Raw genomic sequence first — 72,089 nt, forward strand, 5'->3', positions numbered from 1 at the left:
TATTATGGTTAGATGGGGGACAATTTGGACTATAACATATCCTAAGGACATCCCCGTATCTCCAGTAGAAACAGAGTTAGGAGCCTGCAAAGTATAGTCTAATGCATTTTCTATGGAGGGGTTTGTTTTTTCACGTATTGCTTAATTACTTGACCCTGTTCTTTCGATTAAAAATAATAACATATCTTTAGTGTAGCGGTTATCGCATCCGCCTCACTCCCGGAAGGCCACAGGTTCGAAACCGCGAAGTTTTTTTTTATAATTATCCGAACATTTGTGTCAAGGTCACATTATTTACATCCCCGTATCTCTGGTAGAACCAGAGTTACGAGCCTCCAGAATTTAGTCTAATGTATTTCCTATGGAGGGGGTTTGTTTGTTTACTATTAGCTTAATTACTCGACTACTGTTTGTCGTAGCCCTAATTTTTGGTATGGCTAGATGAAGGACAAATTGGTCTATAATATACTCAAAGGACATCCCCGTATCTCCAGTAGAAACAGAGTTACGAGCCTGCAAAGTTTATTTTCAAAAATCAAAAGTAACCTTCTAACAATAAGTGAGACAAAAAATAAGTTGACGACGATATTGCGGTAGCCTCAAGTTTAAAGTATCCTTGTATGGGGAGCAAAGAGTACTATAACATATCCAAAGGAGATCCCAGTATCTCTTGTAGAACAAGAGTTATGAGCCTCCAAAGTTTAGTGCAAAAATCATAAGTAACATAATAAAAATAAGAGAGACGATACAAAGGTTGACGAACATTTTGCTTAATATCTCGGACCCTGTTTGCCCTAGCTCAATGTTTTTAGTATGGTTAGATGGGGGACAATTTGGACTATAACATATCCTAAGGACATCCCCGTATCTCTAGTAGACACAGAGTTATGGGCCTGCAAAATATAGTCTAATGCATTTGCTATGGACGGGTTGTTTGTTTACGTTTAGCTTAATTACTCGGCCCCTGTTTGTCGTAGCTCAATGTTTTTAGTATGGTTAGATGGGGGACAAATTGGACTATAACATACTCAAAGGACATCCCCGTATCTCCAATAGAACCAGAGTTACGAGCCTGCAAACTATAGTCTAATGCATTTCCTATGGAGGGGGTTTGTTTCGTTACGTTTTGCTTAAGTACTCGGCCCCTGTTTGTCGTAGCCCAAAGTATTTAGTATGGTTAGATGGGGGACAATTTGGACTATAACATATCCTAAGGACATCCCCGTATCTCTAGTAGACACAGAGTTATGGGCCTGCAAAGTATAGTCTAATGCATTTGCTATGGACGGGTTGTTTGTTTACGTTTAGCTTAATTACTCGGCCCCTGTTTGTCGTAGCTCAATGTTTTTAGTATGGTTAGATGGGGGACAAATTGGACTATAACATACTCAAAGGACATCCCCGTATCTCCAATAGAAACAGAGTTACGAGCCTGCAAACTATAGTCTAATGCATTTCCTATGGAGGGGGTTTGTTTCGTTACGTTTTGCTTAAGTACTCGGCCCCTGTTTGTCGTAGCCCAAAGTTTTTATTATGGTTAGATGGGGGACAATTTGGACTATAACATATCCTAAGGACATCCCCGTATCTCCAGTAGAAACAGAGTTAGGAGCCTGCAAAGTATAGTCTAATGCATTTTCTATGGAGGGGTTTGTTTTTTCACGTATTGCTTAATTACTTGACCCTGTTCTTTCGATTAAAAATAATAACATATCTTTAGTGTAGCGGTTATCGCATCCGCCTCACTCCCGGAAGGCCACAGGTTCGAAACCGCGAAGTTTTTTTTTATAATTATCCGAACATTTGTGTCAAGGTCACATTATTTACATCCCCGTATCTCTGGTAGAACCAGAGTTACGAGCCTCCAGAATTTAGTCTAATGTATTTCCTATGGAGGGGGTTTGTTTGTTTACGATTAGCTTAATTACTCGACTACTGTTTGTCGTAGCCCTAATTCTTGGTATGGCTAGATGAAGGACAAATTGGTCTATAACATACTCAAAGGACATCCCCGTATCTCCAGTAGAAACAGAGTTACGAGCCTGCAAAGTTTATTTTCAAAAATCAAAAGTAACCTTCTAACAATAAGTGAGACAAAAAATAAGTTGACGACGATATTGCGGTAGCCTCAAGTTTAAAGTATCCTTGTATGGGGAGCAAAGAGTACTATAACATATCCAAAGGAGATCCCAGTATCTCTTGTAGAACAAGAGTTATGAGCCTCCAAAGTTTAGTGCAAAAATCATAAGTAACATAATAAAAATAAGAGAGACGATACAAAAGTTGACGAACATTTTGCTTAATATCTCGGACCCTGTTTGTCCTAGCTCAATGTTTTTAGTATGGTTAGATGGGGGACAATTTGGACTATAACATATCCTAAGGACATCCCCGTATCTCTAGTAGACACAGAGTTATGGGCCTGCAAAATATAGTCTAATGCATTTGCTATGGACGGGTTGTTTGTTTACGTTTAGCTTAATTACTCGGCCCCTGTTTGTCGTAGCTCAATGTTTTTAGTATGGTTAGATGGGGGACAAATTGGACTATAACATACTCAAAGGACATCCCCGTATCTCCAATAGAAACAGAGTTACGAGCCTGCACACTATAGTCTAATGCATTTCCTATGGAGGGGGTTTGTTTCGTTACGTTTTGCTTAAGTACTCGGCCCCTGTTTGTCGTAGCCCAAAGTTTTTAGTATGGTTAGATGGGGGACAATTTGGACTATAACATATCCTAAGGACATCCCCGTATCTCCATTAGAAACAGAGTTAGGAGCCTGCAAAGTATAGTCTAATGCATTTTCTATGGAGGGGTTTGTTTTTTCACGTATTGCTTAATTACTTGACCCAGTTCTTTCGATTAAAAATAATAACATATCTTTAGTGTGGCGGTTATCGCATCCGCCTCACTCCCGGAAGGCCACAGGTTCGAAACCGCGAAGTTTTTTTTTATAATTATCCGAACATTTGTGTCAAGGTCACATTATTTACATCCCCGTATCTCTGGTAGAACCAGAGTTACGAGCCTCCAGAATTTAGTCTAATGTATTTCCTATGGAGGGGGTTTGTTTGTTTACGATTAGCTTAATTACTCGACTACTGTTTGTCGTAGCCCTAATTCTTGGTATGGCTAGATGAAGGACAAATTGGTCTATAACATACTCAAAGGACATCCCCGTATCTCCAGTAGAAACAGAGTTACGAGCCTGCAAAGTTTATTTTCAAAAATCAAAAGTAACCTTCTAACAATAAGTGAGACAAAAAATAAGTTGACGACGATATTGCGGTAGCCTCAAGTTTAAAGTATCCTTGTATGGGGAGCAAAGAGTACTATAACATATCCAAAGGAGATCCCAGTATCTCTTGTAGAACAAGAGTTATGAGCCTCCAAAGTTTAGTGCAAAAATCATAAGTAACATAATAAAAATAAGAGAGACGATACAAAAGTTGACGAACATTTTGCTTAATATCTCGGACCCTGTTTGTCCTAGCTCAATGTTTTTAGTATGGTTAGATGGGGGACAATTTGGACTATAACATATCCTAAGGACATCCCCGTATCTCTAGTAGACACAGAGTTATGGGCCTGCAAAATATAGTCTAATGCATTTGCTATGGACGGGTTGTTTGTTTACGTTTAGCTTAATTACTCGGCCCCTGTTTGTCGTAGCTCAATGTTTTTAGTATGGTTAGATGGGGGACAAATTGGACTATAACATACTCAAAGGACATCCCCGTATCTCCAATAGAAACAGAGTTACGAGCCTGCACACTATAGTCTAATGCATTTCCTATGGAGGGGGTTTGTTTCGTTACGTTTTGCTTAAGTACTCGGCCCCTGTTTGTCGTAGCCCAAAGTTTTTAGTATGGTTAGATGGGGGACAATTTGGACTATAACATATCCTAAGGACATCCCCGTATCTCCATTAGAAACAGAGTTAGGAGCCTGCAAAGTATAGTCTAATGCATTTTCTATGGAGGGGTTTGTTTTTTCACGTATTGCTTAATTACTTGACCCAGTTCTTTCGATTAAAAATAATAACATATCTTTAGTGTGGCGGTTATCGCATCCGCCTCACTCCCGGAAGGCCACAGGTTCGAAACCGCGAAGTTTTTTTTTATAATTATCCGAACATTTGTGTCAAGGTCACATTATTTACATCACCGTATCTCTGGTAGAACCAGAGTTACGAGCCTCCAGAATTTAGTCTAATGTATTTCCTATGGAGGGGGTTTGTTTGTTTACGATTAGCTTAATTACTCGACTACTGTTTGTCGTAGCCCTAATTCTTGGTATGGCTAGATGAAGGACAAATTGGTCTATAACATACTCAAAGGACATCCCCGTATCTCCAGTAGAAACAGAGTTACGAGCCTGCAAAGTTTATTTTCAAAAATCAAAAGTAACCTTCTAACAATAAGTGAGACAAAAAATAAGTTGACGACGATATTGCGGTAGCCTCAAGTTTAAAGTATCCTTGTATGGGGAGCAAAGAGTACTATAACATATCCAAAGGAGATCCCAGTATCTCTTGTAGAACAAGAGTTATGAGCCTCCAAAGTTTAGTGCAAAAATCATAAGTAACATAATAAAAATAAGAGAGACGATACAAAAGTTGACGAACATTTTGCTTAATATCTCGGACCCTGTTTGTCCTAGCTCAATGTTTTTAGTATGGTTAGATGGGGGACAATTTGGACTATAACATATCCTAAGGACATCCCCGTATCTCTAGTAGACACAGAGTTATGGGCCTGCAAAATATAGTCTAATGCATTTGCTATGGACGGGTTGTTTGTTTACGTTTAGCTTAATTACTCGGCCCCTGTTTGTCGTAGCTCAATGTTTTTAGTATGGTTAGATGGGGGACAAATTGGACTATAACATACTCAAAGGACATCCCCGTATCTCCAATAGAAACAGAGTTACGAGCCTGCAAACTATAGTCTAATGCATTTCCTATGGAGGGGGTTTGTTTCGTTACGTTTTGCTTAAGTACTCGGCCCCTGTTTGTCGTAGCCCAAAGTTTTTAGTATGGTTAGATGGGGGACAATTTGGACTATAACATATCCTAAGGACATCCCCGTATCTCCAGTAGAAACAGAGTTAGGAGCCTGCAAAGTATAGTCTAATGCATTTTCTATGGAGGGGTTTGTTTTTTCACGTATTGCTTAATTACTTGACCCTGTTCTTTCGATTAAAAATAATAACATATCTTTAGTGTAGCGGTTATCGCATACGCCTCACTCCCGGAAGGCCACAGGTTCGAAACCGCGAAGTTTTTTTTTATAATTATCCGAACATTTGTGTCAAGGTCACATTATTTACATCCCCGTATCTCTGGTAGAACCAGAGTTACGAGCCTCCAGAATTTAGTCTAATGTATTTCCTATGGAGGGGGTTTGTTTGTTTACGATTAGCTTAATTACTCGACTACTGTTTGTCGTAGCCCTAATTCTTGGTATGGCTAGATGAAGGACAAATTGGTCTATAACATACTCAAAGGACATCCCCGTATCTCCAGTAGAAACAGAGTTACGAGCCTGCAAAGTTTATTTTCAAAAATCAAAAGTAACCTTCTAGCAATAAGTGAGACAAAAAATAAGTTGACGACGATATTGCGGTAGCCTCAAGTTTAAAGTATCCTTGTATGGGGAGCAAAGAGTACTATAACATATCCAAAGGAGATCCCAGTATCTCTTGTAGAACAAGAGTTATGAGCCTCCAAAGTTTAGTGCAAAAATCATAAGTAACATAATAAAAATAAGAGAGACGATACAAAAGTTGACGAACATTTTGCTTAATATCTCGGACCCTGTTTGCCCTAGCTCAATGTTTTTAGTATGGTTAGATGGGGGACAATTTGGACTATAACATATCCTAAGGACATCCCCGTATCTCTAGTAGACACAGAGTTATGGGCCTGCAAAATATAGTCTAATGCATTTGCTATGGACGGGTTGTTTGTTTACGTTTAGCTTAATTACTCGGCCCCTGTTTGTCGTAGCTCAATGTTTTTAGTATGGTTAGATGGGGGACAAATTGGACTATAACATACTCAAAGGACATCCCCGTATCTCCAATAGAAACAGAGTTACGAGCCTGCAAACTATAGTCTAATGCATTTCCTATGGAGGGGGTTTGTTTCGTTACGTTTTGCTTAAGTACTCGGCCCCTGTTTGTCGTAGCCCAAAGTTTTTAGTATGGTTAGATGGGGGACAATTTGGACTATAACATATCCTAAGGACATCCCCGTATCTCTAGTAGACACAGAGTTATGGGCCTGCAAAGTATAGTCTAATGCATTTGCTATGGACGGGTTGTTTGTTTACGTTTAGCTTAATTACTCGGCCCCTGTTTGTCGTAGCTCAATGTTTTTAGTATGGTTAGATGGGGGACAAATTGGACTATAACATACTCAAAGGACATCCCCGTATCTCCAATAGAAACAGAGTTACGAGCCTGCAAACTATAGTCTAATGCATTTCCTATGGAGGGGGTTTGTTTCGTTACGTTTTGCTTAAGTACTCGGCCCCTGTTTGTCGTAGCCCAAAGTTTTTAGTATGGTTAGATGGGGGACAACTCTGACTATAACATATCCTAAGGACATCCCCGTATCTCCAGTAGAAACAGAGTTAGGAGCCTGCAAAGTATAGTCTAATGCATTTTCTATGGAGGGGTTTGTTTTTTCACGTATTGCTTAATTACTTGACCCTGTTCTTTCGATTAAAAATAATAACATATCTTTAGTGTAGCGGTTATCGCATCCGCCTCACTCCCGGAAGGCCACAGGTTCGAAACCGCGAAGTTTTTTTTTATAATTATCCGAACATTTGTGTCAAGGTCACATTATTTACATCCCCGTATCTCTGGTAGAACCAGAGTTACGAGCCTCCAGAATTTAGTCTAATGTATTTCCTATGGAGGGGGTTTGTTTGTTTACGATTAGCTTAATTACTCGACTACTGTTTGTCGTAGCCCTAATTCTTGGTATGGCTAGATGAAGGACAAATTGGTCTATAACATACTCAAAGGACATCCCCGTATCTCCAGTAGAAACAGAGTTACGAGCCTGCAAAGTTTATTTTCAAAAATCAAAAGTAACCTTCTAGCAATAAGTGAGACAAAAAATAAGTTGACGACGATATTGCGGTAGCCTCAAGTTTAAAGTATCCTTGTATGGGGAGCAAAGAGTACTATAACATATCCAAAGGAGATCCCAGTATCTCTTGTAGAACAAGAGTTATGAGCCTCCAAAGTTTAGTGCAAAAATCATAAGTAACATAATAAAAATAAGAGAGACGATACAAAAGTTGACGAACATTTTGCTTAATATCTCGGACCCTGTTTGCCCTAGCTCAATGTTTTTAGTATGGTTAGATGGGGGACAATTTGGACTATAACATATCCTAAGGACATCCCCGTATCTCTAGTAGACACAGAGTTATGGGCCTGCAAAATATAGTCTAATGCATTTGCTATGGACGGGTTGTTTGTTTACGTTTAGCTTAATTACTCGGCCCCTGTTTGTCGTAGCTCAATGTTTTTAGTATGGTTAGATGGGGGACAAATTGGACTATAACATACTCAAAGGACATCCCCGTATCTCCAATAGAAACAGAGTTACGAGCCTGCAAACTATAGTCTAATGCATTTCCTATGGAGGGGGTTTGTTTCGTTACGTTTTGCTTAAGTACTCGGCCCCTGTTTGTCGTAGCCCAAAGTTTTTAGTATGGTTAGATGGGGGACAATTTGGACTATAACATATCCTAAGGACATCCCCGTATCTCTAGTAGACACAGAGTTATGGGCCTGCAAAGTATAGTCTAATGCATTTGCTATGGACGGGTTGTTTGTTTACGTTTAGCTTAACTACTCGGCCCCTGTTTGTCGTAGCTCAATGTCTTTAGTATGGTTAGATGGGGGACAAATTGGACTATAACATACTCAAAGGACATCCCCGTATCTCCAATAGAAACAGAGTTACGAGCCTGCAAACTATAGTCTAATGCATTTCCTATGGAGGGGGTTTGTTTCGTTACGTTTTGCTTAAGTACTCGGCCCCTGTTTGTCGTAGCCCAAAGTTTTTATTATGGTTAGATGGGGGACAATTTGGACTATAACATATCCTTAGGACATCCCCGTATCTCCAGTAGAAACAGAGTTACGAGCCTGCAAAGTTTATTTTCAAAAATCAAAAGTAACCTTCTAACAATAAGTGAGACAAAAAATAAGTTGACGACGATATTGCGGTAGCCTCAAGTTTAAAGTATCCTTGTATGGGGAGCAAAGAGTACTATAACATATCCAAAGGAGATCCCAGTATCTCTTGTAGAACAAGAGTTATGAGCCTCCAAAGTTTAGTGCAAAAATCATAAGTAACATAATAAAAATAAGAGAGACGATACAAAAGTTGACGAACATTTTGCTTAATATCTCGGACCCTGTTTGTCCTACCTCAATGTTTTTAGTATGGTTAGATGGGGGTCAATTTGGACTATAACATATCCTAAGGACATCCCCGTATCTCTAGTAGACACAGAGTTATGGGCCTGCAAAATATAGTCTAATGCATTTGCTATGGACGGGTTGTTTGTTTACGTTTAGCTTAATTACTAGGCCCCTGTTTGTCGTAGCTCAATGTTTTTAGTATGGTTAGATGGGGGACAAATTGGACTATAACATACTCAAAGGACATCCCCGTATCTCCAATAGAAACAGAGTTACGAGCCTGCACACTATAGTCTAATGCATTTCCTATGGAGGGGGTTTGTTTCGTTACGTTTTGCTTAAGTACTCGGCCCCTGTTTGTCGTAGCCCAAAGTTTTTAGTATGGTTAGATGGGGGACAATTTGGACTATAACATATCCTAAGGACATCCCCGTATCTCCAGTAGAAACAGAGTTAGGAGCCTGCAAAGTATAGTCTAATGCATTTTCTATGGAGGGGTTTGTTTTTTCACGTATTGCTTAATTACTTGACCCTGTTCTTTCGATTAAAAATAATAACATATCTTTAGTGTGGCGGTTATCGCATCCGCCTCACTCCCGGAAGGCCACAGGTTCGAAACCGCGAAGTTTTTTTTTATAATTATCCGAACATTTGTGTCAAGGTCACATTATTTACATCCCCGTATCTCTGGTAGAACCAGAGTTACGAGCCTCCAGAATTTAGTCTAATGTATTTCCTATGGAGGGGGTTTGTTTGTTTACGATTAGCTTAATTACTCGACTACTGTTTGTCGTAGCCCTAATTCTTGGTATGGCTAGATGAAGGACAAATTGGTCTATAACATACTCAAAGGACATCCCCGTATCTCCAGTAGAAACAGAGTTACGAGCCTGCAAAGTTTATTTTCAAAAATCAAAAGTAACCTTCTAACAATAAGTGAGACAAAAAATAAGTTGACGACGATATTGCGGTAGCCTCAAGTTTAAAGTATCCTTGTATGGGGAGCAAAGAGTACTATAACATATCCAAAGGAGATCCCAGTATCTCTTGTAGAACAAGAGTTATGAGCCTCCAAAGTTTAGTGCAAAAATCATAAGTAACATAATAAAAATAAGAGAGACGATACAAAAGTTGACGAACATTTTGCTTAATATCTCGGACCCTGTTTGTCCTAGCTCAATGTTTTTAGTATGGTTAGATGCGGGACAATTTGGACTATAACATATCCTAAGGACATCCCCGTATCTCTAGTAGACACAGAGTTATGGGCCTGCAAAATATAGTCTAATGCATTTGCTATGGACGGGTTGTTTGTTTACGTTTAGCTTAATTACTCGGCCCCTGTTTGTCGTAGCTCAATGTTTTTAGTATGGTTAGATGGGGGACAAATTGGACTATAACATACTCAAAGGATATCCCCGTATCTCCAATAGAAACAGAGTTACGAGCCTGCAAACTATAGTCTAATGCATTTCCTATGGAGGGGGTTTGTTTCGTTACGTTTTGCTTAAGTACTCGGCCCCTGTTTGTCGTAGCCCAAAGTTTTTAGTATGGTTAGATGGGGGACAATTTGGACTATAACATATCCTAAGGACATCCCCGTATCTCCAGTAGAAACAGAGTTAGGAGCCTGCAAAGTATAGTCTAATGCATTTTCTATGGAGGGGTTTGTTTTTTCACGTATTGCTTAATTACTTGACCCTGTTCTTTCGATTAAAAATAATAACATATCTTTAGTGTGGCGGTTATCGCATCCGCCTCACTCCCGGAAGGCCACAGGTTCGAAACCGCGAAGTTTTTTTTTATAATTATCTGAACATTTGTGTCAAGGTCACATTATTTACATCCCCGTATCTCTGGTAGAACCAGAGTTACGAGCCTCCAGAATTTAGTCTAATGTATTTCCTATGGAGGGGGTTTGTTTGTTTACGATTAGCTTAATTACTCGACTACTGTTTGTCGTAGCCCTAATTCTTGGTATGGCTAGATGAAGGACAAATTGGTCTATAACATACTCAAAGGACATCCCCGTATCTCCAGTAGAAACAGAGTTACGAGCCTGCAAAGTTTATTTTCAAAAATCAAAAGTAACCTTCTAACAATAAGTGAGACAAAAAATAAGTTGACGACGATATTGCGGTAGCCTCAAGTTTAAAGTATCCTTGTATGGGGAGCAAAGAGTACTATAACATATCCAAAGGAGATCCCAGTATCTCTTGTAGAACAAGAGTTATGAGCCTCCAAAGTTTAGTGCAAAAATCATAAGTAACATAATAAAAATAAGAGAGACGATACAAAAGTTGACGAACATTTTGCTTAATATCTCGGACCCTGTTTGCCCTAGCTCAATGTTTTTAGTATGGTTAGATGGGGGACAATTTGGACTATAACATATCCTAAGGACATCCCCGTATCTCTAGTAGACACAGAGTTATGGGCCTGCAAAATATAGTCTAATGCATTTGCTATGGACGGGTTGTTTGTTTACGTTTAGCTTAATTACTCGGCCCCTGTTTGTCGTAGCTCAATGTTTTTAGTATGGTTAGATGGGGGACAAATTGGACTATAACATACTCAAAGGACATCCCCGTATCTCCAATAGAAACAGAGTTACGAGCCTGCAAACTATAGTCTAATGCATTTCCTATGGAGGGGGTTTGTTTCGTTACGTTTTGCTTAAGTACTCGGCCCCTGTTTGTCGTAGCCCAAAGTATTTAGTATGGTTAGATGGGGGACAATTTGGACTATAACATATCCTAAGGACATCCCCGTATCTCTAGTAGACACAGAGTTATGGGCCTGCAAAGTATAGTCTAATGCATTTGCTATGGACGGGTTGTTTGTTTACGTTTAGCTTAATTACTCGGCCCCTGTTTGTCGTAGCTCAATGTTTTTAGTATGGTTAGATGGGGGACAAATTGGACTATAACATACTCAAAGGACATCCCCGTATCTCCAATAGAAACAGAGTTACGAGCCTGCAAACTATAGTCTAATGCATTTCCTATGGAGGGGGTTTGTTTCGTTACGTTTTGCTTAAGTACTCGGCCCCTGTTTGTCGTAGCCCAAAGTTTTTATTATGGTTAGATGGGGGACAATTTGGACTATAACATATCCTAAGGACATCCCCGTATCTCCAGTAGAAACAGAGTTAGGAGCCTGCAAAGTATAGTCTAATGCATTTTCTATGGAGGGGTTTGTTTTTTCACGTATTGCTGAATTACTTGACCCTGTTCTTTCGATTAAAAATAATAACATATCTTTAGTGTGGCGGTTATCGCATCCGCCTCACTCCCGGAAGGCCACAGGTTCGAAACCGCGAAGTTTTTTTTTATAATTATCCGAACATTTGTGTCAAGGTCACATTATTTACATCCCCGTATCTCTGGTAGAACCAGAGTTACGAGCCTCCAGAATTTAGTCTAATGTATTTCCTATGGAGGGGGTTTGTTTGTTTACGATTAGCTTAATTACTCGACTACTGTTTGTCGTAGCCCTAATTCTTGGTATGGCTAGATGAAGGACAAATTGGTCTATAACATACTCAAAGGACATCCCCGTATCTCCAGTAGAAACAGAGTTACGAGCCTGCAAAGTTTATTTTCAAAAATCAAAAGTAACCTTCTAACAATAAGTGAGACAAAAAATAAGTTGACGACGATATTGCGGTAGCCTCAAGTTTAAAGTATCCTTGTATGGGGAGCAAAGAGTACTATAACATATCCAAAGGAGATCCCAGTATCTCTTGTAGAACAAGAGTTATGAGCCTCCAAAGTTTAGTGCAAAAATCATAAGTAACATAATAAAAATAAGAGAGACGATACAAAAGTTGACGAACATTTTGCTTAATATCTCGGACCCTGTTTGCCCTAGCTCAATGTTTTTAGTATGGTTAGATGGGGGACAATTTGGACTATAACATATCCTAAGGACATCCCCGTATCTCTAGTAGACACAGAGTTATGGGCCTGCAAAATATAGTCTAATGCATTTGCTATGGACGGGTTGTTTGTTTACGTTTAGCTTAATTACTCGGCCCCTGTTTGTCGTAGCTCAATGTTTTTAGTATGGTTAGATGGGGGACAAATTGGACTATAACATACTCAAAGGACATCCCCGTATCTCCAATAGAAACAGAGTTACGAGCCTGCACACTATAGTCTAATGCATTTCCTATGGAGGGGGTTTGTTTCGTTACGTTTTGCTTAAGTACTCGGCCCCTGTTTGTCGTAGCCCAAAGTTTTTAGTATGGTTAGATGGGGGACAATTTGGACTATAACATATCCTAAGGACATCCCCGTATCTCCAGTAGAAACAGAGTTAGGAGCCTGCAAAGTATAGTCTAATGCATTTTCTATGGAGGGGTTTGTTTTTTCACGTATTGCTTAATTACTTGACCCTGTTCTTTCGATTAAAAATAATAACATATCTTTAGTGTGGCGGTTATCGCATCCGCCTCACTCCCGGAAGGCCACAGGTTCGAAACCGCGAAGTTTTTTTTATAATTATCCGAACATTTGTGTCAAGGTCACATTATTTACATCCCCGTATCTCTGGTAGAACCAGAGTTACGAGCCTCCAGAATTTAGTCTAATGTATTTCCTATGGAGGGGGTTTGTTTGTTTACGATTAGCTTAATTACTCGACTACTGTTTGTCGTAGCCCTAATTCTTGGTATGGCTAGATGAAGGACAAATTGGTCTATAACATACTCAAAGGACATCCCCGTATCTCCAGTAGAAACAGAGTTACGAGCCTGCAAAGTTTATTTTCAAAAATCAAAAGTAACCTTCTAACAATAAGTGAGACAAAAAATAAGTTGACGACGATATTGCGGTAGCCTCAAGTTTAAAGTATCCTTGTATGGGGAGCAAAGAGTACTATAACATATCCAAAGGAGATCCCAGTATCTCTTGTAGAACAAGAGTTATGAGCCTCCAAAGTTTAGTGCAAAAATCATAAGTAACATAATAAAAATAAGAGAGACGATACAAAAGTTGACGAACATTTTGCTTAATATCTCGGACCCTGTTTGTCCTAGCTCAATGTTTTTAGTATGGTTAGATGGGGGACAATTTGGACTATAACATATCCTAAGGACATCCCCGTATCTCTAGTAGACACAGAGTTATGGGCCTGCAAAATATAGTCTAATGCATTTGCTATGGACGGGTTGTTTGTTTACGTTTAGCTTAATTACTCGGCCCCTGTTTGTCGTAGCTCAATGTTTTTAGTATGGTTAGATGGGGGACAAATTGGACTATAACATACTCAAAGGACATCCCCGTATCTCCAATAGAAACAGAGTTACGAGCCTGCACACTATAGTCTAATGCATTTCCTATGGAGGGGGTTTGTTTCGTTACGTTTTGCTTAAGTACTCGGCCCCTGTTTGTCGTAGCCCAAAGTTTTTAGTATGGTTAGATGGGGGACAATTTGGACTATAACATATCCTAAGGACATCCCCGTATCTCCAGTAGAAACAGAGTTAGGAGCCTGCAAAGTATAGTCTAATGCATTTTCTATGGAGGGGTTTGTTTTTTCACGTATTGCTTAATTACTTGACCCTGTTCTTTCGATTAAAAATAATAACATATCTTTAGTGTGGCGGTTATCGCATCCGCCTCACTCCCGGAAGGCCACAGGTTCGAAACCGCGAAGTTTTTTTTTATAATTATCCGAACATTTGTGTCAAGGTCACATTATTTACATCCCCGTATCTCTGGTAGAACCAGAGTTACGAGCCTCCAGAATTTAGTCTAATGTATTTCCTATGGAGGGGGTTTGTTTGTTTACGATTAGCTTAATTACTCGACTACTGTTTGTCGTAGCCCTAATTCTTGGTATGGCTAGATGAAGGACAAATTGGTCTATAACATACTCAAAGGACATCCCCGTATCTCCAGTAGAAACAGAGTTACGAGCCTGCAAAGTTTATTTTCAAAAATCAAAAGTAACCTTCTAACAATAAGTGAGACAAAAAATAAGTTGACGACGATATTGCGGTAGCCTCAAGTTTAAAGTATCCTTGTATGGGGAGCAAAGAGTACTATAACATATCCAAAGGAGATCCCAGTATCTCTTGTAGAACAAGAGTTATGAGCCTCCAAAGTTTAGTGCAAAAATCATAAGTAACATAATAAAAATAAGAGAGACGATACAAAAGTTGACGAACATTTTGCTTAATATCTCGGACCCTGTTTGTCCTACCTCAATGTTTTTAGTATGGTTAGATGGGGGACAATTTGGACTATAACATATCCTAAGGACATCCCCGTATCTCTAGTAGACACAGAGTTATGGGCCTGCAAAATATAGTCTAATGCATTTGCTATGGACGGGTTGTTTGTTTACGTTTAGCTTAATTACTCGGCCCCTGTTTGTCGTAGCTCAATGTTTTTAGTATGGTTAGATGGGGGACAAATTGGACTATAACATACTCAAAGGACATCCCCGTATCTCCAATAGAAACAGAGTTACGAGCCTGCACACTATAGTCTAATGCATTTCCTATGGAGGGGGTTTGTTTCGTTACGTTTTGCTTAAGTACTCGGCCCCTGTTTGTCGTAGCCCAAAGTTTTTAGTATGGTTAGATGGGGGACAATTTGGACTATAACATATCCTAAGGACATCCCCGTATCTCCAGTAGAAACAGAGTTAGGAGCCTGCAAAGTATAGTCTAATGCATTTTCTATGGAGGGGTTTGTTTTTTCACGTATTGCTTAATTACTTGACCCTGTTCTTTCGATTAAAAATAATAACATATCTTTAGTGTGGCGGTTATCGCATCCGCCTCACTCCCGGAAGGCCACAGGTTCGAAACCGCGAAGTTTTTTTTTATAATTATCCGAACATTTGTGTCAAGGTCACATTATTTACATCCCCGTATCTCTGGTAGAACCAGAGTTACGAGCCTCCAGAATTTAGTCTAATGTATTTCCTATGGAGGGGGTTTGTTTGTTTACGATTAGCTTAATTACTCGACTACTGTTTGTCGTAGCCCTAATTCTTGGTATGGCTAGATGAAGGACAAATTGGTCTATAACATACTCAAAGGACATCCCCGTATCTCCAGTAGAAACAGAGTTACGAGCCTGCAAAGTTTATTTTCAAAAATCAAAAGTAACCTTCTAACAATAAGTGAGACAAAAAATAAGTTGACGACGATATTGCGGTAGCCTCAAGTTTAAAGTATCCTTGTATGGGGAGCAAAGAGTACTATAACATATCCAAAGGAGATCCCAGTATCTCTTGTAGAACAAGAGTTATGAGCCTCCAAAGTTTAGTGCAAAAATCATAAGTAACATAATAAAAATAAGAGAGACGATACAAAAGTTGACGAACATTTTGCTTAATATCTCGGACCCTGTTTGTCCTAGCTCAATGTTTTTAGTATGGTTAGATGGGGGACAATTTGGACTATAACATATCCTAAGGACATCCCCGTATCTCTAGTAGACACAGAGTTATGGGCCTGCAAAATATAGTCTAATGCATTTGCTATGGACGGGTTGTTTGTTTACGTTTAGCTTAATTACTCGGCCCCTGTTTGTCGTAGCTCAATGTTTTTAGTATGGTTAGATGGGGGACAAATTGGACTATAACATACTCAAAGGACATCCCCGTATCTCCAATAGAAACAGAGTTACGAGCCTGCAAACTATAGTCTAATGCATTTCCTATGGAGGGGGTTTGTTTCGTTACGTTTTGCTTAAGTACTCGGCCCCTGTTTGTCGTAGCCCAAAGTTTTTAGTATGGTTAGATGGGGGACAATTTGGACTATAACATATCCTAAGGACATCCCCGTATCTCCAGTAGAAACAGAGTTAGGAGCCTGCAAAGTATAGTCTAATGCATTTTCTATGGAGGGGTTTGTTTTTTCACGTATTGCTTAATTACTTGACCCTGTTCTTTCGATTAAAAATAATAACATATCTTTAGTGTGGCGGTTATCGCATCCGCCTCACTCCCAGAAGGCCACAGGTTCGAAACCGCGAAGTTTTTTTTTATAATTATCCGAACATTTGTGTCAAGGTCACATTATTTACATCCCCGTATCTCTGGTAGAACCAGAGTTACGAGCCTCCAGAATTTAGTCTAATGTATTTCCTATGGAGGGGGTTTGTTTGTTTACGATTAGCTTAATTACTCGACTACTGTTTGTCGTAGCCCTAATTCTTGGTATGGCTAGATGAAGGACAAATTGGTCTATAACATACTCAAAGGACATCCCCGTATCTCCAGTAGAAACAGAGTTACGAGCCTGCAAAGTTTATTTTCAAAAATCAAAAGTAACCTTCTAACAATAAGTGAGACAAAAAATAAGTTGACGACGATATTGCGGTAGCCTCAAGTTTAAAGTATCCTTGTATGGGGAGCAAAGAGTACTATAACATATCCAAAGGAGATCCCAGTATCTCTTGTAGAACAAGAGTTATGAGCCTCCAAAGTTTAGTGCAAAAATCATAAGTAACATAATAAAAATAAGAGAGACGATACAAAAGTTGACGAACATTTTGCTTAATATCTCGGACCCTGTTTGTCCTAGCTCAATGTTTTTAGTATGGTTAGATGGGGGACAATTTGGACTATAACATATCCTAAGGACATCCCCGTATCTCTAGTAGACACAGAGTTATGGGCCTGCAAAATATAGTCTAATGCATTTGCTATGGACGGGTTGTTTGTTTACGTTTAGCTTAATTACTCGGCCCCTGTTTGTCGTAGCTCAATGTTTTTAGTATGGTTAGATGGGGGACAAATTGGACTATAACATACTCAAAGGACATCCCCGTATCTCCAATAGAAACAGAGTTACGAGCCTGCAAACTATAGTCTAATGCATTTCCTATGGAGGGGGTTTGTTTCGTTACGTTTTGCTTAAGTACTCGGCCCCTGTTTGTCGTAGCCCAAAGTTTTTAGTATGGTTAGATGGGGGACAATTTGGACTATAACATATCCTAAGGACATCCCCGTATCTCTAGTAGACACAGAGTTATGGGCCTGCAAAGTATAGTCTAATGCATTTCCTATGGAGGGGTTTGTTTGTTTACGATTAGCTTAATTACTCGACTACTGTTTGTCGTAGCTCAATGTTTTTAGTATGGTTAGATGGGGGACAAATTGGACTATAACATACTCAAAGGACATCCCCGTATCTCCAATAATAACAGAGTTACGAGCCTGCAAACTATAGTCTAATGCATTTCCTATGGAGGGGGTTTGTTTCGTTACGTTTTGCTTAAGTACTCGGCCCCTGTTTGTCGTAGCCCAAAGTTTTTATTATGGTTAGATGGGGGACAATTTGGACTATAACATATCCTAAGGACATCCCCGTATCTCCAGTAGAAACAGAGTTAGGAGCCTGCAAAGTATAGTCTAATGCATTTTCTATGGAGGGGTTTGTTTTTTCACGTATTGCTTAATTACTTGACCCTGTTCTTTCGATTAAAAATAATAACATATCTTTAGTGTAGCGGTTATCGCATCCGCCTCACTCCCGGAAGGCCACAGGTTCGAAACCGCGAAGTTTTTTTTTATAATTATCCGAACATTTGTGTCAAGGTCACATTATTTACATCCCCGTATCTCTGGTAGAACCAGAGTTACGAGCCTCCAGAATTTAGTCTAATGTATTTCCTATGGAGGGGGTTTGTTTGTTTACGATTAGCTTAATTACTCGACTACTGTTTGTCGTAGCCCTAATTCTTGGTATGGCTAGATGAAGGACAAATTGGTCTATAACATACTCAAAGGACATCCCCGTATCTCCAGTAGAAACAGAGTTACGAGCCTGCAAAGTTTATTTTCAAAAATCAAAAGTAACCTTCTAACAATAAGTGAGACAAAAAATAAGTTGACGACGATATTGCGGTAGCCTCAAGTTTAAAGTATCCTTGTATGGGGAGCAAAGAGTACTATAACATATCCAAAGGAGATCCCAGTATCTCTTGTAGAACAAGAGTTATGAGCCTCCAAAGTTTAGTGCAAAAATCATAAGTAACATAATAAAAATAAGAGAGACGATACAAAAGTTGACGAACATTTTGCTTAATATCTCGGACCCTGTTTGTCCTAGCTCAATGTTTTTAGTATGGTTAGATGGGGGACAATTTGGACTATAACATATCCTAAGGACATCCCCGTATCTCTAGTAGACACAGAGTTATGGGCCTGCAAAGTATAGTCTAATGCATTTGCTATGGACGGGTTGTTTGTTTACGTTTAGCTTAATTACTCGGCCCCTGTTTGTCGTAGCTCAATGTTTTTAGTATGGTTAGATGGGGGACAAATTGGACTATAACATACTCAAAGGACATCCCCGTATCTCCAATAGAAACAGAGTTACGAGCCTGCAAACTATAGTCTAATGCATTTCCTATGGAGGGGGTTTGTTTCGTTACGTTTTGCTTAAGTACTCGGCCCCTGTTTGTCGTAGCCCAAAGTTTTTATTATGGTTAGATGGGGGACAATTTGGACTATAACATATCCTAAGGACATCCCCGTATCTCCAGTAGAAACAGAGTTAGGAGCCTGCAAAGTATAGTCTAATGCATTTTCTATGGAGGGGTTTGTTTTTTCACGTATTGCTTAATTACTTGACCCTGTTCTTTCGATTAAAAATAATAACATATCTTTAGTGTAGCGGTTATCGCATCCGCCTCACTCCCGGAAGGCCACAGGTTCGAAACCGCGAAGTTTTTTTTTATAATTATCCGAACATTTGTGTCAAGGTCACATTATTTACATCCCCGTATCTCTGGTAGAACCAGAGTTACGAGCCTCCAGAATTTAGTCTAATGTATTTCCTATGGAGGGGGTTTGTTTGTTTACGATTAGCTTAATTACTCGACTACTGTTTGTCGTAGCCCTAATTCTTGGTATGGCTAGATGAAGGACAAATTGGTCTATAACATACTCAAAGGACATCCCCGTATCTCCAGTAGAAACAGAGTTACGAGCCTGCAAAGTTTATTTTCAAAAATCAAAAGTAACCTTCTAACAATAAGTGAGACAAAAAATAAGTTGACGACGATATTGCGGTAGCCTCAAGTTTAAAGTATCCTTGTATGGGGAGCAAAGAGTACTATAACATATCCAAAGGAGATCCCAGTATCTCTTGTAGAACAAGAGTTATGAGCCTCCAAAGTTTAGTGCAAAAATCATAAGTAACATAATAAAAATAAGAGAGACGATACAAAAGTTGACGAACATTTTGCTTAATATCTCGGACCCTGTTTGTCCTAGCTCAATGTTTTTAGTATGGTTAGATGGGGGACAATTTGGACTATAACATATCCTAAGGACATCCCCGTATCTCTAGTAGACACAGAGTTATGGGCCTGCAAAATATAGTCTAATGTATTTGCTATGGACGGGTTGTTTGTTTACGTTTAGCTTAATTACTCGGCCCCTGTTTGTCGTAGCTCAATGTTTTTAGTATGGTTAGATGGGGGACAAATTGGACTATAACATACTCAAAGGACATCCCCGTATCTCCAATAGAAACAGAGTTACGAGCCTGCAAACTATAGTCTAATGCATTTCCTATGGAGGGGGTTTGTTTCGTTACGTTTTGCTTAAGTACTCGGCCCCTGTTTGTCGTAGCCCAAAGTTTTTAGTATGGTTAGATGGGGGACAATTTGGACTATAACATATCCTAAGGACATCCCCGTATCTCTAGTAGACACAGAGTTATGGGCCTGCAAAGTATAGTCTAATGCATTTCCTATGGAGGGGTTTGTTTGTTTACGATTAGCTTAATTACTCGACTACTGTTTGTCGTAGCTCAATGTTTTTAGTATGGTTAGATGGGGGACAAATTGGACTATAACATACTCAAAGGACATCCCCGTATCTCCAATAGAAACAGAGTTACGAGCCTGCAAACTATAGTCTAATGCATTTCCTATGGAGGGGGTTTGTTTCGTTACGTTTTGCTTAAGTACTCGGCCCCTGTTTGTCGTAGCCCAAAGTTTTTAGTATGGTTAGATGGGGGACAATTTGGACTATAACATATCCTAAGGACATCCCCGTATCTCTAGTAGACACAGAGTTATGGGCCTGCAAAGTATAGTCTAATGCATTTCCTATGGAGGGGTTTGTTTGTTTACGATTAGCTTAATTACTCGACTACTGTTTGTCGTAGCTCAATGTTTTTAGTATGGTTAGATGGGGGACAAATTGGACTATAACATACTCAAAGGACATCCCCGTATCTCCAATAGAAACAGAGTTACGAGCCTGCAAACTATAGTCTAATGCATTTCCTATGGAGGGGGTTTGTTTCGTTACGTTTTGCTTAAGTACTCGGCCCCTGTTTGTCGTAGCCCAAAGTTTTTAGTATGGTTAGATGGGGGACAATTTGGACTATAACATATCCTAAGGACATCCCCGTATCTCTAGTAGACACAGAGTTATGGGCCTGCAAAGTATAGTCTAATGCATTTCCTATGGAGGGGTTTGTTTGTTTACGATTAGCTTAATTACTCGACTGCTGTTTGTCGTAGCTCAATGTTTTTAGTATGGTTAGATGGGGGACAAATTGGACTATAACATACTCAAAGGACATCCCCGTATCTCCAGTAGAAACAGAGTTACGAGCCTGCAAAGTATAGTCTAATGCATTTTCTGTGGAGGGGTTTGTTTGTTCACTTATTGCTTAATTACTTGACCCTGTTCTTTCGATTAAAAATAATAACATATCTTTAGTGTAGCGGTTATCGCATCCGCCTCACTCCCGGATGGCCACAGGTTCGAAACCGCGAAGTTTTTTTTTTTGCTTGGAACATGCAAAGACCTTTATAATTATCCGAACATTTGTGTGAAGGTCACATTATTTACATATAGAACCAGAGTTACGAGCCTGCAAAGTTTATTTTCAAAAATCAAAAGTAACCTTCTAACAATAAGTGAGACAAAAAATAAGTTGACGACGATATTGAGGTAGCCTCAAGTTTAAAGTATCCTTGTATGGGGAGCAAAGAGTACTATAACATATCCAAAGGAGATCCCAGTATCTCTTGTAGAACAAGAGTTATGAGCCTCCAAAGTTTAGTGCAAAAATCATAAGTAACATAATAAAAATAAGTGAGACGATACCAAAGTTGACGAACATTTTCTTAATATCTCGGCCAATGTTTGTCGTAGTTCAATGTTTTTAGTATGGTTAGATGACGGACAATTTGGACTATAACATATCCTAAGGACATCCCCGTATCTCTAGTAGACACAGAGTTATGGGCCTGCAAAATATAGTCTACTGCATTTCCTATGGACGGGTTGTTTGTTTACGTTTAGCTTAATTACTCGGCCCCTGTTGGTCGTAGCTCAATATTTTTAGTATGGTTAGATGGGGGACAAATTGGACTATAACATACTCAAAGGACATCCCCGTATCTCCAGTAGAAACAGAGTTAGGAGCCTGCAAAATTTATTTTCAATGGTTAGCGCGTTCGGCTGTTAACTAATAGGTTAGTGGTTCGAGCCCACCCGGGAGCGGCTATGGAACGCCAATCGTGTCACATGCAACACAAATCAACGCGTTAAAATTTAAAATCAACGCGACAAAAATTTTTTGTCGCGTTAAAATTTTTAACCAACCAAATCCACGGATATTTTTGATAAAAATATTTTAACGAATCATATTACGGAAATCAGGAGGGAGTGGCAAAGGCGTGACTTTAAATTTTAACGCGTCAAAATAATTTTAACGCGTTGAAAATATTTTAACGCGATGAAATCGTCTCGTCGCGTTGATTTTCATTTTAACGCGACAAAATCGTGTCGTTCATTTTCGATGGTTTTCTATTGGCTCAACCTTTGTCCAATAACCAGAAACATTTGCCCAAAGGGAGTTGTTTAATGATCTTCACTAACGTAATTGGTCCATTACCAGTTTCACGACATCAAATCTAGTATATCATTGGTCTAAATTATCGTCGCGTCAAAATATTTTCAACGCGTCAAAATCATCTTGCATGTGACACGATTGGCGAGTTTGTCGCGTTAAAAATGAAATTCAACGCGACAAAAATCCGAAATCATCGCGTCAAAATATTTTTAACGCGTCAAAATCATGTAGCATGTGACACGATTGGCGAGTTTGTCGCGTTAAAAATGAAATTCAACGCGACAAAAAACCCGAAATCAACGCGACAAAAATCCGAAATCATCGCGTCAAAATATATTCAACGCGTCAAAATCATGTAGCATGTGACACGATTGGCGAGTTTGTCGCGTTAAAAATGAAATTCAACGCGACAAAAATCCGAAATCATCGCGTCAAAATATTTTCAACGCGTCAAAATCATCTTGCATGTGACACGATTGGCGAGTTTGTCGCGTTAAAAATGAAATTCAACGCGACAAAAAACCCGAAATCAACGCGACAAAAAACCCGAAATCAACGCGTCAAAATATTTTCAACGCGTCAAAATCATCTTGCATGTGACACGATTGGCGAGTTTGTCGCGTTAAAAATGAAATTCAACGCGACAAAAATCAGAAATCATCGCGTCAAAATATTTTCAACTCGTCAAAATCATGTAGCATGTGACACGATTGGCGAGTTTGTCGCGTTAAAAATGAAATTCAACGCGACAAAAAACCCGAAATCAACGCGTCAAAATATTTTCAACGCGTCAAAATCATCTTGCATGTGACACGATTGGCGAGTTTGTCGCGTTAAAAATGAAATTCAACGCGACAAAAAACCCGAAATCAACGCGACAAAAATCCGAAATCATCGCGTCAAAATATTTTCAACGCGTCAAAATCATCTTGCATGTGACACGATTGGCGAGTTTGTCGCGTTAAAAATGAAAATCAACGCGACAAAATCATGTAGCATGTGAGACGATTGGCGAGTTAACGCGTTGAAATTCATGTCGTTCGGAGCTGAACACCGGTAATTCACCGATCCCTATTTTATAAGCAACCACGGGCTACGGTTCATAATTCAGAGCGTTTCCGAACACACTTCTTTTTAAATCCAAGAAAAAAAAATCCCAGCAACCAACCGAAGATTGCACAGTGCATAATCATAGGTTCAGTTGTAACTTTATGGTTTTCTATCACTGAAGAAGAGCCCTTAAAAGTATGTAGGCATTGAAAACTACGCCTGGTCTTGCTTTTAGCCAACCAGGCATCGCAAATCGTTTGGAATAGCGATATTAACATGGCGGATTTCAGGAGGCGTATTGCCAAATAAATTCTATTATGAGACCTCAGAAAAGTTAATTACTTTATTTAATCACTGAAAATGAGGTAAATTTGGTTGTAAGAATCGCCGAATTAAAAATTATTATTTTAACAATTATAATTGAACGTTAACATTCGTGTGAGTTGAGCTCTATAATCTAAGCCTTGGCGTCAACTGCACTATAGAAGCCCGTTCAATCGGCCAATAAATGAGACCTTTGGATTATCGGCGGGAAGTTCGAATGATGGCAAAAGTAACATTTAAGTTCTATGGGAGGAGGTAGCTTTTTGGCCATATCCTCTGTCCTATTGATCCAATTGACCTGAAATTTTAATAAGACGTGTGGTTCGATGTGTTTTATTAATTTAAAAAGGATTCAAGATTTCAGAGTAGTAGGCAGATTTTTTTTTTAATAAATTATTAAACATATTGCTTAAGCATGACACTAAAAATCTTATAATTAAACAAAATTATAGTCCCTAAAGCCTAAAACACGCCTATTTTGGAAAGGTTCAGAAGAGCCCTTGTGTTTCAACGCGACAAAAAACAGAAATCAACGCGACAAAAAACCGATATCATCGCGTCAAAATATTTTCAACGCGTCAAAATCATCTTGCATGTGACACGATTGGCGAGTTTGTCGCGTTAAAAATGAAATTCAACGCGACAAAAATCCGAAATCATCGCGTCAAAATATTTTCAACGCGTCAAAATCAAGACCAGGCGTAGTTTTCAATGCCTACATACTTTTAAGGGCTCTTCTTCAGTGATAGAAAACCATAAAGTTACAACTGAACCTATGATTATGCACTGTGCAATCTTCCGTTGGTTGCTGGGATTTTTTTTTCTTGGATTTAAAAAGAAGTGTGTTCGGAAACGCTCTGAATTATGAACCGTAGCCCGTGGTTGCTTATAAAATAGGGATCGGTGAATTACCGGTGTTCAGCTCCGAACGACATGAATTTCAACGCGTTAACTCGCCAATCGTCTCACATGCTACATGATTTTGTCGCGTTGATTTTCATTTTTAACGCGACAAACTCGCCAATCGTGTCACATGCAAGATGATTTTGACGCGTTGAAAATATTTTGACGCGATGATTTCGGATTTTTGTCGCGTTGATTTCGGGTTTTTTGTCGCGTTGAATTTCATTTTTAACGCGACAAACTCGCCAATCGTGTCACATGCAAGATGATTTTGACGCGTTGAAAATATTTTGACGCGTTGATTTCGGGTTTTTTGTCGCGTTGAATTTCATTTTTAACGCGACAAACTCGCCAATCGTGTCACATGCTACATGATTTTGACGCGTTGAAAATATTTTGACGCGATGATTTCTGATTTTTGTCGCGTTGAATTTCATTTTTAACGCGACAAACTCAACAATCGTGTCACATGCAAGATGATTTTGACGCGTTGAAAATATTTTGACGCGTTGATTTCGGGTTTTTTGTCGCGTTGATTTCGGGTTTTTTGTCGCGTTGAATTTCATTTTTAACGCGACAAACTCGCCAATCGTGTCACATGCAAGATGATTTTGACGCGTTGAAAATATTTTGACGCGATGATTTCGGATTTTTGTCGCGTTGAATTTCATTTTTAACGCGACAAACTCGCCAATCGTGTCACATGCTACATGATTTTGACGCGTTGAAAATATTTTGACGCGATGATTTCGGATTTTTGTCGCGTTGATTTCGGGTTTTTTGTCGCGTTGAATTTCATTTTTAACGCGACAAACTCGCCAATCGTGTCACATGCTACATGATTTTGACGCGTTAAAAATATTTTGACGCGATGATTTCGGATTTTTGTCGCGTTGAATTTCATTTTTAACGCGACAAACTCGCCAATCGTGTCACATGCAAGATGATTTTGACGCGTTGAAAATATTTTGACGCGACGATAATTTAGACCAATGATATACTAGATTTGATGTCGTGAAACTGGTAATGGACCAATTACGTTAGTGAAGATCATTAAACAACTCCCTTTGGGCAAATGTTTCTGGTTATTGGACAAAGGTTGAGCCAATAGAAAACCATCGAAAATGAACGACACGATTTTGTCGCGTTAAAATGAAAATCAACGCGACGAGACGATTTCATCGCGTTAAAATATTTTCAACGCGTTAAAATTATTTTGTCGCGTTAAAATTTAAAGTCACGCCTTTGCCACTCCCTCCTGATTTCCGTAATATGATTCGTTAAAATATTTTTATCAAAAATATCCGTGGATTTGGTTGGTTAAAAATTTTAACGCTACAAAAAATTTTTGTCGCGTTGATTTTAAATTTTAACGCGTTGATTTGTGTTGCATGTGACACGATTGGTGGGATCTCAAATGTAACGTAGAAAGCCAAAGTTTTTCCACAATACCTGACGATCATTTAATTTTTGGGCTTCCGTGGCGCAATGGTTAGGGCGTTCGGCTGTTAACCAATAGGTTGGTGGTTCGAGCCCATCAGGCAGCGGTGTTGTGAGGCCTCAGATGTGAAGTAAAAAGTCAAAGTTTTACCTCAATAGGGACTTGGCAGTACTACGTCATGCAACGTCAGGCTACCTTCCACTAGTGCTAAAAAACATACCAGGAGGAGGGGCTTATGTAGCTTTCATTCTGTTAAAAAAACATACCATAATGGCGCTGGGGGAGGAGTTAAGCCCGAATTGCCAAGTCCCTATACCTGACGAAAATTTAATTTTTGGGCTACAGTGGCGCAATGGTCAGCGCGTTCAGCTGTTAACCGAAAGGTTGGTGGTTCGAGCCCTCCCGGGAACGGTGTTGTGACGTCTCAGGTGTAACGTAAAATGTCAGAGTTTTTCCAAAACACCTGACGAACATTTAACTTTTGGGCTTCCGCGGCGCAATGGTTAGCGCGTTCAGCTGTTAATCGAAAGGTTGGTGGTTCGAGCCCACCCGGGAGCGGTGTTTTGGGATCTCAAATGTAACGTAAATAGCCAAAGTTTTTCCACAATACCTGACGACCATTTAATTTTTGGGCCTCAGTGGCGCAATGGTTAGCGCGTTTAGCTGTTAACCGAAAGGTTGGTGGTTCGAGCCCAAACGAGAGAGGATTTGTGGGGTCTCAGAAGTAGCGTGAAAAGTAACTTTTCAACAATACCTGACAACCATTTAATTATTGGGCGTCCGTGGCGCAATGGTTAGCGCGTTCGGCTGTTAACCAATAGGTTGGTGGTTCGAGCCCATCCGGGAGCGGTGTTGTGAGGTCTTGGATGTGACGTAAAAAGTCAAGGTTTTTACACAATATCTGACGAGCATCTAATTTTTGGGCTTCCGTGGCGCAATGGTTAGCGCGTTCAGCTGTTAATCGAAAGGTTGGTGGTTCGAGCCCACCCGGGAGAGGTGTTGTGGGGTCTCAAATGTAACGTAGAAAGCCAAAGTTTTTCCACAATACCTGACAACCGTTTAATTTCTGAGCTTCCGTGGCTCAGTGGTTAGCGCGTTCAGCTGTTAACCAATAGGTTGGTGGTTCGAGCCCACCCGGGAGCGGTGTTTTTGGATCTCAAATGTAACGTAAATAGCCAAAGTTTTTCCGCAATACCTGACGACCATTTTTTTTTGGGCGTCCGTGGCGCAATGGTTAGCGCGTTCGGCTGTTAACCGAAAGGTTGGTGGTTCGAGCCCATCCGGGAGCGGTGTTGTGAGGCCTCAGATGTGAAGTAAAAAGTCAAAGTTTAACCTCAATACCTGACGAAAATTTAATTTTTCTGCTTCAGTGACGCAATGGTTAGCGCGTTCGGCTATTAACCAATAGGTTGGTGGTTCGAGCCCATTCGGGAGAAGTGTTGTGACGTCTCTGATGTAACGTAAAATGTCGGAGTTTTTCCACAATACTTGACGAACATTTAATTTTTGGGCTTCAGTGGCGCAATGGTCAGCGCGTTCAGCTGTTAACCGAAAGGTTGGTGGTTCGAGCCCAAACGAGAGAGGTTTTGTGGGGTCTCAGATGTAGCGTGAAAAGTCGTAACTTTTCAACAATACCTGACAACCATTTAATTTTTGGGCGTCCGTGGCGCAATGGCTAGCGCGTTCGGCTGTTAACCGAAAGGTTGGTGGTTCGAGCCCATCCGGGAGCGGTGTTGTGACGTCTCAGATGTTACGTAAAATGTCAGAGTTTTTCCACAATACCTGACAACCATTTAATTTCGGAGCTTCCGTGGCGCAGTAATTAGCGCGTCCAGCTCTTAATCGAAAGTTTGGTGGTTCGAGCCCACCCGGAAGAGGTGATGTGGGGTCTCAGATGTAGCGTAAAAAGTCAAAACTTTTCCACAATACGTGACAACCATTTAATTTCTGATCTTCCGTGGCTCAAAGGTTAGCGCGTTCGGCTGATAACCAATAGGTTGGTGGTTCGAGCCCACCCGGGAGCGGTGTTTTTGGATCTCAAATGTAACGTAAATAGCCAAAGTTTTTCCACAATACCTGACGACCATTTAATTTTTGGGCCTCAGTGGCGAATGGTTAGCGCGTTCGGCTGTTAACCGAAAGGTTGGTGGTTCGAGCCCATCCGGGAGCGGTGTTGTGAGGTCTCAGATGTGAAGTAAAAAGTCAAGGTTTTACCTCAATACCTGACGAAAATTTAATTTTTGGGCTACAGTGGCGCAATGGTCAGCGCGTTCAGCTGTTAACCGAAAGGTTGGTGGTTCGAGCCCTCCCGGGAGCGGTGTTGTGACGTCTCAGATGTAACGTAAAATGTCAGAGTTTTTCCAAAACACCTGACGAACATTTAACTTTTGGGCTTCCGTGGCGCAATGGTTAGCGCGTTCAGCTCTTAATCGAAAGGTTGGTGGTTCGAGCCCGCCCGGAAGAGGTATTGTGTGGTCTCAGATGTAGCGTAAAAAGTCAAAACTTTTCCACAATACGTGACAACCATTTAATTTCTCAGCTTCCGTGGCTCAATGGTTAGCGCGTTCGGCTGTTAATCGAAAGGTTGGTGGTTCGAGCCCATCCGGGAGCGGTGTTGTGAGGTCTCAGATGTAGCGTGAAAAGTCAAACTTTTTCCATAATACGTGATAACCATTTATTTTCAGAGCTTCCGTGGCTCAATGGTTAGCGCGTTCGGCTGTTAACCAATAGGTTGGTGGTTCGAGCCCACCCGGGAGCGGTGTTTTGGGATCTCAAATGTAACGTAAATAGCCAAAGTTTTTCCACAATACCTGACGACCATTTAATTTTTGGGCCTCAGTGGCGCAATGGTTAGCGCGTTCAGCTGTTAACCGAAAGGTTGGTGGTTCGAGCCCACCCGGGATGGGTGTTGTGGGGTCTCAAATGTAACGTAGAAAGCCAAAGTCTTTCCACAATTCCTGACAACCGTATAATTTCTGAGCTTCCGTGGCTCAATGGTTAGGCGTTCAGCTGTTAACCAATAGGTTGGTGGTTCGAGCCCACCCGGGAGCGGTGTTGTGTGATCTCAAATGTAAAGTAGAAAGCCAAAGTTTTTCCACAATACCTGACGACCATTTAATTTTTGGGCTTCCGTGGCGCAATGGTTAGCGCGTTCGGCTGTTAACCAATAGGTTGGTGGTTCGAGCCCATCCGGCAGCGGTGTTGTGAGGCCTCAGATGTGAAGTAAAAAGTCAAAGTTTTACCTCAATACCTGACGAAAATTTAATTTTTGGGCTTCAGTGGCGCAATGGTTAGCGCGTTCGGCTATTAACCAATAGGTTGGTGGTTCGAGCCCATCCGGGAGAAGTGTTGTGACGTCTCAGATGTAACGTAAAATGTCAGAGTTTTTCCACAATACCTGACGAACATTTAATTTTTGGGCTTCAGTGGCGCAATGGTCAGCGCGTTCAGCTGTTAACCGAAAGGTTGGTGGTTCGAGCCCAAACGAGAGAGGTTTTGTGGGGTCTCAGATGTAGCGTGAAAAGTCGTAACTTTTCAACAATACCTGACAACCATTTAATTTTTGGGCGTCCGTGGCGCAATGGCTAGCGCGTTCGGCTGTTAACCGAAAGGTTGGTGGTTCGAGCCCATCCGGGAGCGGTGTTGTGACGTCTCAGATGTTACGTAAAATGTCAGAGTTTTTCCACAATACCTGACAACCATTTAATTTCGGAGCTTCCGTGGCGCAGTAATTAGCGCGTCCAGCTCTTAATCGAAAGGTTGGTGGTTCGAGCCCACCCGGATGAGGTGTTGTGGGGTTTCAGATGTAGCGTTAAAAGTCAAAACTTTTCCACAATACGTGACAACCATTTAATTTCTGATCTTCCGTGGCTCAAAGGTTAGCGCGTTCGGCTGATAACCAATAGGTTGGTGGTTCGAGCCCACCCGGGAGCGGTGTTTTTGGATCTCAAATGTAACGTAAATAGCCAAAGTTTTTCCACAATACCTGACGACCATTTAATTTTTGGGCCTCAGTGGCGCAATGGTTAGCGCGTTCAGCTGTTAACCGAAAGTTTGGTGGTTCGAGCCCACCCGGGAGAGGTGTTGTGGGGTCTCAAATGTAACGTAGATAGCCAAAGTCTTTCCACAATACCTGACAACCGTTTAATTTCTGAGCTTCCGTGGCTCAATGGTTAGCGCGTTCAGCTGTTAAGCAATAGGTTGGTGGTTCGAGCCCAAACGAGAGAGGATTTGTGGGGTCTCAGAAGTAGCGTGAAAAGTCGTAACTTTTCAACAATACCTGACAACCATTTAATTATTGGGCGTCCGTGGCGCAATGGTTAGCGCGTTCGGCTGTTAACCAATAGGTTGGTGGTTCGAGCCCATCCGGCAGCGGTGTTGTGAGGCCTCAGATGTGAAGTAAAAAGTCAAAGTTTTACCTCAATACCTGACGAAAATTTAATTTTTGGGCTTCAGTGGCGCAATGGTTAGCGCGTTCGGCTGTTAACCAATAGGTTGGTGGTTCGAGCCCACCCGGGAGCGGTGTTTTGGGATCTCAAATGTAACGTAAATAGCCAAAGTTTTTCCACAATACCTGACGACCATTTAATTTTTGGGCCTCAGTGGCGCAATGGTTAGCGCGTTCAGCTGTTAACCGAAAGGTTGGTGGTTCGAGCCCACCCGGGAGGGGTGTTGTGGGTTCTCAAATGTAACGTAGAAAGCCAAAGTCTTTCCACAATACCTGACAACCGTTTAATTTCTGAGCTTCCGTGGCTCAATGGTTAGCGCGTTCAGCTGTTAAGCAATAGGTTGGTGGTTCGAGCCCATCCGGGAAAAGTGTTGTGACGTCTCAGATGTAACGTAAAATGTCAGAGTTTTTCCACAATACCTGACGAACATTTAATTTTTGGGCCTCAGTGGCGCAATGGTTAGCGCGTTCAGCTGTTAACCGAAAGGTTGGTGGTTCGAGCCCACCCGGGAGAGGTGTTGTGGGGTCTCAAATGTAACGTAGAAAGCCAAAGTCTTTCCACAATACCTGACAACCGTTTAATTTCTGAGCTTCCGTGGCTCAAAGGTTAGCGCGTTCAGCTGTTAAGCAATAGGTTGGTGGTTCGAGCCCAAACGAGAGAGCATTTGTGGGGTCTCAGAAGTAGCGTGAAAATACGTAACTTTTCAACAATACCTGACAACCATTTAATTATTGGGCGTCCGTGGCGCAATGGTTAGCGCGTTCGGCTGTTAACCAATAGGTTGGTGGTTCGAGCCCATCCGGGAGCGGTGTTGTGAGGTCTTAGATGTGACGTAAAAAGTCAAGGTTTTTACACAATATCTGACGAGCATCTAATTTTTGGGCTTCCGTGGCGCAATGGTTAGCGCGTTCAGCTGTTAATCGAAAGGTTGGTGGTTCGAGCCCACCCGGGAGAGGTGTTGTGGGGTCTCAAATGTAACGTAGAAAGCCAAAGTTTTTCCACAATACCTGACAACCGTTTAATTTCTGAGCTTCCGTGGCTCAATGGTTAGCGCGTTCAGCTGTTAACCAATAGGTTGGTGGTTCGAGCCCACCCGGGAGCGGTGTAGTGTGATCTCAATTGTAACGTAGAAAGCCAAAGTTTTTCCACAATACCTGGCGACCATTTAATTTTTGGGCTTCCGTGGCGCAATGGTTAGCGCGTTCGGCTGTTAACCGAAAGGTTGGTGGTTCGAGCCCATCCGGCAGCGGTGTTGTGAGGCCTCAGATGTGAAGTAAAAAGTCAAAGTTTTACCTCAATACCTGACGAAAATTTAATTTTTGGGCTTCAGTGGCGCAATGGTTAGCGCGTTCGGCTGTTAACCAATAGGTTGGTGGTTCGAGCCCACCCGGGAGCGGTGTTTTGGGATCTCAAATGTAACGTAAATAGCCAAAGTTTTTCCACAATACCTGACGACCATTTAATTTTTGGGCCTCAGTGGCGCAATGGTTAGCGCGTTCAGCTGTTAACCGAAAGGTTGGTGGTTCGAGCCCACCCGGGAGGGGTGTTGTGGGGTCTCAAATGTAACGTAGAAAGCCAAAGTCTTTCCACAATACCTGACAACCGTTTAATTTCTGAGCTTCCGTGGCTCAATGGTTAGCGCGTTCAGCTGTTAAGCAATAGGTTGGTGGTTCGAGCCCAAACGAGAGAGGATTTGTGGGGTCTCAGAAGTAGCGTGAAAAGTCGTAACTTTTCAACAATACCTGACAACCATTTAATTATTGGGCGTCCGTGGCGCAATGGTTAGCGCGTTCGGCTGTTAACCAATAGGTTGGTGGTTCGAGCCCATCCGGGAGCGGTGTTGTGAGGTCTTAGATGTGACGTAAAAAGTCAAGGTTTTTACACAATATCTGACGAGCATCTAATTTTTGGGCTTCCGTGGCGCAATGGTTAGCGCGTTCAGCTGTTAATCGAAAGGTTGGTGGTTCGAGCCCACCCGGGAGAGGTGTTGTGGGGTCTCAAATGTAACGTAGAAAGCCAAAGTTTTTCCACAATACCTGACAACCGTTTAATTTCTGAGCTTCCGTGGCTCAATGGTTAGCGCGTTCAGCTGTTAACCAATAGGTTGGTGGTTCGAGCCCATCCGGCAGCGGTGTTGTGAGGCCTCAGATGTGAAGTAAAAAGTCAAAGTTTTACCTCAATACCTGACGAAAATTTAATTTTTGGGCTTCAGTGGCGCAATGGTTAGCGCGTTCGGCTATTAACCGAAAGGTTGGTGGTTCGAGCCCACCCGGGAGAGGTGTTGTGGGGTCTCAAATGTAACGTAGAAAGCCAAAGTCTTTCCACAATACCTGACAACCGTTTAATTTCTGAGCTTCCGTGGCTCAAAGGTTAGCGCGTTCAGCTGTTAAGCAATAGGTTGGTGGTTCGAGCCCAAACGAGAGAGCATTTGTGGGGTCTCAGAAGTAGCGTGAAAATACGTAACTTTTCAACAATACCTGACAACCATTTAATTATTGGGCGTCCGTGGCGCAATGGTTAGCGCGTTCGGCTGTTAACCAATAGGTTGGTGGTTCGAGCCCATCCGGGAGCGGTGTTGTGAGGTCTTAGATGTGACGTAAAAAGTCAAGGTTTTTACACAATATCTGACGAGCATCTAATTTTTGGGCTTCCGTGGCGCAATGGTTAGCGCGTTCAGCTGTTAATCGAAAGGTTGGTGGTTCGAGCCCACCCGGGAGAGGTGTTGTGGGGTCTCAAATGTAACGTAGAAAGCCAAAGTTTTTCCACAATACCTGACAACCGTTTAATTTCTGAGCTTCCGTGGCTCAATGGTTAGCGCGTTCAGCTGTTAACCAATAGGTTGGTGGTTCGAGCCCACCCGGGAGCGGTGTAGTGTGATCTCAATTGTAACGTAGAAAGCCAAAGTTTTTCCACAATACCTGGCGACCATTTAATTTTTGGGCTTCCGTGGCGCAATGGTTAGCGCGTTCGGCTGTTAACCGAAAGGTTGGTGGTTCGAGCCCATCCGGCAGCGGTGTTGTGAGGCCTCAGATGTGAAGTAAAAAGTCAAAGTTTTACCTCAATACCTGACGAAAATTTAATTTTTGGGCTTCAGTGGCGCAATGGTTAGCGCGTTCGGCTGTTAACCAATAGGTTGGTGGTTCGAGCCCACCCGGGAGCGGTGTTTTGGGATCTCAAATGTAACGTAAATAGCCAAAGTTTTTCCACAATACCTGACGACCATTTAATTTTTGGGCCTCAGTGGCGCAATGGTTAGCGCGTTCAGCTGTTAACCGAAAGGTTGGTGGTTCGAGCCCACCCGGGAGGGGTGTTGTGGGGTCTCAAATGTAACGTAGAAAGCCAAAGTCTTTCCACAATACCTGACAACCGTTTAATTTCTGAGCTTCCGTGGCTCAATGGTTAGCGCGTTCAGCTGTTAAGCAATAGGTTGGTGGTTCGAGCCCAAACGAGAGAGGATTTGTGGGGTCTCAGAAGTAGCGTGAAAAGTCGTAACTTTTCAACAATACCTGACAACCATCTAATTTTTGGGCTTCCGTGGCGCAATGGTTAGCGCGTTCGGCTGTTAACCGAAAGGTTGGTGGTTCGAGCCCATCCGGCAGCGGTGTTGTGAGGCCTCAGATGTGAAGTAAAAAGTCAAAGTTTTACCTCAATACCTGACGAAAATTTAATTTTTGGGCTTCAGTGGCGCAATGGTTAGCGCGTTCGGCTGTTAACCAATAGGTTGGTGGTTCGAGCCCACCCGGGAGCGGTGTTTTGGGATCTCAAATGTAACGTAAATAGCCAAAGTTTTTCCACAATACCTGACGACCATTTAATTTTTGGGCCTCAGTGGCGCAATGGTTAGCGCGTTCAGCTGTTAACCGAAAGGTTGGTGGTTCGAGCCCACCCGGGAGGGGTGTTGTGGGGTCTCAAATGTAACGTAGAAAGCCAAAGTCTTTCCACAATACCTGACAACCGTTTAATTTCTGAGCTTCCGTGGCTCAATGGTTAGCGCGTTCAGCTGTTAAGCAATAGGTTGGTGGTTCGAGCCCAAACGAGAGAGGATTTGTGGGGTCTCAGAAGTAGCGTGAAAAGTCGTAACTTTTCAACAATACCTGACAACCATTTAATTATTGGGCGTCCGTGGCGCAATGGTTAGCGCGTTCGGCTGTTAACCAATAGGTTGGTGGTTCGAGCCCATCCGGGAGCGGTGTTGTGAGGTCTTAGATGTGACGTAAAAAGTCAAGGTTTTTACACAATATCTGACGAGCATCTAATTTTTGGGCTTCCGTGGCGCAATGGTTAGCGCGTTCAGCTGTTAATCGAAAGGTTGGTGGTTCGAGCCCACCCGGGAGAGGTGTTGTGGGGTCTCAAATGTAACGTAGAAAGCCAAAGTTTTTCCACAATACCTGACAACCGTTTAATTTCTGAGCTTCCGTGGCTCAATGGTTAGCGCGTTCAGCTGTTAACCAATAGGTTGGTGGTTCGAGCCCATCCGGCAGCGGTGTTGTGAGGCCTCAGATGTGAAGTAAAAAGTCAAAGTTTTACCTCAATACCTGACGAAAATTTAATTTTTGGGCTTCAGTGGCGCAATGGTTAGCGCGTTCGGCTATTAACCAATAGGTTGGTGGTTCGAGCCCATCCGGGAGAAGTGTTGTGACGTCTCAGATGTAACGTAAAATGTCAGAGTTTTTCCACAATACCTGACGAACATTTAATTTTTGGGCTTCAGTGGCGCAATGGTCAGCGCGTTCAGCTGTTAACCGAAAGGTTGGTGGTTCGAGCCCAAACGAGAGAGGTTTTGTGGGGTCTCAGATGTAGCGTGAAAAGTCGTAACTTTTCAACAATACCTGACAACCATTTAATTTATGAGCTTCCGTGGCTCAATGGTTAGCGCGTTCAGCTGTTAACCAATAGGTTGGTGGTTCGAGCCCACCCGGTAGCGGTGTTGTGTGATCTCAAATGTAACGTAGAAAGCCAAAGTTTTTCCACAATACCTGACGACCATTTAATTTTTGGGCTTCCGTGGCGCAATGGTTAGCGCGTTCGGCTGTTAACCGAAAGGTTGGTGGTTCGAGCCCATCCGGCAGCGGTGTTGTGAGGCCTCAGATGTGAAGTAAAAAGTCAAAGTTTTACCTCAATACCTGACGAAAATTTAATTTTTGGGCTTCAGTGGCGCAATGGTTAGCGCGTTCGGCTATTAACCAATAGGTTGGTGGTTCGAGCCCATCCGGGAGAAGTGTTGTGACGTCTCAGATGTAACGTAAAATGTCAGAGTTTTTCCACAATACCTGACGAACATTTAATTTTTGGGCTTCAGTGGCGCAATGGTCAGCGCGTTCAGCTGTTAACCGAAAGGTTGGTGGTTCGAGCCCAAACGAGAGAGGTTTTGTGGGGTCTCAGATGTAGCGTGAAAAGTCGTAACTTTTCAACAATACCTGACAACCATTTAATTTATGAGCTTCCGTGGCTCAATGGTTAGCGCGTTCGGCTGTTAACCAATAGGTTGGTGGTTCTAGCCCATCCGGGAGCGGTGTTGTGATGTCACAGATGTAACGTAAAATGTCAGAGTTTTTCCACAATACCTGACGAACATTTAATTTTTGGGCTTCCTTGGCGCAATGGTTAGCGCATTCAGCTGTTAATCGAAAGGTTGGTGGCTCGAGCCCACCCGGAAGAGGTGATGTGGGGTCTTAGATGTAGCGTAAAAAGTCAAAACTTTTCCACAATACTTGACAACCATTTAATTTCTAAGCTTCAGTGGCGCAATGGTCAGCGCGTTCAGCTGTTAACCGAAAGGTTGGTGGTTCGAGCCCTCCCGGGAGCGGTGTTGTGACGTCTCAGATGTAACGTAAAATGTCAGAGTTTTTCCACAATACCTGACGAGCATCTAATTTTTGGGCTTCCGTGGCGCAATGGTTAGCGCGTTCAGCTGTTAATCGAAAGGTTGGTGGTTCAAGCCCACCCGGGAGAGGTGTTGTGAGGTCTCAGATGTAGCGTGAAAAGTCAAACTTTTTCCATAATACGTGATAACCATTTATTTTCTGATCTTTCGTGGCTCAATGGTTAGCGCGTTCGGCTGTTAACCAATAGCTTGGTGGTTCGAGCCCACCCGGGAGCGGTGTTTTTGGATCTCAAATGTAACGTAAATAGCCAAAGTTTTTCCGCAATACCTGACGACCATTTTTTTTTGGGCGTCCGTGGCGCCATGGTTAGCGCGTTCGGCTGTTAACCGAAAGGTTGGTGGTTCGAGCCCATCCGGGAGCGGTGTTGTGAGGTCTCAGATGTGAAGTAAAAAGCCAAAGTTTTTCCACAATACCTGACAACCGTTTAATTTCTGAGCTTCCGTGGCTCAATGGTAAGCGCGTTCAGCTGTTAACCAATAGGTTGGTGGTTCGAGCCCACCCGGGAGCGGTGTTGTGTGATCTCAAGTGTAACGTAGAAAGCCAAAGTTTTTCCACAATACCTGACGACCATTTAATTTTTGGGCTTCCGTGGCGCAATGGCTCGAACCACCAACCTTTCGGTTAACAGCTAAACGCGCTAACCATTGCGCCACTGAGGCCCAAAAATTAAATGGTCGTCAGGTATTGTGGAAAAACTTTGGCTATTTACGTTACATTTGAGATCCAAAAACATCGCTCCCGGGTGGGCTCGAACCACCAACCTATTGGTTAACAGCCGAACGCGCTAACCATTGAGCCACGGAAGCTCAGAAAATAAATGGTTATCACGTATTATGGAAAAGTTTTGACTTTTTACGCTACATCTGAGACCACACAATACCTCTTCCGGGCGGGCTCGAACCACCAACCTTTCGATTAACAGCTGAACGCGCTAACCATTGCGCCGCGGAAGCCCAAAAGTTAAATGTTCGTCAGGTGTTTTGGAAAAACTCTGACATTTTACGTTACATCTGAGACGTCACAACACCGTTCCCGGGAGGGCTCGAACTACCAACCTTTCGGTTAACAGCCGAACGCGCTAGCCATTGCGCCACGGACGCCCAATAATTAAATGGTTGTCAGGTATTGTTGAAAAGTTACGACTTTTCACGCTACTTCTGAGACCCCACAAATCCTCTCTCGTTTGGGCTCGAACCACCAACCTATTGCTTAACAGCTGAACGCGCTAACCATTGAGCCACGGAAGCTCAGAAATTAAACGGTTGTCAGGTATTGTGGAAAGACTTTGGCTTTCTACGTTACATTTGAGACCCCACAACACCCCTCCCGGGTGGGCTCGAACCACCAACCTTTCGGTTAACAGCTGAACGCGCTAACCATTGCGCCACTGAGGCCCAAAAATTAAATGGTCGTCAGGTATTGTGGAAAAACTTTGGCTATTTACGTTACATTTGAGATCCCAAAACACCGCTCCCGGGTGGGCTCGAACCACCAACCTATTGGTTAACAGCCGAACGCGCTAACCATTGCGCCACTGAAGCCCAAAAATTAAATTTTCGTCAGGTATTGAGGTAAAACTTTGACTTTTTACTTCACATCTGAGGCCTCACAACACCGCTGCCGGATGGGCTCGAACCACCAACCTTTCGGTTAACAGCCGAACGCGCTAACCATTGCGCCACGGAAGCCCAAAAATTAAATGGTCGTCAGGTATTGTGGAAAAACTTTGGCTTTCTACGTTACAATTGAGATCACACAACATCGCTCCCGGGTGGGCTCGAACCACCAACCTATTGGTTAACAGCTGAACGCGCTAACCATTGAGCCACGGAAGCTCAGAAATTAAACGGTTGTCAGGTATTGTGGAAAAACTTTGGCTTTCTACGTTACATTTGAGACCCCACAACACCTCTCCCGGGTGGGCTCGAACCACCAACCTTTCGATTAACAGCTGAACGCGCTAACCATTGCGCCACGGAAGCCCAAAAATTAGATGCTCGTCAGATATTGTGTAAAAACCTTGACTTTTTACGTCACATCTAAGACCTCACAACACCGCTCCCGGATGGGCTCGAACCACCAACCTATTGGTTAACAGCCGAACGAACAACCATTGCGCCACGGACGCCCAATAATTAAATGGTTGTCAGGTATTGTTGAAAAGTTACGACTTTTCACGCTACTTCTGAGACCCCACAAATCCTCTCTCGTTTGGGCTCGAACCACCAACCTATTGCTTAACAGCTGAACGCGCTAACCATTGAGCCACGGAAGCTCAGAAATTAAACGGTTGTCAGGTATTGTGGAAAGACTTTGGCTTTCTACGTTACATTTGAGACCCCACAACACCTCTCCCGGGTGGGCTCGAACCACCAACCTTTCGGTTAACAGCTGAACGCGCTAACCATTGCGCCACTGAGGCCCAAAAATTAAATGGTCGTCAGGTATTGTGGAAAAACTTTGGCTATTTACGTTACATTTGAGATCCCAAAACACCGCTCCCGGGTGGGCTCGAACCACCAACCTATTGGGTAACAGCCGAACGCGCTAACCATTGAGCCACGGAAGCTCTGAAAATAAATGGTTATCACGTATTATGGAAAAAGTTTGACTTTTCACGCTACATCTGAGACCACACAACACCGCTCACGGATGGGCTCGAACCACCAACCTTTCGATTAACTGCCGAACGCGCTAACCATTGAGCCAAGGAAGCTGAGAAATTAAATGGTTGTCACGTATTGTGGAAAAGTTTTGACTTTTTACGCTACATCTGAGACCACACAATACCTCTTCCGGGCGGGCTCGAACCACCAACCTTTCGATTAACAGCTGAACGCGCTAACCATTGCGCCACGGAAGCCCAAAAGTTAAATGTTCGTCAGGTGTTTTGGAAAAACTCTGACATTTTACGTTACATCTGAGACGTCACAACACTTCTCCCGGATGGGCTCGAACCACCAACCTATTGGTTAATAGCCGAACGCGCTAACCATTGCGCCACTGAAGCCCAAAAATTAAATTTTCGTCAGGTATTGAGGTAAAACTTTGACTTTTTACTTCACATCTGAGGCCTCACAACACCGCTGCCGGATGGGCTCGAACCACCAACCTATTGGTTAACAGCCGAACGCGCTAACCATTGCGCCACGGAAGCCCAAAATTTAAATGGTCGTCAGGTATTGTGGAAAAACTTTGGCTTTCTACGTTACATTTGAGATCACACAACACCGCTCCCGGGTGGGCTCGAACCACCAACCTATTGGTTAACAGCTGAACGCGCTAACCATTGAGCCACGGAAGCTCTGAAATTAAACGGTTGTCAGGAATTGTGGAAAAACTTTGGCTTTCTACGTTACATTTGAGACCCCACAACACCTCTCCCGGGTGGGCTCGAACCACCAACCTTTCGATTAACAGCTGAACGCGCTAACCATTGCGCCACGGAAGCCCAAAAATTAGATGCTCGTCAGATATTGTGTAAAAACCTTGACTTTTTACGTCACATCTAAGACCTCACAACACCGCTCCCGGATGGGCTCGAACCACCAACCTATTGGTTAACAGCCGAACGCGCTAACCATTGCGTAACGGACGCCCAATAATTAAATGGTTGTCAGGTATTGTTGAAAAGTTACGACTTTTCACGCTACTTCTGAGACCCCACAAATCCTCTCTCGTTTGGGCTCGAACCACCAACCTATTGCTTAACAGCTGAACGCGCTAACCATTGAGCCACGGAAGCTCAGAAATTAAACGGTTGTCAGGTATTGTGGAAAGACTTTGGCTTTCTACGTTACATTTGAGACCCCACAACACCCATCCCGGGTGGGCTCGAACCACCAACCTTTCGGTTAACAGCTGAACGCGCTAACCATTGCGCCACTGAGGCCCAAAAATTAAATGGTCGTCAGGTATTGTGGAAAAACTTTGGCTATTTACGTTACATTTGAGATCCCAAAACACCGCTCCCGGGTGGGCTCGAACCACCAACCTATTGGTTAACAGCCGAACGCGCTAACCATTGCGCCACTGAAGCCCAAAAATTAAATTTTCGTCAGGTATTGAGGTAAAACTTTGACTTTTTACTTCACATCTGAGGCCTCACAACACCGCTGCCGGATGGGCTCGAACCACCAACCTTTCGGTTAACAGCCGAACGCGCCAACCATTGCGCCACGGAAGCCCAAAAATTAAATGGTCGTCAGGTATTGTGGAAAAACTTTGGCTTTCTACGTTACATTTGAGATCACACAACACCGCTCCCGGGTGGGCTCGAACCACCAACCTATTGGTTAACAGCTGAACGCGCTAACCATTGAGCCACGGAAGCTCAGAAATTAAACGGTTGTCAGGTATTGTGGAAAAACTTTGGCTTTCTACGTTACATTTGAGACCCCACAACACCTCTCCCTGGTGGGCTCGAACCACCAACCTTTCGATTAACAGCTGAACGCGCTAACCATTGCGCCACTGAAGCCCAAAAATTAGATGCTCGTCAGATATTGTGTAAAAACCTTGACTTTTTACGTCACATCTAAGACCTCACAACACCGCTCCCGGATGGGCTCGAACCACCAACCTATTGGTTAACAGCCGAACGCGCTAACCATTGCGCCACGGACGCCCAATAATTAAATGGTTGTCAGGTATTGTTGAAAAGTTACGACTTTTCACGCTATTTCTGAGACCCCACAAATCCTCTCTCGTTTGGGCTCGAACCACCAACCTATTGCTTAACAGCTGAACGCGCTAACCATTGAGCCACGGAAGCTCAGAAATTAAACGGTTGTCAGGTATTGTGGAAAGACTTTGGCTTTCTACGTTACATTTGAGACCCCACAACACCTCTCCCGGGTGGGCTCGAACCACCAACCTTTCGGTTAACAGCTGAACGCGCTAACCATTGCGCCACTGAGGCCCAAAAATTAAATGGTCGTCAGGTATTGTGGAAAAACTTTGGCTATTTACGTTACATTTGAGATCCCAAAACACCGCTCCCGGGTGGGCTCGAACCACCAACCTATTGGTTAACAGCCGAACGCGCTAACCATTGAGCCACGGAAGCTCTGAAAATAAATGGTTATCACGTATTATGGAAAAAGTTTGACTTTTCACGCTACATCTGAGACCTCACAACACCGCTCCCGGATGGGCTCGAACCACCAACCTTTCGATTAACAGCCGAACGCGCTAACCATTGAGCCACGGAAGCCCAAAAATTAGATGCTCGTCAGATATTGTGTAAAAACCTTGACTTTTTACGTCACATCCAAGACCTCACAACACCGCTCCCGGATGGGCTCGAACCACCAACCTATTGGTTAACAGCCGAACGCGCTAACCATTGCGCCACGGACGCCCAATAATTAAATGGTTGTCAGGTATTGTTGAAAAGTTACTTTTCACGCTACTTCTGAGACCCCACAAATCCTCTCTCGTTTGGGCTCGAACCACCAACCTTTCGGTTAACAGCTAAACGCGCTAACCATTGCGCCACTGAGGCCCAAAAATTAAATGGTCGTCAGGTATTGTGGAAAAACTTTGGCTATTTACGTTACATTTGAGATCCCAAAACACCGCTCCCGGGTGGGCTCGAACCACCAACCTATTGGTTAACAGCCGAACGCGCTAACCATTGAGCCACGGAAGCTCAGAAAATAAATGGTTATCACGTATTATGGAAAAGTTTTGACTTTTTACGCTACATCTGAGACCACACAATACCTCTTCCGGGCGGGCTCGAACCACCAACCTTTCGATTAACAGCTGAACGCGCTAACCATTGCGCCGCGGAAGCCCAAAAGTTAAATGTTCGTCAGGTGTTTTGGAAAAACTCTGACATTTTACGTTACATCTGAGACGTCACAACACCGTTCCCGGGAGGGCTCGAACCACCAACCTTTCGGTTAACAGCCGAACGCGCTAGCCATTGCGCCACGGACGCCCAAAAATTAAATGGTTGTCAGGTATTGTTGAAAAGTTACGACTTTTCACGCTACATCTGAGACCCCACAAAACCTCTCTCGTTTGGGCTCGAACCACCAACCTTTCGGTTAACAGCTGAACGCGCTGACCATTGCGCCACTGAAGCCCAAAAATTAAATGTTCGTCAGGTATTGAGGTAAAACTTTGACTTTTTACTTCACATCTGAGGCCTCACAACACCGCTGCCGGATGTGCTCGAACCACCAACCTTTCGGTTAACAGCCGAACGCGCTAACCATTGCGCCACGGAAGCCCAAAAATTAAATGGTCGTCAGGTATTGTGGAAAAACTTTGGCTTTCTACGTTATATTTGAGATCACACAACACCGCTACCGGGTGGGCTCGAACCACCAACCTATTGGTTAACAGCTGAACGCGCTAACCATTGAGCCACGGAAGCTCATAAATTAAATGGTTGTCAGGTATTGTTGAAAAGTTACGACTTTTCACGCTACATCTGAGACCCCACAAAACCTCTCTCGTTTGGGCTCGAACCACCAACCTTTCGGTTAACAGCTGAACGCGCTGACCATTGCGCCACTGAAGCCCAAAAATTAAATGTTCGTCAGGTATTGTGGAAAAACTCTGACATTTTACGTTACATCTGAGACGTCACAACACTTCTCCCGGATGGGCTCGAACCACCAACCTATTGGTTAATAGCCGAACGCGCTAACCATTGCGCCACTGAAGCCCAAAAATTAAATTTTCGTCAGGTATTGAGGTAAAACTTTGACTTTTTACTTCACATCTGAGGCCTCACAACACCGCTGCCGGATGGGCTCGAACCACCAACCTATTGGTTAACAGCCGAACGCGCTAACCATTGCGCCACGGAAGCCCAAAAATTAAATGGTCGTCAGGTATTGTGGAAAAACTTTGGCTTTCTACGTTACATTTGAGATCACACAACACCGCTCCCGGGTGGGCTCGAACCACCAACCTATTGGTTAACAGCTGAACGCGCTAACCATTGCGCCACGGAAGCCCAAAAATTAGATGCTCGTCAGATATTGTGTAAAAACCTTGACTTTTTACGTCACATCTTAGACCTCACAACACCGCTCCCGGATGGGCTCGAACCACCAACCTATTGGTTAACAGCCGAACGCGCTAACCATTGCGCCACGGACGCCCAATAATTAAATGGTTGTCAGGTATTGTTGAAAAGTTACGACTTTTCACGCTACTTCTGAGACCCCACAAATCCTCTCTCGTTTGGGCTCGAACCACCAACCTTTCGGTTAACAGCTGAACGCGCTAACCATTGCGCCACGGAAGCCCAAAAATTAAATGGTCGTCAGGTATTGTGCGCGTTCAGCTGTTAATCGAAAGGTTGGTGGTTCGAGCCCACCCGGAAGAGGTGATGTGGGGTCTCAGATGTAGCGTAAAAAGCCAAAACTTTTCCACAATACGTGACAACCATTTAATTTCTGAGCTTCCGTGGCTCAATGGTTAGCGCGTTCGGCTGTTAATCGAAAGGTTGGTGGTTCGAGCCCATCAGGGAGCGGTGTTGTGAGGTCTCAGATGTGAAGTAAAAAGACAAGGTTTTACCTCAATACCTGACGAAAATTTAATTTTTGGGCTTCAGTGGCGCAATGGTCAGCGCGTTCAGCTGTTAACCGAAAGGTTGGTGGTTCGAGCCCTCCCGGGAGCGGTGTTGTGACGTCTCAGATGTAACGTAAAATGTCAGAGTTTTTCCACAATACCTGACGAACATTTAATTTTTGGGCTTCAGTGGCGCAATGGTCAGCGCGTTCAGCTGTTAACCGAAAGGTTGGTGGTTCGAGCCCAAACGAGAGAGGTTTTGTGGGGTCTCAGATGAAGCGTGAAAAGTCAAACTTTTTCCATAATACGTGATAACCATTTATTTTCTGATCTTTCGTGGCTCAATGGTTAACGCGTTCGGCTGTTAACCAATAGCTTGGTGCTTCGAGCCCACCCGGGAGCGGTGTTTTTGGATCTCAAATGTAACGCAAATAGCCAAAGTTTTTCCGCAATACCTGACGACCATTTTTTTTGTGCGTCCGTGGCGCAATGGTTAGCGCGTTCGGCTGTTAACCGAAAGGTTGGTGGTTCGAGCCCATCCGGGAGCGGTGTTGTGAGGCCTCAGATGTGAAGTAAAAAGTCAAAGTTTTACCTCAATACCTGGCGAAAATTAAATTTTTGGGCTTCAGTGGCGCAATGGTTAGCGCGTTCGGCTATTAACCAATAGGTTGGTGGTTCGAGCCCATCCGGGAGAAGTGTTGTGACGTCTCAGATGTAACGTAAAATGTCGGAGTTTTTCCACAATACCTGACGAACATTTAATTTTCGGGCTTCAGTGGCGCAATGGTCAGCGCGTTCAGCTGTTAACCGAAAGGTTGGTGGTTCGAGCCCAAACGAGAGAGGTTTTGTGGGGTCTCAGATGTAGCTTGAAAAGTCGTAACTTTTCATCAATACCTGACAACCATTTAATTTCTGAGCTTCCGTGGCTCAATGGTTAGCGCGTTCGGCTGTTAACCTATAGGTTGGAGGTTCTAGCCCATCCGGGAGCGGTGTTGTGATGTCTCAGATGTAACGTAAAAAGTCAAAACTTTTCCACAATACGTGACAACCATTTAATTTCTGAGCTTCCGTGGCTCAATGGTTAGCGCGTTCGGCTGTCAATCGAAAGGTCGGTGGTTCGATCCCATCCGGGAGCGGTGTTGTGAGGTCTCGGATGTGAAGTAAAAAGTCATAGTTTTACCTCAATACCTGAAGAAAATTTAATTTTTGGGCTTCCGTGGCGCAATGGTTAGCGCGTTCAGCTGTTAATCGAAAGGTTGGTGGTTCGAGCCCACCCGGGAGAGGTGTTGTGAGGTCTCAGATGTAGCGGGAAAAGTCAAACTTTTTCCATAATACGTGATAACCATTTATTTTCTGATCTTTCGTGGCTCAATGGTTAGCGCGTTCGGCTGTTAACCAATAGCTTGGTGGTTCGAGCCCACCCGGGAGCGGTGTTTTTGGATCTCAAATGTAACGTAAATAGCCAAAGTTTTTCTACAATACCTGACGACCATTTAATTTTTGGGCTTCCGTGGCGCAATGGTTAGTGCGTTCAGCTGTTAACCGAAAGGTTGGTGGTTCGAGCCCAAACGAGAGAGGATTTGTGGGGTCTCAGATGTAGCCTGAACCACCAACCTTTCGATTAACAGCTGAACGCGCTAACCATTGCGCCACGGAAGCCCAAAAAATAAATGCTCGTCAGGTATTGAGGTAAAACTTTGACTTTTTACTTCACATCCGAGACCTCACAACACCGCTCCCGGATGGGCTCGAACCACCAACCTTTCGATTAACAGCCGAACGCGCTAACCATTGAGCCTCGGAAGCTCAGAAATTAAATGGTTGTCACGTATTGTGGAAAAGTTTTGACTTTTTACGCTACATCTGAGACCCCACATCACCTCTTCCGGGTGGGCTCGAACCACCAACCTTTCGATTAACAGCTGAACGCGCTAACCATTGCGCCACGGAAGCCCAAAAATTAAATGTTCGTCAGGTATCGTGGAAAAACTCGGACATTTTACGTTACATCTGAGACCCCACAACACCTCTTCCGGTGGGCTCGAACCACCAACCTTTCGATTAAGTGCTCGACGCGCTAATTATTGCGCCACGGAAGGCCAAAAATTAAATGTTCGTCAGGTATTGTGGAAAAACTCTGACATTTTACGTAACATCTGAGACGTCACAACACCGCTCCCGGATGGGCTCGAACCACCAACCTTTCGGTTAACAGCCGAACGCGCTAGCCATTGCGCCACGGAAGCCCAAAAATTAAATGCTCGTCAGGTATTGTGGAAAAACTCTGACATTTTACGTTACATCTGAGACGTCACAACACCGCTCCCGGGAGGGCTCGAACCACCAACCTTTCGGTTAACAGCTGAACGCGCTGACCATTGGGCCACTGAAGCCCAAAAATTAAATTTTCGTCAGGTATTGAGGTAAAACTTTGACTTTTTACTTCACATCCGAGACCTCACAACACCGCTCCCGGATGGGCTCGAACCACCAACCTTTCGATTGACAGCCGAACGCGCTAACCATTGAGCCACGGAAGCTCAGAAATTAAATGGTTGTCACGTATTGTGGAAAAGTTTTGACATTTTACGTTACATCTGAGACCCCACAACACCTCTTCCGGGCGGGCTCGAACCACCAACCCTTCGATTAACAGCTGATTGCGCTAACCATTGCGCCACAGAAGCCCAAAAGTTAAATGTTCGTGAGGTGTTGTGGAAAAACTCTGACATTTTACGTTACATCTGAGACGTCACAACACCGCTCCCGGGAGGGCTCGAACCACCAACCTTTCGGTTAACAGCTGAACGCGCTGACCATTGCGCCACTGAAGCCCAAAAATTAAATTTTCGTCAGGTATTGAGGTAAAACCTTGACTTTTTACTTCTCATCTGAGACCTCACAACACCGCTCCCGGATGGGCTCGAACCACCAACCTTTCGGTTAACAGCCGAACGCGCTAACCATTCGCCACGGACGCCCAAAAATTAAATGGTCGTCAGGTATTGTGGAAAAACTTTGGCTATTTACGTTACATTTGAGATCCAAAAACACCGCTCCCGGGTGGGCTCGAACCACCAACCTATTGGTTAACAGCCGAACGCGCTAACCATTGAGCCACGGAAGATCAGAAATTAAATGGTTGTCACGTATTGTGGAAAAGTTTTGACTTTTAACGCTACATCTGAGACCCCACAACACCTCTTCCGGGTGGGCTCAAACCACCAACCTTTCGATTAAGAGCTGGACGCGCTAATTACTGCGCCACGGAAGCCCAAAAATTAAATGTTCGTCAGGTATTGTGGAAAAACTCTGACATTTTACGTAACATCTGAGACGTCACAACACCGCTCCCGGATGGGCTCGAACCACCAACCTTTCGGTTAACAGCCGAACGCGCTAGCCATTGCGCCACGGACGCCCAAAAATTAAATGGTTGTCAGGTATTGTTGAAAAGTTACGACTTTTCACGCTACATCTGAGACCCCACAAATCCTCTCTCGTTTGGGCTCGAACCACCAACCTTTCGGTTAACAGCTGAACGCACTAACCATTGCGCCACGGAAGCCCAAAAATTAAATGGTCGTCAGGTATTGTAGAAAAACTTTGGCTATTTACGTTACATTTGAGATCCAAAAACACCGCTCCCGGGTGGGCTCGAACCACCAAGCTATTGGTTAACAGCCGAACGCTCTAACCATTGAGCCACGAAAGATCAGAAAATAAATGGTTATCACGTATTATGGAAAAAGTTTGACTTTTCACGCTACATCTGAGACCTCACAACACCTCTCCCGGGTGGGCTCGAACCACCAACCTTTCGATTAACAGCTGAACGCGCTAACCATTGCGCCACGGAAGCCCAAAAATTAAATTTTCGTCAGGTATTGAGGTAAAACTATGACTTTTTACTTCACATCCGAGACCTCACAACACCGCTCCCGGATGGGATCGAACCACCAACCTTTCGATTGACAGCCGAACGCGCTAACCATTGAGCCACGGAAGCTCAGAAATTAAATGGTTGTCACGTATTGTGGAAAAGTTTTGACTTTTTACGCTACATCTGAGACCCCACAACACCTCTTCCGGGTGGGCTCGAACCACCAACCTTTCGATTAACAGCTGAACGCGCTAACCATTGCGCCACGGAAGCCCAAAAATTAAATGTTCGTCAGGTATTGTGGAAAAACTCTGACATTTTACGTAACATCTGAGACGTCACAACACCGCTCCCGGATGGGCTCGAACCACCAACCTTTCGGTTAACAGCCGAACGCGCTAGCCATTGCGCCACGGAAGCCCAAAAATTAAATGCTCGTCAGGTATTGTGGAAAAACTCTGACATTTTACGTTACATCTGAGACGTCACAACACCGCTCCCGGGAGGGCTCGAACCACCAACCTTTCGGTTAACAGCTGAACGCGCTGACCATTGCGCCACTGAAGCCCAAAAATTAAATTTTCGTCAGATATTGAGGTAAAACTTTGACTTTTTACTTCACATCCGAGACCTCACAACACCGCTCCCGGATGGGCTCGAACCACCAACCTTTCGATTGACAGCCGAACGCGCTAACCATTGAGCCACGGAAGCTCAGAAATTAAATGGTTGTCACGTATTGTGGAAAAGTTTTGACATTTTACGTTACATCTGAGACCCCACAACACCTCTTCCGGGCGGGCTCGAACCACCAACCCTTCGATTAACAGCTGATTGCGCTAACCATTGCGCCACAGAAGCCCAAAAGTTAAATGTTCGTGAGGTGTTGTGGAAAAACTCTGACATTTTACGTTACATCTGAGACGTCACAACACCGCTCCCGGGAGGGCTCGAACCACCAACCTTTCGGTTAACAGCTGAACGCGCTGACCATTGCGCCACTGAAGCCCAAAAATTAAATTTTCGTCAGGTATTGAGGTAAAACCTTGACTTTTTACTTCTCATCTGAGACCTCACAACACCGCTCCCGGATGGGCTCGAACCACCAACCTTTCGGTTAACAGCCGAACGCGCTAACCATTCGCCACGGACGCCCAAAAATTAAATGGTCGTCAGGTATTGTGGAAAAACTTTGGCTATTTACGTTACATTTGAGATCCAAAAACACCGCTCCCGGTTGGGCTCGAACCACCAAGCTATTGGTTAACAGCCGAACGCGCTAACCATTGAGCCACGAAAGATCAGAAAATAAATGGTTATCACGTATTATGGAAAAAGTTTGACTTTTCACGCTTCATCTGAGACCTCACAACACCTCTCCCGGGTGGGCTCGAATACCAACCTTTCGATTAACAGCTGAACGCGCTAACCATTGCGCCACGGAAGCCCAAAAATTAAATTTTCGTCAGGTATTGAGGTAAAACTATGACTTTTCACTTCACATCCGAGACCTCACAACACCGCTCCCGGATGGGATCGAACCACCAACCTTTCGATTGACAGCCGAACGCGCTAACCATTGAGCCACGGAAGCTCAGAAATTAAATGGTTGTCACGTATTGTGGAAAAGTTTTGACTTTTTACGCTACATCTGAGACCCCACAACACCTCTTCCGGGTGGGCTCGAACCACCAACCTTTCGATTAACAGCTGAACGCGCTAACCATTGCGCCACGGAAGCCCAAAAATTAAATGTTCGTCAGGTATTGTGGAAAAACTCTGACATTTTACGTAACATCTGAGACGTCACAACACCGCTCCCGGATGGGCTCGAACCACCAACCTTTCGGTTAACAGCCGAACGCGCTAGCCATTGCGCCACGGAAGCCCAAAAATTAAATTTTCGTCAGGTATTGAGGTAAAACCTTGACTTTTTACTTCTCATCTGAGACCTCACAACACCGCTCCCGGATGGGCTCGAACCACCAACCTTTCGGTTAACAGCTGAACGCGCTGACCATTGCGCCACTGAAGCCCAAAAATTAAATTTTCGTCAGGTATTGAGGTAAAACTTTGACTTTTTACTTCACATCCGAGACCTCACAACACCGCTCCCGGATGGGCTCGAACCACCAACCTTTCGATTGACAGCCGAACGCGCTAAAAATTGAGCCACGGAAGCTCAGAAATTAAATGGTTGTCACGTATTGTGGAAAAGTTTTGACATTTTACGTTACATCTGAGACCCCACAACACCTCTTCCGGGCGGGCTCGAACCACCAACCCTTCGATTAACAGCTGATTGCGCTAACCATTGCGCCACAGAAGCCCAAAAGTTAAATGTTCGTGAGGTGTTGTGGAAAAACTCTGACATTTTACGTTACATCTGAGACGTCACAACACCGCTCCCGGGAGGGCTCGAACCACCAACCTTTCGGTTAACAGCTGAACGCGCTGACCATTGCGCCACTGAAGCCCAAAAATTAAATTTTCGTCAGTTATTGAGGTAAAACCTTGACTTTTTACTTCTCATCTGAGACCTCACAACACCGCTCCCGGATGGGCTCGAACCACCAACCTTTCGGTTAACAGCCGAACGCGCTAACCATTCGCCACGGACGCCCAAAAATTAAATGGTCGTCAGGTATTGTGGAAAAACTTTGGCTATTTACGTTACATTTGAGATCCAAAAACACCGCTCCCGGGTGGGCTCGAACCACCAACCTATTGGTTAACAGCCGAACGCGCTAACCATTGAGCCACGGAAGATCAGAAATTAAATGGTTGTCACGTATTGTGGAAAAGTTTTGACTTTTAACGCTACATCTGAGACCCCACAACACCTCTTCCGGGTGGGCTCAAACCACCAACCTTTCGATTAAGAGCTGGACGCGCTAATTACTGCGCCACGGAAGCCCAAAAATTAAATGTTCGTCAGGTATTGTGGAAAAACTCTGACATTTTACGTAACATCTGAGACGTCACAACACCGCTCCCGGATGGGCTCGAACCACCAACCTTTCGGTTAACAGCCGAACGCGCTAGCCATTGCGCCACGGACGCCCAAAAATTAAATGGTTGTCAGGTATTGTTGAAAAGTTACGACTTTTCACGCTACATCTGAGACCCCACAAATCCTCTCTCGTTTGGGCTCGAACCACCAACCTTTCGGTTAACAGCTGAACGCACTAACCATTGCGCCACGGAAGCCCAAAAATTAAATGGTCGTCAGGTATTGTAGAAAAACTTTGGCTATTTACGTTACATTTGAGATCCAAAAACACCGCTCCCGGATGGGATCGAACCACCAACCTTTCGATTGACAGCCGAACGCGCTAACCATTGAGCCACGGAAGCTCAGAAATTAAATGGTTGTCACGTATTGTGGAAAAGTTTTGACTTTTTACGCTACATCCGAGACCCCACAACACCTCTTCCGGGTGGGCTCGAACCACCAACCTTTCGATTAACAGCTGAACGCGCTAACCATTGCGCAACGGAAGCCCAAAAATTAAATGTTCGTCAGGTATTGTGGAAAAACTCTGACATTTTACGTTACATCTGAGACATCACAACAACGCTCCCGGATGGGCTAGAACCTCCAACCTATAGGTTAACAGCCGAACGCGCTAACCATTGAGCCACGGAAGCTCAGAAATTAAATGGTTGTCAGGTATTGATGAAAAGTTACGACTTTTCAAGCTACATCTGAGACCCCACAAAACCTCTCTCGTTTGGGCTCGAACCACCAACCTTTCGGTTAACAGCTGAACGCGCTAACCATTGCGCCACTGAAGCCCAAAAATTAAATGTTCGTCAGGTATTGTGGAAAAACTCCGACATTTTACGTTACATCTGAGACGTCATAACACTTCTCCCGGATGGGCTCGAACCACCAACCTATTGGTTAATAGCCGAACGCGCTAACCATTGCGCCACTGAAGCCCAAAAATTAAATTTTCGTCAGGTATTGAGGTAAAACTTTGACTTTTTACTTCACATCTGAGGCCTCACAACACCGCTCCCGGATGGGCTCGAACCACCAACCTTTCGGTTAACAGCCGAACGCGCTAACCATTGCGCCACGGACGCACCAAAAAAATGGTCGTCAGGTATTGCGGAAAAACTTTGGCTATTTACGTTACATTTGAGATCCAAAAACACCGCTCCCGGGTGGGCTCGAACCACCAAGCTATTGGTTAACAGCCGAACGCGCTAACCATTGAGCCACGGAAGCTCAGAAATTAAATTGTTGTCAGGTATTGTGGAAAAACTTTGGCTTTCTACGTTACATTTGAGACCCCACAACACCTCTCCCGGGTGGGCTCGAACCACCAACCTTTCGATTAACAGCTGAACGCGGTAACCATTGTGCCACGGAAGCCCAAAAATTAAATGCTCGTCAGGTATTGTGTAAAAACCTTGACTTTTTACGTCACATCTGAGACCTCACAACACCGCTCCCGGATGGGCTCGAACCACCAACCTATTGGTTAACAGCTGAACGCGCTAACCATTGCGCCACGGACGCACCAAAAAAATGGTCGTCAGGTATTGCGGAAAAACTTTGGCTATTTACGTTACATTTGAGATCCAAAAACACCGCTCCCGGGTGGGCTCGAACCACCAAGCTATTGGTTAACAGCCGAACGCGCTAACCATTGAGCCACGGAAGCTCAGAAATTAAATTGTTGTCAGGTATTGTGGAAAAACTTTGGCTTTCTACGTTACATTTGAGACCCCACAACACCTCTCCCGGGTGGGCTCGAACCACCAACCTTTCGATTAACAGCTGAACGCGGTAACCATTGTGCCACGGAAGCCCAAAAATTAAATGCTCGTCAGGTATTGTGTAAAAACCTTGACTTTTTACGTCACATCTGAGACCTCACAACACCGCTCCCGGATGGGCTCGAACCACCAACCTATTGGTTAACAGCTGAACGCGCTAACCATTGAGCCACGGAAGCTCAGAAATTAAATGGTTGTCAGGTATTGTGGAAAACCTTGACTTTTTACGTCACATCTGAGACCTCACAACACCGCTCCCGGATGGGCTCGAACCACCAACCTATTGGTTAACAGCCGAACGCGCTAACCATGGCGCCACGGAAGCCCAAAATTTAAATGCTCGTCAGGTATTATGTAAAAACCTTGACTTTTTACGTCACATCTGAGACCTCACAACACCGCTCCCGGATGGGGTCGAACGACCAACCTATTGGTTAACAGCCGAACGCGCTAACCATTGCGCCACGGAAGCCAAAAATTAAATGGTCGTCATTTATTGTGCAAAAACTTTGGCTTTCTACGTTACATTTGAGATCCCACAACACCGCTCCCGGGTGGGCTCGAACCACCAACCTATTGGTTAACAGCCGAACGCGCTAACCATTGCGCCACGGAAGCCCAAAATCTAAATGCTCGTCAGGTGTTGTGCAAAAAACTTGACTTTTTACGTCACATCTGAGACCTCACAACACCGCTCCCGGATGGGCTCGAACCACCAACCTATTGGTTAACAGCCGAACGCGCTAACCATTGCGCCACGGAAGCCCAAAAGTTAAATGCTCGTCAGGTATTGTGTAAAAACCTTGACTTTTTACGTCACATCTTAGACCTCACAACACCGCTCCCGGATGGGCTCGAACCACCAACCTATTGGTTAACAGCCGAACGCGCTAACCATTGAGCCACGGAAGCTCAGAAATTAAATTGTTGTCAGGTATTGTGGAAAAACTTTGGCTTTCTACGTTACATTTGAGACCCCACAACACCTCTCCCGGGTGGGCTCGAACCACCAACCTTTCGATTAACAGCTGAACGCGGTAACCATTGTGCCACGGAAGCCCAAAAATTAAATGCTCGTCAGGTATTGTGTAAAAACCTTGACTTTTTACGTCACATCTGAGACCTCACAACACCGGTCCCGGATGGGCTCGAACCACCAACCTATTGGTTAACAGCTGAACGCGCTAACCATTGAGCCACGGAAGCTCAGAAATTAAATGGTTGTCAGGTATTGTGGAAAACCTTGACTTTTTACGTCACATCTGAGACCTCACAACACCGCTCCCGGATGGGCTCGAACCACCAACCTATTGGTTAACAGCCGAACGCGCTAACCATGGCGCCACGGAAGCCCAAAATTTAAATGCTCGTCAGGTATTATGTAAAAACCTTGACTTTTTACGTCACATCTGAGACCTCACAACACCGCTCCCGGATGGGGTCGAACGACCAACCTATTGGTTAACAGCCGAACGCGCTAACCATTGCGCCACGGAAGCCAAAAATTAAATGGTCGTCATTTATTGTGCAAACACTTTGGCTTTCTACGTTACATTTCAGATCCCACAACACCGCTTTCGGGTGGGCTCGAACCACCAACCTATTGGTTAACAGCCGAACGCGCTAACCATTGCGCCACGGAAGCCCAAAAGTTAAATGCTCGTCAGGTATTGTGTAAAAACCTTGACTTTCTACGTCACATCTGAGAACTCACAACACCGCTCCCGGATGGGCTCGAACCACCAACCTATTGGTTAACAGCCGAAGGCGCTAACCATTGCGCCACGGAAGCCCAAAAGTTAAATGCTCGTCAGGTATTATGTAAAAACCTTGACTTTTTACGTCACATCTGAGACCTCACAACACCGCTCCCGGATGGGGTCGAACCACCAACCTATTGGTTAACAGCCGAACGCGCTAACCATTGCGCCACGGAAGCCCAAAAATTAAATGGTCGTCATTTATTGTGCAATAACTTTGGCTTTCTACGTTACATTTCAGATCCAACAACACCGCTCCCGGGTGGGCTCGAACCACCAACCTATTGGTTAACAGCCGAACGCGCTAACCCTTGAGCCACGGAAGCTCCGAAATTAAATGGTTGTCAGGTATTGTGGAAAACCTTGACTTTTTACGTCACATCTGAGACCTCACAACCCGGCTCCCGGATGGGCTCGAACCACCAACCTATTGGTTAACAGCCGAACGTGCTAACCATTGCGCCACGGAAGCCCAAAAATTAAATGGTCGTCAGGTATTGTGGAAAAACTTTGGCTTTCTACGTTACATTTGAGACCCCACAACACCGTTCCCGGGTGGGCTCGAACCACCAACCTTTCGATTAACAGCTGAACGCGCTAACCATTGCGCCACGGGAGCCCAAAATTAAATGCTCGTCAGGTATTGTGTAAAAACCTTGACTTTTTACGTCACATCTGAGACCTCACAACACCGCTCCCGGATGGGGTCGAACCACCAACCTATTGGTTAACAGCCGAACGCGCTAACCATTGCGCCACGGAAGCCCAAAAATTAAATGGTCGTCATTTATTGTGCAAACACTTTGGCTTTCTACGTTACATTTCAGATCCCAAAACACCGCTCTCGGGTGGGCTCGAACCACCAACCTATTGGTTAACAGCCGAACGCGCTAACCATTGAGCCACGGAAGCTCAGAAATTAAATGGTTGTCAGGTATTGTGGAAAAACTTTGGCTTTCTACGTTACATTTGAGATCACACAATACCGCTCCCGGGTGGGCTCGAACCACCAACCTATTGGTTAACAGCCGAACGCGCTAACCATTGCGCCACGGAAGCCCAAAATCTAAATGCTCGTCAGGTGTTGTGCAAAAAACTTGACTTTTTACGTCACATCTGAGACCTCACAACACCGCTCCCGGATGGGCTCGAACCACCAACCTATTGGTTAACAGCCGAACGCGCTAACCATTGCGCCACGGAAGCCCAAAAGTTAAATGCTCGTCAGGTTTTGTGTAAAAACCTTGACTTTTTACGTCACATCTTAGACCTCACAACACCGCTCCCGGATGGGCTCGAACCACCAACCTATTGGTTAACAGCCGAACGCGCTAACCATTGAGCCACGGAAGCTCAGAAATTAAATTGTTGTCAGGTATTGTGGAAAAACTTTGGCTTTCTACGTTACATTTGAGACCCCACAACACCTCTCCCGGGTGGGCTCGAACCACCAACCTTTCGATTAACAGCTGAACGCGGTAACCATTGTGCCACGGAAGCCCAAAAATTAAATGCTCGTCAGGTATTGTGTAAAAACCTTGACTTTTTACGTCACATCTGAGACCTCACAACACCGCTCCCGGATGGGCTCGAACCACCAACCTATTGGTTAACAGCCGAACGCGCTAACCATTGCGCCACGGAAGCCCAAAAATTAAATGGTCGTCAGGTATTGTGGAAAAACTTTGGCTTTCTACGTTACACTTGAGATCACACAACAACGCTCCCGGGTGGGCTCGAACCACCAACCTATTGGTTAACAGCCGAATGCGCTAACCATTGAGCCACGAAAGATCAGAAAATAAATGGTTATCACGTATTATGGAAAAAGTTTGACTTTTCACGCTACATCTGAGACCTCTCAACACCTCTCCCGGGTGGGCTTGAACCACCAACCTTTCGATTAACAGCTGAACGCGCTAACCATTGCGCCACGGAAGCCCAAAAATTAAATGCTCGTCAGGTATTGTGGAAAAACTCTGACATTTTACGTTACATCTGAGACGTCACAACACCGCTCCCGGGAGGGCTCGAACCACCAACCTTTCGGTTAACAGCTGAACGCGCTGACCATTGCGCCTTCGGCTGTTAACCAATAGGTTGGTGGTTCGAGCCCATCCGGGAGCGGTGTTGTGAGGTCTCAGATGTGACGTAGAAAGTCAAGGTTTTTACACAATACCTGACGAGCATTTAACTTTTGGGCTTCCGTGGCGCAATGGTTAGCGCGTTCGGCTGTTAACCAATAGGTTGGTGGTTCGAGCACACCCGAGAGCGGTGTTTTGGGATCTGAAATGTAACGTAGAAAGCCAAAGTGTTTGCACAATAAATGACGACCATTTAATTTTTGGGCTTCCGTGGCGCAATGGTTAGCGCGTTCGGCTGTTAACCAATAGGTTGGTGGTTCGACCCCATCCCGGAGCGGTGTTGTGAGGTCTCAGATGTGACGTAAAAAGTCAAGGTTATAAAGATCAAGGTTAATTTGTCTCACTTAATTTAAATTCGAATTTTTAACTAGCACTCTCGGCAACGGCCATATCTTAGGCCGAGTTACGTCGATTTTGAAAATGTTATTAAAAATCGAGGTACATTTTTATTTATTGTTCAATCGAGATGAAATCACTTTTAATGAGTGTTTTATTGGAATTAAGCTGAATTCGGTCAAAAATTTCTCCAGAAAAAAATGCATTCAAAAAAGTACCGAAAAAATCGCAGGTTTTTCTTCTTCAAGACACAAAATCCGTGAATACGATTTCTTATTGAAAATTGAATTTTAACAGTTTTTTGAATGAATATCGTTACATTGCTTGAATTAAAGCAAAAAGTATAAAAATAATGGTTTCAGTGGTTATATTTGAAAATAGTGTAGAAATACTCAAAATATGTTTCTTTGGCCGTGAAACGTCGATTTTGAAAATGTTATTAAAAATCGAGGTACATTTTTATTTATTGTCCTGACGAACATTTAATTTTTGGGCTTCCGTGGCTCAATGTTAGCGCGTTCGGCTGTTAATCGAAAGGTTGGTGGTTCGAGGCCATCCGGGAGCGGTGTTTTGGGATCTCAAATGTAACGTAAATAGCCAAAGTTTTTCCACAATACCTGACGACCATTTAATTTTTGGGCGTCCGTGGCGCAATGGTTAGCGCGTTCGGCTGTTAACCGAAAGGTGGTGGTTCGAGCCCAGCCGGGAGCGGTGTTGTGAGGTCTCAGATGTGACGTAAAAAGTCAAGGTTTTTACATAATACCTGACGAGCATTTAACTTTTGGGCTTCCGTGGCGCCATGGTTAGCGCGTTCGGCTGTTAACCAATAGGTTGGTGGTTCGAGCCCATCCGGGAGCGGTGTTGTGAGGTCTCAGATGTGACGTAAAAAGTTAAGGTTTTCCACAATACCTGACAACCATTTAATTTCTGAGCTTCCGTGGCTCAATGGTTAGCGCGTTCGGCTGTTAACCAATAGGTTGGTGGTTCGACCCCATCCCGGAGCGGTGTTGTGAGGTCTCAGATGTGACGTAAAAAGTCAAGGTTATAAAGATCAAGGTTAATTTGTCTCACTTAATTTAAATTCGAATTTTTAACTAGCACTCTCGGCAACGGCCATATCTTAGGCCGAGTTACGTCGATTTTGAAAATGTTATTTAAAATCGAGGTACATTTTTATTTATTGTTCAATCGAGATGAAATCACTTTTAATGAGTGTTTTATTGGAATTAAGCTGAATTCGGTCAAAAATTTCTCCAGAAAAAAATGCATTCAAAAAAGTACCGAAAAAATCGCAGGTTTTTCTTCTTCAAGACACAAAATCCGTGAATACGATTTCTTATTGAAAATTGAATTTTAACAGTTTTTTGAATGAATATCGTTACATTGCTTGAATTAAAGCAAAAAGTATAAAAATAATGGTTTCAGTGGTTATATTTGAAAATAGTGTAGAAATACTCAAAATATGTTTCTTTGGCCGTGAAACGTCGATTTTGAAAATGTTATTAAAAATCGAGGTACATTTTTATTTATTGTCCTGACGAACATCTAATTTTTGGGCTTCCGTGGCTCAATGTTAGCGCGTTCGGCTGTTAATCGAAAGGTTGGTGGTTCGAGGCCATCCGGGAGCGGTGTTTTGGGATCTCAAATGTAACGTAAATAGCCAAAGTTTTTCCACAATACCTGACGACCATTTAATTTTTGGGCGTCCGTGGCGCAATGGTTAGCGCGTTCGGCTGTTAACCGAAAGGTGGTGGTTCGAGCCCAGCCGGGAGCGGTGTTGTGAGGTCTCAGATGTGAAGTAAAAAGACAAAGTTTTACCTCAATACCTGACGACCATTTAATATTTGGGCTTCCGTTGCGCAATGGTTAGCGCGTTCGGCTGTTAACCGAAAGTTTGGTGGTTCGAGCCCACCCGGGAGCGGTGTTGTGGGATCTCTAATGTAACGTAAAAAGCCAAAGTTTTTCCACAATACCTGACGACCATTTTTTTTGGGCGTCCGTGGCGCAATGGTTAGCGCGTTCGGCTGTTAACCGAAAGGTTGGTGGTTCGAGCCCATCCGGGAGCGGTGTTGTGACGTCTCAGATGTTACGTAAAATGTCAGAGTTTTTCCACAATACCTGACGAACATTTAATTTTTGGGCTTCCGTGGCGCAATAATTAGCGCGTCCAGCTGTTAATCGAAAGGTTGGTGGTTCGAGCCCACCCGGGAGCGGTGTTGTGTGATCTCAAATGTAACGTAGAAAGCCAAAGTTTTTCCACAATACCTGACTACCATTTAATTTTTGGGCTTCCATGGCGCAATGGTTAGCGCGTTCGGCTGTTAACCGAAAGGATGGTGGTTCGAGCCCACCTGGGAGAGGTGTTGTAGGGTCTCAGATGTAACGTAAAAAGTCATAACTTATTGTTGTGTGTTTGTACGACTACACAGGAGTTGATACTTTAAAACTATGGTTTTATTTACAATGATTTATACATGATCGAGGTCCGAGATAGACTGAATTTTTAACACAGAGAGGGGGCCTTTTTATACACGAGAGATTAGATAAATAATAGACATTAAGCTAATATGGGGCTGTTCATAAACTGGCCTACTAATAATACAAAGCATAATGTCACATCCCCTTTTTTTATACAAATAAGAATGCGTTTTATAAATTTAACTTAGTCGATGGCTTTGAGATTCTTCCGGATCGTGTTACTGTCCCTTTGTCGTCTTTTGGCAATTTGCTTCTTGTCTTTCTCTTATTCGTACTTTCCGGTGACCTCGTGGTATTGGACTCAGATGGATCAGCTCGCAAGTTCTCTCTGTCGGTATCTTGAATGTTTTCAGCATTGCATGGATGATTGTCGTGGGCTGGCTCAGAGACAGGTTCCTCTCGATCAATGATGTTTGGTGGATCTATGACGTCCTCTGGGCCAATACTTGATTCCGGAGTGAAAGACTTGATTCCGTGATTTTGATGACTGTCCGGTAGGGGAACTAGATGGAACCGGTTTCTTCGAATCCTTCCTTTAGACGTCTCGATTATATATGATCGGGGCTCCTCTGCTTTCTCGACAACGGTTCCTTCTTTGCGTAAATCGGTTATCCATACCCTTTTCCCAAGATCTAATTTGTGTAGCTCTCTGACTCTATGGCGTTGGTCGTAATTTCGTTTGAGTTTTTTTCTGCGTTAGTGATGTTTCTTTGATACGTTCTGCTGATAAGATCGTCGGGACAAGCATGTTTGACGGTAATGGGAGCGTTGTTCGGAGATGGCGACTCATAAGCATTTGTGCTGGACTGAAACCATTGGACGTCGGTGTAGATCGGTACGCCAAGAGTGCCAAAGGGATGTTGTCAGATTTCTTTAAAATGGATTTCGCTGTCTTTACTGCTGCTTCTGCGAACCCATTACTTTGAGGATATCTTGGGCTGCTCGTGATAGATCGAAATCCATATTTCTTGGAGAATGCGATGAATTCCAAGGTTCTTGTCGCTGATAAATTAGTGCCATTATCGCTGCGAACCACCTCTGGAATTCCGTGTCGTGCAAATATATCTTCGATGAGCTCGATGACAGTTTTTGTAGTTTGATCTTTCATTCGAGCCAATTCCAGATATTTTGAGTAGTAGTCCATCATGACCAGGTACCATTTTCCCCCATGATGTAGCATATCTATGGCAACTGCTTGCCATGGTCGTTCGGGTAAGCTTGTTGGCTTTAAGGGCTCATGAAAGTTGACTGATTCTTTGAGTCATCGTTCGCATCTTTTCACCTTATCTTCGATTTCCCGTGAAATTCCAGGCCACCAGACGGATTGTTTGGCTCTTTCTCGACATTTGACGATTCCCATGTGACCTTGATGAATTCGATCCATTATTTCTGGACGCATGGAACTTGGAATGAGCAGTCTGCTGCCTTTCATGATGATTCCGTCTTGGATGGTGATTTCATGCCTGTAGCTGAAGTAGTCATTACAACTACTGTGTACGCGTTTTTTCTCCGGCCATCCATGTTCGAGGTAACGTTGTAATGTTCTGCATGTAGCATCTTCCTGTTGTTTATGAAGAATTTCCGCAAGCTTTGGATCTGTAGTGGGTAGGTTCATCATTACTAACTGTACGTGAGCAGAAATTTCTTGTTGTAGCTCGTTGTCGTCAACGTCTATCAACGGAGCTCTAGACAATGTATCAGCGGCAACTAAGGATTTTCCAGGCACGTAGGAGACCTTGTACGAGTATCGCATCATGCGTAGACGTAGCCTTTGCAGTCTCGGAGATAAATCGTCCAGTTGTTTCGAATGCAATATGGAAACAAGGGGCTGATGATCAGTTTCTAGCTTTATTGTTATACCCGTTATGAAATCCTCAAATCGCTGGCATGCCCACGTTAATGCATACGCCTCCTTCTCGATCTGCGCATAGCGTTGTTCTGTCGAGGATAACGTCTTCGAGGCATAGGCAATGACTTTGTAAGTTCCATTGGCTTGTTCTTGTCGAAGTATTGCTCCAATCCCATAGCTTGACGCATCGGCGGATACTACTGTTGGCTTCCTCAGATCGAAGATACCCAAAACAGGCTTGCTTGTGAGCGTCGTCTTGAGGTATTTGAAGGCCATTTCTTGACTTGGGCCCCAAATCCAGCTGTTCTTGGTGCTCAATAGACTACTTAGTGGTTTAAGCTGCTCGGCCATTCGGGGAATGAACTTTCCAAGATAATTTACCATTCCTAATAGACGACGTAGCTCTGCGACATCAGATGGTGATTTCATCTCGACTATGGCTCGAACCTTCTCCTCGTCTGGACTGATCCCGGCACTGTCTATTACGTGCCCCAAAAACTTGATCCTTTTGACTCCAAAGAGGCATTTCCTTTCATTGAGCGTGACTCCTTGGTCTTTCAATCTTTCGAGAACTTCCTTTAGGTTTTCATCATGTTCGGCCATGTCCTTGCCCCATACTAGAATGTCGTCCTGATGACAAACTGTGTTCTTGACGCCTTCAATATACGAAGACATTTGGCTTTGGTAGTGCTCGGATGCAGATGTTAAACCAAAGGGCAGGCAATTGCAGCAATATCTTCCAAATGGCGTCATGAAAGTCGTTAGTAATATGGAGTCCGGATGTAGCGGTATCTGCCAATAACCGGAATTACAATCAAGTTTTGAGAAGATCTCGGCTCCAGCCAGTCGTCCAAGCGTATGGTCTACAGCCGGTATCTGGTACCGTTCACGCTGTACGTAGTTATTCAGTTGCGTATAATCCACGCATATCCTTAATTCGCCAGAATCCTTTCTCACGACCACCATGGGAGCGCACCAGTCTGTGGGGTCCTCGACTCTCCGGATTACTCCCAAGTCCACCATTCGTTTCAATTCAGCTTCGACTTGTGACATCAAAGGAATCGCAACTCGACGTGGAGTCGTCACTGCATACGGTACTGCGTTCGGTTTCAGCTTCAGTTTGTAGCTTCGCTTGACTCGTCCTAAGCCGGTAAATAGTTGAGGATAATGGTCCTTTGGTCTTATACTCGTCTCCGTGAGTTGCAGCTCATCGATTCTTTGAACTATTTTCAGGTCTTCACTTGCTCTGAGGCTTAGAAGTGGAACTTGCAATTGGTCGATGACATAGACCTTGTCATGGATGGTGGTATCTCTACTTGACAGGTAGGCTTCAATGAAACCTTTGCAGTTAATCAAGGTCTTCCCTGGTCCAAACAGACGTCGGTCAGATTTATTCAGTGCTAAGTCTTGAAATTTCACCTTGTATAGCTAGTCTGGTAATACGCAAACGTCCGCGCCGGTATCTATCTTGAATTGAACTTGTTTTGCATTAATCCTAATGTTTACCATCCAACGATCTTGTATCTCGTCGCTGCTGACTTTTCCCAAGAACGTATCCATTGGCGTTGAGTCATCTTCATCCACAGAGATCATTTGCGATGTGACCTCACGATTGTAGTTGGTGGTTGACCTTTGACACACACGCTCGTAGCGGCCAATCTTCTTACACTTCCTGCAAACTGCTCTATATGCTGGGCATCGCTCTCGATTGTGTTTCTCGAATATTCCGCATTTCTTGCAGGTATCTGAAGTAACCTTTTGATCGCGTTGAATTGGTCTTGAAGGATGAGTTGCTCTTGGTCGCCTGTTCTCCTTCGTCTGAGAGGTGTTTCGAGAGCCAAGCTTTTCGACAACAGCCGGAGTTCCGTTTTTATAACTTCCTGCGTTTAATTCTTGTTGTTGTCGGCGAACTTCTTCGGCATGGCGGGCGGTTGAGATCGCTTTCTCCAGTGTAAGGTTTCCGTCTAATTGCATTTTTTCCGACAGGGCTTTGTCTCGCACCCAGACTACTATTCGGTCTCTCAGCAATTCGTCTTGGAGAGTTCCGTAGGCACATTTCTCAATCTGGGCTCGACACGCGGTGATAAACTCTTCTACCGGTTCGCCATCTTGCTGAACTCGTGAGTTGAAGGTTGCTCGCTCGTAGATAACGTTCCTCCGGAGAATGAAATGTCCTTCGAATTTATTCATAACGACATTGAAGTCAGACTTCTCTGCATCGGTGGGAAACGTAAATGACAAGAATACGTCATCAGCTTTGTCGCCCATCATGTATATTAACGCGTTGACTTGTTCCTCTCCTGTCTTGGAACTAAGACCGGACGCGGATCTGAATCTCTCGAACCTCCTCCTCCATCAGGGACACTCATTGGAATTCGAAAAGTTGAATTGGCAAGGCGGTTGCACTTGAAAGGCTGCGGCGTTCTGCATTTTCCGTGTCGAGGTAGACCGCAAATCTAGTCGATTACTGATTAACGAATTAAAGCTAACCGTGATATCGCGCGACTAAATACCACATTAACGAACTTCTGACACCATGTTGTGTGTTTGTACGACTACACAGGAGTTGATACTTTAAAACTATGGTTTTATTTACAATGATTTATACATGATCGAGGTCCGAGATAGACTGAATTTTTAACACAGAGAGGGGGCCTTTTTATACAAGAGAGATTAGATAAATAATAGACATTAAGCTAATATGGGGCTGTTCATAAACTGGCCTACTAATAATACAAAGCATAATGTCACACTTATCCACAAAACCTAACAACCATTTAATTTCTGAGCTTCTGTGGCTCAATGGTTAGCGCGTTCGGCTGTTAACCAATTGGTTGGTGGTACGAGCCTATCCGGGAGAAGTGTTGTGACGTCTCAGATGTAACGTAAAATGTCAGAGTTTTTCCACAATACCTGACGAACATTTAATTTTTGGGCTTGCGTGGCGCAATGGTTAGCGCGTTCAGCTGTTAATCGAAAGGTTGGTGGTTCGAGCCCACCCGGGAGAGGTGTTGTGAGGTCTCAGATGAAGCGTGAAAAGTCAAACTTTTTCCATAATACGTGATAACCATTTATTTTCTGATCTTTCGTGGCTCAATGGTTAGCGCGTTCGGCTGTTAACCAATAGCTTGGTGGTTCGAGCCCACCCGGGAGCGGTGTTTTTGGATCTCAAATGTAACGTAAATAGCCAAAGTTTTTCCGCAATACCTGACGACCATTTTTTTTGGGCGTCCGTGGCGCAATGGTTATCGCGTTCGGCTGTTAACCGAAAGGTTGGTGGTTCGAGCCCACCCGGGAGCGGTGTTTTTGGATCTCAAATGTAACGTTAATAGCCAAAGTTTTTCCGCAATACCTGACGACCATTTTTTTTGGGCTTCAGTGGCGCAATGGTCAGCGCGTTCAGCTGTTAACCGAAAGGTTGGTGGTTCGAGCCCAAACGAGAGAGGTTTTGTGGGGTCTCAGATGTAGCGTGAAAAGTCGTAACTTTTCAACAATACCTGACAACCATTTAATTTCTGAGCTTCCGTGGCTCAATGGTTAGCGCGTTCGGCTGTTAACCAATAGGTTGGTGGTTCTAGCCCATCCGGGAGCGGTGTTGTGATGTCTCAGATGTAACGTAAAATGTCACAGTTTTTCCACAATACCTGACGAACATTTATTTTTTGGGCTTCCGTGGCGCAATGGTTAGCGCGTTCAGCTGTTAATCGAAAGGTTGGTGGTTCGAGCCCACCCGGAAGAGGTGATGTGGGGTCTCAGATGTAGCGTAAAAAGCCAAAACTTTTCCACAATACGTGACAACCATTTAATTTCTGAGCTTCCGTGGCTCAATGGTTAGCGCGTTCGGCTTTTAATCGAAAGGTTGGTGGTTCGAGCCCATCCGGGAGCGGTGTTGTGAGGTCTCGGATGTGAAGTAAAAAGTCAAAGTTTTACCTCAATACCTGACGAGCATTTATTTTTTGGGCTTCCGTGGCGCAATGGTTAGCGCGTTCAGCTGTTTATCGAAAGGTTGGTGGTTCGAGCCCACCCGGGAGAGGTGTTGTGAGGTCTCAGATGTAGCGTGAAAAGTCAAACTTTTTCCATAATACGTGATAACCATTTATTTTCTGATCTTTCGTGGCTCAATGGTTAGCGCGTTCGGCTGTTAACCAATAGCTTGGTGGTTCGAGCCCACCCGGGAGCGGTGTTTTTGGATCTCAAATGTAACGTAAATGGCCAAAGTTTTTCCACAATACCTGACGACCATTTAATTTTTGGGCTTCCGTGGCGCAATGGTTAGCGCGTTCAGCTGTTAACCGAAAGGTTGGTGGTTCGAGCCCAAAAGAGAGGTTTTGTGGGGTCTCAGATGTAGCGTGAAAAGTCGTAACTTTTCAACAAAACCTGACAACCATTTAATTTTTGGGCGTCCGTGGCGCAATGGCTAGCGCGTTCGGCTGTTAACCGAAAGGTTGGTGGTTCGAGCCCATCCGGGAGCGGTGTTGTGACGTCTCAGATGTTACGTAAAATGTCAGAGTTTTTCCACAATACCTGACGAACATTTAATTTTTGGCCTTCCGTGGCGCAATAATTAGCGCGTCGAGCACTTAATCGAAAGGTTGGTGGTTCGAGCCCACCCGGAAGAGGTGTTGTGGGGTCTCAGATGTAGCGTTAAAAGTCAAAACTTTTCCACAATACGTGACAACCATTTAATTTCTGATCTTCCGTGGCTCAATGGTTAGCGCGTTCGGCTGTCAATCGAAAGGTTGGTGGTTCGAGCCCATCCGGGAGCGGTGTTGTGAGGTCTCGGATGTGAAGTAAAAAGTCAAAGTTTTACCTCAATACCTGACGAAAATTTAATTTTTGGGCTTCAGTGGCGCAATGGTCAGCGCGTTCAGCTGTTAACCGAAAGGTTGGTGGTTCGAGCCCTCCCGGGAGCGGTGTTGTGACGTCTCAGATGTAACGTAAAATGTCAGAGTTTTTCCACAATACCTGACGAGCATTTAATTTTTGGGCTTCCGTGGCGCAATGGCTAGCGCGTTCGGCTGTTAACCGAAAGGTTGGTGGTTCGAGCCCATCCGGGAGCGGTGTTGTGACGTCTCAGATGTTACGTAAAATGTCAGAGTTTTTCCACAATACCTGACGAACATTTAATTTTTGGGCTTCCGTGGCGCAATGGTTAGCGCGTTCAGCTGTTAATCGAAAGGTTGGTGGTTCGAGCCCACCCGGGAGCGGTGTTGTGAGGTCTCGGATGTGAAGTAAAAAGTCAAAGTTTTACCTCAATACCTGACGAGCATTTATTTTTTGGGCTTCCGTGGCGCAATGGTTAGCGCGTTCAGCTGTTAATCGAAAGGTTGGTGGTTCGAGCCCACCCGGGAGAGGTGTTGTGAGGTCTCAGATGTAGCGTGAAAAGTCAAACTTTTTCCATAATACGTGATAACCATTTATTTTCTGAGCTTTCGTGGCTCAATGGTTAGCGCGTTCGGCTGTTAACCAATAGCTTGGTGGTTCGAGCCCACCCGGGAGCGGTGTTTTTGGATCTCAAATGTAACGTAAATGGCCAAAGTTTTTCCACAATACCTGACGACCATTTAATTTTTGGGCTTCCGTGGCGCAATGGTTAGCGCGTTCAGCTGTTAACCGAAAGGTTGGTGGTTCGAGCCCAAAAGAGAGGTTTTGTGGGGTCTCAGATGTAGCGTGAAAAGTCGTAACTTTTCAACAAAACCTGACAACCATTTAATTTTTGGGCGTCCGTGGCGCAATGGCTAGCGCGTTCGGCTGTTAACCGAAAGGTTGGTGGTTCGAGCCCATCCGGGAGCGGTGTTGTGACGTCTCAGATGTTACGTAAAATGTCAGAGTTTTTCCACAATACCTGACGAACATTTAATTTTTGGCCTTCCGTGGCGCAATAATTAGCGCGTCGAGCACTTAATCGAAAGGTTGGTGGTTCGAGCCCACCCGGAAGAGGTGTTGTGGGGTCTCAGATGTAGCGTTAAAAGTCAAAACTTTTCCACAATACGTGACAACCATTTAATTTCTGATCTTCCGTGGCTCAATGGTTAGCGCGTTCGGCTGTTAACCAATAGGTTGGTGGTTCGAGCCCACCCGGGAGCGGTGTTTTTGGATCTCAAATGTAACGTAAATAGCCAAAGTTTTTCCACAATACCTGACGACCATTTAATTTTTGGGCGTCCGTGGCGAATGGTTAGCGCGTTCGGCTGTTAACCGAAAGGTTGGTGGTTCGAGCCCAAAAGAGAGGTTTTGTGGGGTCTCAGATGTAGCGTGAAAAGTCGTAACTTTTCAACAAAACCTGACAACCATTTAATTTTTGGGCGTCCGTGGCGCAATGGCTAGCGCGTTCGGCTGTTAACCGAAAGGTTGGTGGTTCGAGCCCATCCGGGAGCGGTGTTGTGACGTCTCAGATGTTACGTAAAATGTCAGAGTTTTTCCACAATACCTGACGAACATTTAATTTTTGGCCTTCCGTGGCGCAATAATTAGCGCGTCGAGCACTTAATCGAAAGGTTGGTGGTTCGAGCCCACCCGGAAGAGGTGTTGTGGGGTCTCAGATGTAGCGTTAAAAGTCAAAACTTTTCCACAATACGTGACAACCATTTAATTTCTGATCTTCCGTGGCTCAATGGTTAGCGCGTTCGGCTGTTATCCAATAGGTTGGTGGTTCGAGCCCACCCGGGAGCGGTGTTTTTGGATCTCAAATGTAACGTAAATAGCCAAAGTTTTTCCACAATACCTGACGACCATTTAATTTTTGGGCGTCCGTGGCGAATGGTTAGCGCGTTCGGCTGTTAACCGAAAGGTTGGTGGTTCGAGCCCATCCGGGAGCGGTGTTGTGAGGTCTCGGATGTGAAGTAAAAAGTCAAAGTTTTACCTCAATACCTGACGAGCATTTATTTTTTGGGCTTCCGTGGCGCAATGGTTAGCGCGTTCAGCTTTTAATCGAAAGGTTGGTGGTTCGAGCCCACCCGGGAGAGGTGTTGTGAGGTCTCAGATGTAGCGTGAAAAGTCAAACTTTTTCCATAATACGTGATAACCATTTATTTTCTGAGCTTTCGTGGCTCAATGGTTAGCGCGTTCGGCTGTTAACCAATAGCTTGGTGGTTCGAGCCCACCCGGGAGCGGTGTTTTTGGATCTCAAATGTAACGTAAATGGCCAAAGTTTTTCCACAATACCTGACGACCATTTAATTTTTGGGCTTCCGTGGCGCAATGGTTAGCGCGTTCAGCTGTTAACCGAAAGGTTGGTGGTTCGAGCCCAAAAGAGAGGTTTTGTGGGGTCTCAGATGTAGCGTGAAAAGTCGTAACTTTTCAACAAAACCTGACAACCATTTAATTTTTGGGCGTCCGTGGCGCAATGGCTAGCGCGTTCGGCTGTTAACCGAAAGGTTGGTGGTTCGAGCCCATCCGGGAGCGGTGTTGTGACGTCTCAGATGTTACGTAAAATGTCAGAGTTTTTCCACAATACCTGACGAACATTTAATTTTTGGCCTTCCGTGGCGCAATAATTAGCGCGTCGAGCACTTAATCGAAAGGTTGGTGGTTCGAGCCCACCCGGAAGAGGTGTTGTGGGGTCTCAGATGTAGCGTTAAAAGTCAAAACTTTTCCACAATACGTGACAACCATTTAATTTCTGATCTTCCGTGGCTCAATGGTTAGCGCGTTCGGCTGTTAACCAATAGGTTGGTGGTTCGAGCCCACCCGGGAGCGGTGTTTTTGGATCTCAAATGTAACGTAAATAGCCAAAGTTTTTCCACAATACCTGACGACCATTTAATTTTTGGGCGTCCGTGGCGAATGGTTAGCGCGTTCGGCTGTTAACCGAAAGGTTGGTGGTTCGAGCCCATCCGGGAGCGGTGTTGTGAGGTCTCAGATGTGAAGTAAAAAGACAAGGTTTTACCTCAATACCTGACGAAAATTTAATTTCTGATCTTCCGTGGCTCAATGGTTAGCGCGTTTGGCTGTTAACCAATAGGTTGGTGGTTCGAGCCCACCCGGGAGCGGTGTTTTTGGATCTCAAATGTAACGTAAATAGCCAAAGTTTTTCCACAATACCTGACGAGCATTTAATTTTTGGGCTTCCGTGGCGCAATGGTTAGCGCGTTCAGCTGTTAATCGAAAGGTTGGTATTCGAGCCCACCCGGGAGAGGTGTTGTGAGGTCTCAGATGAAGCGTGAAAAGTCAAACTTTTTCCATAATCCGTGATAACCATTTATTTTCTGATCTTTCGTGGCTCAATGGTTAGCGCGTTCGGCTGTTAACCAATAGCTTGGTGCTTCGAGCCCACCCGGGAGCGGTGTTTTTGGATCTCAAATGTAACGCAAATAGCCAAAGTTTTTCCGCAATACCTGACGACCATTTTTCTTGGGCGTCCGTGGCGCAATGGTTAGCGCGTTCGGGTGTTAACCGAAAGGTTGGTGGTTCGAGCCCATCCGGGAGCGGTGTTGTGAGGCCTCAGATGTGAAGTAAAAAGTCAAAGTTTTACCTCAATACCTGACGAAAATTAAATTTTTGGGCTTCAGTGGCGCAATGGTTAGCGCGTTCGGCTATTAACCAATAGGTTGGTGGTTCGAGCCCATCCGGGAGAAGTGTTGTGACGTCTCAGATGTAACGTAAAATGTCGGAGTTTTTCCACAATACCTGACGAACATTTAATTTTTGGGCTTCAGTGGCGCAATGGTCAGCGCGTTCAGCTGTTAACCGAAAGGTTGGTGGTTCGAGCCCAAACGAGAGCGGTTTTGTGGGGTCTCAGATGTAGCTTGAAAAGTCGTAACTTTTCATCAATACCTGACAACCATTTAATTTCTGAGCTTCCGTGGCTCAATGGTTAGCGCGTTCGGCTGTTAACCTATAGGTTGGAGGTTCTAGCCCATCCGGGAGCGGTGTTGTGATGTCTCAGATGTAACGTAAAATGTCAGAGTTTTTCCACAATACCTGACGAACATTTAATTTTTGGGCTTCCGTGGCGCAATGGTTAGCGCGTTCAGCTGTTAATCGAAAGGTTGGTGGTTCGAGCCCACCCGGAAGAGGTGTTGTGGGGTCTCAGATGTAGCGTAAAAAGTCAAAACTTTTCCACAATACGTGACAACCATTTAATTTCTGAGCTTCCGTGGCTCAATGGTTAGCGCGTTCGGCTGTCAATCGAAAGGTTGGTGGTTCGATCCCATCCGGGAGCGGTGTTGTGAGGTCTCGTATGTGAAGTAAAAAGTCATAGTTTTACCTCAATACCTGACGAAAATTTAATTTTTGGGCTTCCGTGGCGCAATGGTTAGCGCGTTCAGCTGTTAATCGAAAGGTTGGTATTCGAGCCCACCCGGGAGAGGTGTTGTGAGGTCTCAGATGAAGCGTGAAAAGTCAAACTTTTTCCATAATACGTGATAACCATTTATTTTCTGATCTTTCGTGGCTCAATGGTTAGCGCGTTCGGCTGTTAACCAATAGCTTGGTGGTTCGAGCCCACCCGCGAGCGGTGTTTTTGGATCTCAAATGTAACGTAAATAGCCAAAGTTTTTCCGCAATACCTGACGACCATTTTTTTTGTGCGTCCGTGGCGCAATGGTTAGCGCGTTCGGCTGTTAACCGAAAGGTTGGAGGTTCGAGCCCATCCGGGAGCGGTGTTGTGAGGCCTCAGATGTGAAGTAAAAAGTCAAAGTTTTACCTCAATACCTGACGAAAATTTAATTTTTGGGCTTCAGTGGCGCAATGGTTAGCGCGTTCGGCTATTAACCAATAGGTTGGTGGTTCGAGCCCATCCGGGAGAAGTGTTGTGACGTCTCAGATGTAACGTAAAATGTCGGAGTTTTTCCACAATACCTGACGAACATTTAATTTTTGGGCTTCAGTGGCGCAATGGTCAGCGCGTTCAGCTGTTAACCGAAAGGTTGGTGGTTCGAGCCCAAACGAGAGAGGTTTTGTGGGGTCTCAGATGTAGCTTGAAAAGTCGTAACTTTTCATCAATACCTGACAACCATTTAATTTCTGAGCTTCCGTGGCTCAATGGTTAGCGCGTTCGGCTGTTAACCTATAGGTTGGAGGTTCTAGCCCATCCGGGAGCGGTGTTGTGATGTCTCAGATGTAACGTAAAATGTCAGAGTTTTTCCACAATACCTGACGAACATTTAATTTTTGGGCTTCCGTGGCGCAATGGTTAGCGCGTTCAGCTGTTAATCGAAAGGTTGGTGGTTCGAGCCCACCCGGAAGAGGTGTTGTGGGGTCTCAGATGTAGCGTAAAAAGTCAAAACTTTTCCACAATTGTAACGATAAAATCTGAATAATTTATATTTCCCCACTATCCCTTTATTTCGTTCACTATCCCTTTAAGAAAATTTCCTACACTTCACATATTTAATCCGTCAATAATAAATTTCCCGGGGAAACTTCTGAAAAGGTCAATCCCAATGCTGGCGTTGGTTGCCGATTCAGAAGCTTTCCCCAAAACCCCCTTAAAACCCGGCTTCTTCGTGGCCACAAGAAGCCCCGGCCATCTAGTTCTCTGAACTTCTCTATCTGGGAAAAATAGCGTTCCCCTCGCATCATCCCTTTCAGGTTATTTACCCTTCGCTTATTGAGAGTTGCCGGGTATTTTTATTTTTCAATGATTTTAAATGTTTTGTATATAATGTATAGTGGTAGTATAGCTAAGTGTAAATAGTGTAAATAGATTGAGTATGCGCGCGGACTGGGGTTCACCCCACGGTAATTTACCGAAAACGCGAACGGACCGAGAGCGGGGATGCTCACCCCACGGTAATTTACCGAAAACGCGAACGGACCGAGAGCGGGGATGCCCCGCCATCCCGACGCTGCCAAGCCGTCGCCACGACGTTACCATGCAGGCGCGAGGGTGAAAACCCCGAACTCTATCCAAGAGCGCCACGCCACGTCATTCTTCCTGACACAAGAAAAGCCTACTGCCTGCCAGCTATAAAAGCTCGACCATGGCTTCACGAGAACATGACTCGATA

The 72,089-nt window shown here is 44.1% G+C and overlaps 10 non-coding genes across 10 annotated transcripts; 5 read left to right on the forward strand and 5 right to left on the reverse strand.

Moving 5' to 3' along the window:
• The first annotated feature begins 28,418 nt into the window (after positions 1–28,418).
• Positions 28,419–28,491, forward strand: TRNAK-CUU (transfer RNA lysine (anticodon CUU)). Its single transcript has one exon. It is a non-coding gene; the product is annotated as a tRNA-Lys (tRNA).
• A 4,189-nt stretch (positions 28,492–32,680) lies between these two features.
• TRNAN-AUU (transfer RNA asparagine (anticodon AUU)) lies at positions 32,681–32,753 on the forward strand. Its single transcript has one exon. It is a non-coding gene; the product is annotated as a tRNA-Asn (tRNA).
• Positions 32,754–44,959: 12,206 nt separating this feature from the next.
• Positions 44,960–45,032, forward strand: TRNAD-GUC (transfer RNA aspartic acid (anticodon GUC)). The gene has a single exon. It is a non-coding gene; the product is annotated as a tRNA-Asp (tRNA).
• Positions 45,033–46,363: 1,331 nt separating this feature from the next.
• On the reverse strand, positions 46,364–46,436 carry TRNAD-GUC (transfer RNA aspartic acid (anticodon GUC)). The gene has a single exon. It is a non-coding gene; the product is annotated as a tRNA-Asp (tRNA).
• A 1,396-nt stretch (positions 46,437–47,832) lies between these two features.
• TRNAD-GUC (transfer RNA aspartic acid (anticodon GUC)) lies at positions 47,833–47,905 on the reverse strand. Its single transcript has one exon. It is a non-coding gene; the product is annotated as a tRNA-Asp (tRNA).
• Positions 47,906–48,420: 515 nt separating this feature from the next.
• TRNAD-GUC (transfer RNA aspartic acid (anticodon GUC)) lies at positions 48,421–48,493 on the reverse strand. Its single transcript has one exon. It is a non-coding gene; the product is annotated as a tRNA-Asp (tRNA).
• Positions 48,494–49,300: 807 nt separating this feature from the next.
• On the reverse strand, positions 49,301–49,373 carry TRNAD-GUC (transfer RNA aspartic acid (anticodon GUC)). Its single transcript has one exon. It is a non-coding gene; the product is annotated as a tRNA-Asp (tRNA).
• Positions 49,374–51,063: 1,690 nt separating this feature from the next.
• TRNAD-GUC (transfer RNA aspartic acid (anticodon GUC)) lies at positions 51,064–51,136 on the reverse strand. Its single transcript has one exon. It is a non-coding gene; the product is annotated as a tRNA-Asp (tRNA).
• A 14,694-nt stretch (positions 51,137–65,830) lies between these two features.
• Positions 65,831–65,903, forward strand: TRNAD-GUC (transfer RNA aspartic acid (anticodon GUC)). The gene has a single exon. It is a non-coding gene; the product is annotated as a tRNA-Asp (tRNA).
• Positions 65,904–70,228: 4,325 nt separating this feature from the next.
• On the forward strand, positions 70,229–70,301 carry TRNAD-GUC (transfer RNA aspartic acid (anticodon GUC)). Its single transcript has one exon. It is a non-coding gene; the product is annotated as a tRNA-Asp (tRNA).
• Positions 70,302–72,089: the final 1,788 nt, after the last annotated feature.

This window comes from Phalangium opilio, unplaced genomic scaffold (assembly GCF_054372755.1).
Source record: "Phalangium opilio isolate 3A_F unplaced genomic scaffold, DU_Popi_V2 ptg000056l_1, whole genome shotgun sequence".
NCBI lineage: Eukaryota > Metazoa > Arthropoda > Arachnida > Opiliones > Phalangiidae > Phalangium > Phalangium opilio.